The sequence below is a fragment of the Motacilla alba genome, chromosome 1 (assembly GCF_015832195.1).
Source record: "Motacilla alba alba isolate MOTALB_02 chromosome 1, Motacilla_alba_V1.0_pri, whole genome shotgun sequence".
In the NCBI taxonomy this organism is placed as follows: Eukaryota; Metazoa; Chordata; class Aves; order Passeriformes; family Motacillidae; genus Motacilla; species Motacilla alba.
In genome coordinates this window covers 58,005,464-58,077,552 of record NC_052016.1, presented here as the reverse complement: position 1 = coordinate 58,077,552, position 72,089 = coordinate 58,005,464, and positions in this window count along the sequence as shown.

Below are 72,089 nucleotides of genomic sequence, written 5' to 3'. Positions count from 1 at the left end.
GGGAAAGGGAATTACACACAGAATGCATCAGCCAGAAAAAGAAATATATAAGTTTGTGTAAGTATCAGAAACATATAAACAGCAAATTATTTGTTAAATGAAACAAGATAGCAGCAAATTTTGTCTTCCATGTTTGTTGTACATCTCCAGAAAGCCCTAGCAAGACATTGTGAAAATCCATTCTTCATTGTTTGTTTGAAATTCTTCTTAATTTCATTTAAATATAGATTTTTGCATGGAACAATATGCTACTCTCAGGATATGAGAGCTCCAGATACAAGGATTGACCAGAAGGAAATATATAAGGAAACTTCTGGGAGTTACTGAAGCAAATATTGCTGATTCAGATGTCTTTTACACTTCCTCAGGGACCTGACCCTTTTATGAAAATTAAAAGGTTTTTGTCTGTGTGAAAAACATTGACATGCAGAAAGGCAGTGAATAGATGACTCAAAGCTGTAGCCACCATCCCTTCTAATTGTGTCTGTGTATCAAATGCAAGGAAAATGCACACAATCTGATCATGCTGTGGTCAGGGAAAAATCACTGCAAGCCAGCAGGCAAGAGTAACAACTGCCCCTTTCCTCCTTCCCAGGCTGTGCTTGCTTTCATCCTGTGGTGTCGCTTTCAGAAACTGCTGATTAAGAAAGCCCCCAAAATATCATGACCCGAGTGGAGAGGGGGAGGACAGGGAGGGAAAAGAACAGATGATATTTATGATTAAGAATCTCAATCACTCTAGCATAAACTATGAACTTAAGATCATTGGCAATAGAAATAGTTGACTTAACAGATGGTAGGCAGCTCCTATAAGAGGAAACCATTTTGAGCATGAGTTTAATTGAATGGTTCTGATCTGTATAAATTAGCATGTTTTGAATCCGTGCATATATTCAGCTTGACTTTCAGAATAATCTTTTAGAGGTTTTTAGATCCTCTAAATGAAAAAATTATTGTCAGAAATAAATTCCAAATTTTCAGATGCTTATAGGTAAGAAAAAATGCATGTCCTATTACTTATCTTCAAAAAGCAAATGTCTGGTAATGCAAGCTGTAACCTGCTCCTTGTGCTCATGATCTTAAGAGTGTTTCTTATGGAAATTCTCTTAAGTAATTCCTAGGGATAAACATCTGCTATTTTATGAGATAAATAATTTGAATTTACAGTAATTTCCGTGTTTGATGATCTTGCAGTAAAAAGTAATAATTAAAAAAAATTAGCAACAAAGCTTCTCCACAGTAATGCTTTTCTTTACATTTTCACAGTACCATGGGTTGCTGTGTGTATGAGAGGACATCAGCTCAATAAAAGAAATTGTTATGAACACCCAAATAATTCTTATCAACAGCATGTGTCTCAGTACAATTGCTCTTGGGAGCTGTAAACAAGTGCTGCACATCACGCTGACATTTGCAACAGAAGTGTGAGCAGTGAGTTTCCATATATTATGGGGCAAATGGTGGACTATTCCTGTGAGATAAAGGGCACTGAATTCAGTACAGGTAGAAGTGCAGGAATGAGATGTATTGCCTAGAAAAATCTAAATGAGAGAACAGTGCAAATCTACTTAATTCATCAAGTTTATAAGAAGTTTAGAGGGTAGGGTTGGTACAATGATGAGGGCTATTCTCCACTGCTTTACCCTGTGTACAAACAATCCCCAGGCTGAAAAATTCCATGAAAATAAATACACAGTGCACAAGCAGAGCGAAAATATCTGCCAAAATCTCTGTCAAAGAGCTGTGTCATTTCAGCACATCATACCCCCTGAACCAGGACACAGATCAAGTAAATTTGAAAAATACACATTTACTAAGTTTGTGCCCTGTCCTGGCCCTCTGCATATCTGTGAACCTTTTCATGGAGTACATTTCCAACTGCTCTGATGTCTATTTCTGCTGCTAAAACCTCACAAATACTCATTTTTTTCTATTATTTTTGCCAAGGTCAAAATGGTTTGGGCTAGTTATTACAGTGCAGGAAAAGTGGCATTCTGCCTGCCTGTATTTTAGCATCAAAGAACATTTTTGTTTAAGAAAATACTCTTATTTCAAGGTAACTCATATTAATTGCAGGTGATGGTCCACATTCCCTGCTGGCCTAAGGCATTCCAGTTCTATCAGCTTCAAGGCACTTGTGTGCCCATCAGTCATGCATTTCTATTGTGATTTAGTGACAGTATTGATCTACAGCAAATGCTTAACTCTGCAGTAGCTGCCTCTGTAGCTTGTTCAGCTCTGTAGCCACCTTATTTGAACAGCACTCTGGTTTCTTTGAAATGTAACTTTACATTTCTAAAATCAAATTGTAAGCAAATTTGTCAAACAAATTGCAAATTCATGTAAAGAATCCAGGCCTCTCACAAGGGACTAAATACTTATTTCATGTGGGTCTCCACTAAAATGGAATCAGTTACTGCACCCATTTGTAGGAGGGATCCACAGTGGCCAGTGTGAATAGCAAGAGAGCAAAGTAGGTTGTTGTGACCTGACCCTATATGAGGCAGGTATGAAATTATCTTTCTTTTTCTTTAGAGCATGAACAATGAAAGACATCTAAATACTACAATAGTTCAAAAGCCAAATTTATCAGAGTGAAAAAAAAAACCAAAACAAGGTAAGATAGATGTTGTTTCCTACCATGTCCTTCCAAGAGGCATCTTTTAACTTGTCTTTCTAGTCTAATGAATTTCAGCAACTTTCTGGGATACCATAAGTCCCCAGAGAAGGGCTACTGTAAGTCCCCAGGAAAGGCAGAGGCTTTGCTTTTGAGCTGTATTCTGCTCTACAAACCAGTCCTTTGTTCCTCTTGGGAGCCCATGTGTTGTGCCACTGCAGCCATCCCTTGCTGAGAGTACCTCTAGCTCCTCTGCTGCCCCATGCAGCACTCTGGGAGTTGCCCCTAGCCAAACCTGTCTATCTGCTCATGGCAAAGGCTCGACCAGTCTCCTCTTCCTTGGGGTCCCAGCTACTGAACCCTCTGTCCTGTGCTCAGGACGATATAAGGAGTTCTCCTACCTCCTCATTGCCTAGTTACACCTCCTAGCAAGACATAATAGATGGAATATTTACAGTAAACTGTGCCCAAAACAGTTCTGCCATCTGTCACAGTTATGAATAATGAGTTCTTCATACTTCCATGGAGTTATGCATTCAACAATCTCCCCATAATTGCAGAAAATAAATGTGGACACCTGCCATTTCACTGATGGCTGTATTAGTCCCAGTTAATAGATGTGTAAAACAGAATATGAAGCTATTAAAGGTAGATTTTTTACCTCACTTAACGACAGCTATCTAAATATAAGGCATCTTGTCTATTCTACTTAGATAGGTTCTGTCTCTATCCTATAGAAAGAGACAGGCACCTCCAGAGGGCCTTATTTATCACACATTTTCTGGACTCCAACCTTTGGAATTAACTGTCCTCTGGAAATTCCTGTCTGTATTCATTGACTGCACAAGGAGACTTGATAACCAGACCTGCAACAAAACAGCTCCCTTTTGGATGTCTAAAATTAGGTGAGATGATTTCATACAAGAGTTGCATTAGGGATTTAAGTAGTGAGCTGAATCTACTCCACAGTTCTGGCCTCAAAGGGCAAGCAGAATGGCCACCCCACCTTACTTGGAGGGAACTTGGGAAGAGGCAGATCCCAGCCTCAGGAATGGATTGACATGTATTGTGAGTAGCTCACACTTTTAGCATAGCTGCTGACAGCTGGTTACAAAATCTAGTCTTTGGAAATTGGCATCTTCGTGGTGGGGAGTGGGAATAAAACTTAAGGGAGCAAATTAAAGAAGCAAAGTTAACAGGTACTACAGAAGACTAATAGAAGCACAGCAAAGGTTTCTGACAACTCCAAACGATATTGAAAGTCACTGAAAGCTTTTTATCTTCATGTCAGATTGGTCTTGTAGATAGGACAGGTGGTTAGTAGAGCTGTTCAGGTTAGTCCTTACACCTGCCTGCTTGGAGAGAGGCATGATTCAGCTGAGCTAATGCCAGACTAAAACTTGGAAGATTTGGTTTCCAGCTCTGTCAGTGACCTGAAAAACAATTGCCACAGCCAGATCTTTTTCCCTTTTCATGCGTCACTTTCCTGATTTATTGAGTGAGGGTAGTTATTCTGTAAGATTTCTTTATAAAATATTTCTGGTTGACTAAATGGAAAATCTCACTTCCAGAGCTTAAGGTGCTTGATTACATGTCTAATGCCATCTTTTGAACTCACTTGACAAAAAAAAAAAATCCAATTTTGTATTGTTTAGAAAGGGTAGAAACCTATAAATATAGAGAAAATTAATTACTAAATGCATACATCTATGTAAATACAGAGAAGCATCATTACACACTAAAGCGAAGTTCAGGCTCTGTTCAGGTGAAACAAACAGCAAAGTGTCACCTATATATTTAGTGTTAGAATTGAGCCAACTGTGAGTTCTGTGGTTTGCTTTCAGGGGTGACAAATGCCAAGGAGAGCAGTAGTTTGCCTTTTGATTTTGGTGGAATTAGAGTAATTTGATGGATAGGTGGCAAGAAGTTTACTACATTTGGCCATGGCTTCTCCCAGGTTCTCCCTCCAGCAATCTGCAAATATCCCTTGGCTGCTCTGTGCACAGCTTTAGCAAGCTGAGATTGAATGACAGGAGCATACCACTGAGATGGTTATACTCATGTAGTGACTGTGCTGGTGTGTTTAGGCAGTTGCTATGGCTCCTAAGTTGTTCACCAAGTACATATTTTGCATCCTTCCAAGGAACTTGCTAACAACAGCTTCTCTCAGGCACTATTATGTCCAGGATCATGCAACTCCTTGGAGCAAAATCCCTTCCCCACTGAAATCAGTGGAAGATTTGCCATCAAGGGAAAAATTTTTAATCTTTGTCTTCAAGACTGATTTCTTCTAGTTGTATATTTGCTCATAGTGCTTTCAGACCCCTTTGCACACCTGAAACAAGGGAAACAGTTATTTTTGTGGAATTCTGTGATAAGGCTTGAAATTGCACTTGTGATATGATTCATGGCCTTTAAGCTGAAGGACAGCAAGTGTAGATGAGATATTAGGAAGAAGTCCTTTTCTCTGTGAGTGGCAAGGCACTGGAACAGGTTGCCAGGAGAAGCTGTGGATGCCTATTCCTGCAGGCGTTCAAGGCCAGTCTGGATGGGGCTCTGGGCATCCTGGTCCTGTGGTAGCTTCCTTGCCCATGGCAGCAGGATTGGAACTAGATGATTTTTGAAGACCCCTCCAACTCAAACCATTCCATGATTCTGATTCTGTCAGTTGCTATCAGGCAGAGCAAAATACATATGAGTGCCTGATGTGCATCACCCAATTTTCAGATTATTCTCTATTAAATTCTGTTGCTGGTTTTACCTCATCCATGCTGCCCCGGATTAACAATGAAATAAATAGGACATCTATATGGTCAGCTAGATACAAAGTTATAAACCCTATGGAAAGTATCAGAAAGTTAAAAGCGTATTTTCAAGTATAAGGGTTGCAAAAAATGGGAAGCCATGTGTTCCATGAAGAGTTTGTTCAGAAACAACCACACCTTTCTTAATGAGGAATATCACTTATTTCTGCTTTAATCCATCATACTGGCAGTAGGTAAGGTACATGTAAGAGTCTGAAAAATTGTTATCAACATAGTTTATTGAAAATAAGCAGTAGAAATGTACAACTTGTTACACACCAAATGAAAAGTCAGCATCTCTTCTTAGGTCCTAGATGTGCACCCATGTCCATGTGTTTGTTTCCTATGAATACTACAGAGCTGTAGAATATGTAGGCACTAATAATGAGAAAACTCATCAGCTCATGGCAGACAGAACTTAAATTTTTTAGATACTAACATATAGCAATTTTCTTCATTCCATTTCTCTTGATGCTAATCATTGTGGTGATGATAATCTTCCAGATTAAATTAACATTTAAAAGGAATTGCTTGGATTCAGAGTCATTGAAAGTATTTGGTGGACCCAATCAAGATGTCTACCTTGTGGTGAAACCAATTGTTAACTAAGATGCACCAGGAGTTCAGACACACAGCTCATAGCTTTTGCAGTATGAAATAGCCTAGTGCACCCAAGATTCACACAGGGCTGGGGGCTATGGCAGAGAACTGTTCCCACTGGAACTGCAGATGGAGACCAGCTGTTGCATCTGAGAGCACCCCAAAGAGCCACAGGACTCTGCTAAAGGTCATTGAACCAGACTCTTAGTTCAAGAGTATGAAGTTAAATCCTATCCTTAGTGGGTGGCAATTTTACAAGACAATATCACGTAATCACAACTTGACCTCCTTGTGTCTCCTCAGAGTGTCAAGAAGATTGCCACATTTTCTTTATAAATGAATCAAAAGTGCAAATTGCACAGAAAACCACTGGAGTTTTAAAAAGTTCTGAAAATCTTTCAAGAACTCACCAGGAGATGGAGAAAGTTGGATGAAATTTCTGTTAGAAATATACTTTTATCTAACTTAATCAAAAAATGATAAAATTGCCCTCATGCTTCAAAAGCTGTTTAAGCAAAGTTTTTTTATGGCAATGTATATTGTTTTTATCTATTGTTTAGATGGAGTAGGTAGTTGTCTTGTTAGCTTGAGTGAAGCATTTATGGTACTAAGCCTTATTAAAATTCTTTTTAATAAGAAATTTTTGCAGTTTTTTAACTTTAGGCAAACAAGAGTATCACTATAGAGTATAAGATTAAGTTTCAATCACCGTTAATATATTTGGATTCTTTAAAATACATGGTGAAATTGCCTCTGAAGCCACGAAATTCAGAATCTTGAGAGCCTGGTATCTTCTGAAGTATTAAATGAAAACTAAAATTTGGTCTGAAATAGAATTCATTTGGTCAGAGTTGCTATCAGGACAATTACTATCCATTGACTCCCATGCAGAAGTCTCAGAAAAACATGGTGGGATCCACTCCAGTGCTAACCTCTCTTAATACCTCTGCACCTGGCAAAGAGTGCTCTAGATATGATGGGGAAACAAATGTAAAGAAAAAAATTGTGCAAGTTGGTTGACTCTGAATGGGATTTTTAGAGATATATAAAAATTGATGGTTTAGCCACCTACCTCTGCTTTCCAAAGGGTGAGCCACACAACCTACTTTAGGTGTCTAGATTGTAGAGAGATTTGAGGTTTGTAGAGAGATACTGTCCCTGAAAACTGTCTGTGGATACCTCATAGGGTTAGTCAAAAACCCCTGGAGAGATCAGGAAGAAGCCTTCTCACCATCTCTGTAACTTTGGTTTCTGTTCCAGGCTAAAAATATTTTGCCTTTCCACATAGCTTCTCAAGTGGGCTGTACTCCTGTCTTTTTAAGGCTGCCTGATAACTGTGCTGATGACATTTTTTTGATAGACCAATGACATTAAAGCAATGCTCCAGGAAGGGGCAACCTGGGTTTCCAATCTCCTTCAGGAGATGAGGGCTCAGACCCATATTTCCAGAGGTTGCCCCATAGAGCACATTACAGACCCTTCCTGTGGGGTGCAGTGGGAGGGAAAGAAGAGTATTTTCCTGGTAGGCCTCCACTTGACATGCAAGATACACATGTTTGAAAGAAAAACAGTGAAGGAAGAGCATAACTGCAAGATTTCTGTTCAAATAACAGACCCCGTGTTTCTGCTCCCTCACCCCTGGATGATTGCTCCAGCTGAAAGCCTGTTGTGCATAACTTGTGCAGTGACAGTATCTTCTCTGAGCTTCCAAGTTAGCATGGACAGAGCGTAACTCCAGTGCCTGGGAAGCTTTCAGGTTAGCTGCAAGGTGCTTATTGATTTTGAGCTGACAGGCATTACACGGTGCTGCACTGCTGTCAAGGCAGAGGTGCGTAAAGTGCATTTAAATGCCGTGGTAGCCGGGGCTGTAAAGATGTGCACCTAATTCTTTGTCATCAGAACTTGGGGTCTTAGAAATCTTTTAATGCCAGCATTTAATTTAATAGAAAAAAAAAGTAATTATAAAAGAGATCTTTCTAAATCTAGTGCAGGTAAACCAGCAGAAACAAAGACAGTCATGCAGTTTACTGCCTGGCAGGAAGAAAGCACACTGCAAACACTGTTAGCAAATATGGAACAAAATGAAGTATGAAGGAGCATATCAATGAAGTCAAAGCAGCATCACTGAATACTGTATTAATTAATCACTCATGATACTAATGACTCTTATTGAAAAAAAAGTCAAATTTTTAGAGTTCTCCAAGGAAACAAAATCACGGTAAGCATCACAGAGCCACAGAGGTACTATATACACTAGATAAGATGATGCAGATATTATCAGTCTCACACAGGTACCACAGTCATGCTGATACACTGATCACAGTATGAGGAAAAGCTGACTAGGTGGGATCCAAGTTCAGAGAGTATCTTTCACTCAAACCAGTTATCATAATGCAAATCTGCCACGAAGTCTACTTAAAATACATGGTAACAATGTTATCAATTTGTTAGAAACTTGGCAATAGGAGGCTAGTTTTTCAGCAAAACATCAGCAAATGGCACAATGTACAGAAAGTATGTATTAAATCCTTTAGTACAAAAAATGCTGTTCCACAGTGCATAGAAACTGCCTTTGTTCAATGTGGGGAAGTGTTACTACATTCATCATTGGCTCCATTTCTTTCCCAGTTGTCAGCAGCAACTACATCTGTCTTAGCAACTCTGGATATTATTAGGTAAACTATTAACATCCTCAGAGGTTGTAGGCTATCGGGGCATCAATATATCTGTCACTTTTCAAAATCATCAATTACATGTAGAGAACTGACTCTTCTCAGTGTCACAGCGGGGAACTTGACAGCAGCTGCTCAGTGCTGGCAGCACAGTTCCCATTGCACAAATCACTCCAGGTCACCTTACCAACTCAGTGGGGCAACTCACCTTTCCCAGCCACCAGAGCTGCTGCTGCAAAAGCTCTCCCTAACTCTGCCTCCATGTAACCCCAGTGAAGCAGTGATGTTGCCCAGGGTCTCATCTTTGCTGCAAGGGGTAAAATATAATGGAGCAACTGGTGCCAAACAGGTGAAGGGAGGCAGGACTGCGGGCCCACCACAGCTCAGATGCAGCCAATGGGGCACAGTGCAAAGCTCCTTACCACTCACTCACGAGCACCACACTCACAACAACAGCCCCATACCTCAGACATGTTAGAAATGCCTAAGGACATTTTTCTTAGCACCTTCAGTGCTAAAGAAACTAAAGGGATAATTTGCAGTCCATCCTTGGGAACCTGCTGAGGGCACTGCGCTGCCCACAGCAAGGGTCATCCTCATCTTGCCTGGTCTTTCTGTTTTGGCTGCTATGGGCTACCTACAGCTCCCTGCAGCTTTGCAGTCCACACAGCACCATAGCCAGGTCTCTGGGAAAGGAGCTGGGGCTTGACTATGGAGGCCATCATGCAGGTGACTGTGCTGAGCAAATCACTGCTACAGTCGGACTGCAGGGTGTAGATGTTATGGAGAGAGAGCTCCCTTTCTTTGGAGAGTCTGCCATTGCAGAAAATATTTTGTGACAAGCACCTTGTCTGCAAGGGCTGGCTGATCTGCTTGCTTTCAGAGGCTGTTGGGGTGTCCCTGGAGGCGTGTGCACAATGATAGTGGCAAACAGCGCACATATTGCCCCTTCAGGCAGTTTTCTTGCCAGGGAAGATCATTACAGACAGCATTTACTGCTCTTAGTAAGCCCAACAAATGACATCTATTAAAAGTTTAGATTTTCAAAGGAGTACTGGGGTCCTAAATGGTTTCTGTAAACATACATCATGCAGCTGGTAAAGGAAAGGAGACTGCAATATTTTCCAAACCTAGAAAATGCTCCAAGTACTAATATACTTGATAAGAAAATCTTCACTTTCTTTTCAGTCAGGCTGACTCCATAATGCTTATTGGATACTACCATGGGGATATTACAGGAGAGTAAGAAGCAACTTCAATGACTTGATTGGTTTTTGTATAAACACATTTTTTCAAAACCTAATCTGGCTTCTCACACTTGACTAGTAGAGACAGTGTTCCCAAAGATGTTCTGACCTTTATTGCTAAACCTAATAATATTAAATAAGCAATAAGAATAAAATGTATATATAGGTAGGAAAATTGAGACCTGGTATTATCCTACTGAATTTTTGTATTCATAGGAATATATGAATTTGCACTCATTGCAAACACCAGCAATGAGGTGAAAGTTTCAATGGTTCTCTGTTGTGCAGTAAAGAGGCTGTCATGGACAAGATGAGATTCTCTAAATTACTGGACTGTCGATGATGACTGCAGAACTGAAATTTAGCTTCCTATTTTTTTTCTTTTGTCACTGGACCTAATTCTATTCTCAGCCATGATGGTGTAAAACAGTATTTTTTGGAGCCATATTGGAGCATATAGCATATATACTATCCTGTACCTTTTCCATAGCAAGACATTTATATTGTTGAAATAGACACAGCAGGCATGCATTAATTAGTCTGTTGATTGTTATTAATACTGATAGACTGGTTGCTGAGCTAGATTAGAACACCTTCTTATCAGCAGGAACTGCTCTAAAAAAATCACAAAGTAGGAACTGTAAACTATCATCTGATTTAATCTTCAATGGGGTGCTTAAAATTAGAGACATCCCAGAAACCTCTGTAGATCAGGGTCAACCTAGTGCAACATCCTTCCGATTCTTTCCTTGTGCTATCTATAGTTCTGAAATCAATCCACATGAATTCCAGTAAAACGCTGTGGGTTTAATAATTAATTTTTTACATTTAATTATGGTCAATTTTTAAATGAGAACTTAGAGAATTTAACTTTCTTGGATTCAAGGAAGTGCACATTTTCAAAGTCGCCTCATATCCCTTACATTTTAAGGCATGTTCTTCCCTAGTCCTTTCCCACAAATCAGTTCAAAGTCTTTTCAGAATCCTCTTCTAACAGCTGCATTAGTACTGGCCAAGTAAAAGTTTGGTTATATCAGCATTGTCATGAAATCGCCATCTGTCAGCAAAAGGCTCTCTCTGAGTAGGCACATGCTCAGATTGTCTTAACCACTTTCCCTCATGAAATTGTGGGGTTTATAGTTTCTTTTGCATAGTAAAAAGATGATTTGGATATTAATAAGAGATCTCACAGGAATAATAGCATGCTTGGCTTCCAGAAGCAGAGGAACACAATATGCTGAGGGTGAGAAACTAGACTTCAGTGATTTCATATCGGCATTTTCTCAAATTCAGAAGCTGATGAAAACTGACTGGTCAAAATCTCCCCAGATCTGGTCTTTTAGATTTCTATTGTCAAGTATACCCCAGAGTGAAATGTTCTGTAATTGAACATACTGCAGATTGCATCCACCAAAAAAATAAATCTAAGTTACATGGCCCTGAAATTATCTGATGTGGATAGATCCATGTTCATAACTTTTAGAGGCCAACATTTTTATAAAATCTACCAAGTGAATAGCGATATGTAAACACAACCTTTCTCAACCTCTTGAACTAAAGCAAACTTTAAATATTGTGATGTCTTTAGAAAAAGGAGCGTTACAACCACATTCAAATTCTTTCTTTGAGATTATACACCACCAGGGAATATGTTATCATTCAAAACCTCCCCATTTTCAATGACTGCTTGCAAACACACTGAAGGAGTGCTGGTATAATCATGCATTCAGAAGGGTGTACAACTGCAATACATAGAGATAAAAAGTCTTCCTTGTCTCAGCACATATTACAAGTGTCCAAAGATGTTACTGTATTTAATTGTTTTATGTTTGACAATAGGATCGGTTTTCCTAGTCAATTTGGTCAATTTGCTTAAAGATGATTTGGAATATTCTCTGTCCTGCTGCAAAGCATCATAGAGTACATTACCCTTTTGCACCTATTTTAATGACTTCCTTGCTGGCCTCAGCTTTTCCTTAGCTGCTACCTAGACTTATTTCTAGTGTCCATAGCTAAATAAAAGAGGAATGTAAACTTATAGGGCTCTCAGTGTAATAATGTGGGACTGTCTTGCATCACTAGTGCTCTGTCTAAGATTCCCCTACAGTCAAAAGGTCTCAGACAGAGAGTAGATGTGAGCAAAAACTGAGCTGGGAAGAGAGGCAATAAACTGAGTTGTCAGGGCAGCCCTCCCTCATTTGTCAATCTAAAGTCACAAATCAATGATATTTACAGTCCTGCATACGGTATTGTGCTATTTTTGTATTGATATACTATAATGTGCAACCTACCTGAAAAGCTTATTATGGTGTCTAACCAGTGAGCTAAACATGTGTTAACTTCCAGGATCTCTTGTGCTGGGGATGGGTGCATTTTAAAGTGACTCATACAGACATGCCAAAACATGTCAGGTCTGTATCAAAACAGAGGCAGACACTCTTACAGAGAATGAGGGAGACATCTGTATTGGTTTTACCTGTCTGTATTTATGTGCTTGATTTTTTTTTTTGTTTTGGTTTGGTTTGGTTTTTTGGGGTTTTTTTGGTTTTGTTTTGTTTTGTTTTGTTTGTTTGAGTGCATGAATTTCAATCTGGAGCATCTTTTAGGAGGAGCATTTCCTTTGCTCAAACAGAAGTTATTGAACTCACTACAAGGATAAATGGGTGAAATTAAAGGGCCTCTGATAGATATAAGATGAGAATAGTGCTTCTAATGGTCCCTTCTGGGCTTAAACTTTATGAATCTATGTTTCATTTCCTGCTTGCTCAGTGATAGAGATAAGATATCTCCAGGGCAAATACCAAGAGTCCTTCAGAGAACAGTGGGTAGGCTATTAATCTCAAAGTGCCTACCTGCCTGGTTCAGGCTTAGGTTAACAAGCTTATTGTCCCACTTCTATGCCTTGAGATCAGAGGACACTTATCTGTTTTAAAACCTTTCTAGAGAGAAGTGGAGAGCAAAGAGACCTGGGGGAAAGCAATGCAGGGAGACAAAGAAACCAGAGGAAGGCAACATGGGGTGCCTGTGAGACAGCAACTGTAAGAGATCGTTCAAAATATCATCAAAAGGCTAACCAAACATAATGTAACAAAGCCTAAAAAATAAACTTGGGTGTGGGTAATTCTCAGTGCAAGTTTAATTATGTTTCCCACTTAGTTCAAGTAGCGGAAAAAGAATACTCAGCTGTGCTCTAGAAAGTTGTTTGGGATCACTGTTGGCAGCTGCTGTGGTCAGTTTTGAAAGGATAATTGCCTCCTGAAACCAAGCCCACTCAGATCAGTCAGAAACCAGCGCCAGCAAAAGAGACTTTGGAACAGTCAGTACAGGAGTGACTGAACTGCAGAGTTTTGGTGAGGACCCGCAGAGCCAGTGTGACCCAAGTCAATCTGCACTTGAGACAATCAAAGGCTGTGAAGAACATACAGTCACATGTTCTAGCCACGCCTTCCCAACTCACAGTGAATGGCTGACCAACCTGTTCAGAGCCTTCCTAACCTGTTCCCTGTCAATATAACTCACAATGCTTTGCAACCCACTTGGTCTTTCTGCTTAGCAGCACGCCTTCTCCTATGTCCAGATGTTGTGTCCATTTGAAATTATTAAGATATTGGCTACCACAGCTAAGGGATAAACATGGCAATCAGGAGAGGAGGTTCAGTCTGCATCTTTGCCAGAAGAGTGTCCGTGATGTGGTGTGATATATGCTACCAGGACCATGGCTCCTCATAAATAGAAACATACTTGTAATACTCAAGTTAAATATTAAAGATCTATAGGATGTCCAAGGTGTGTAGACTAGCTAGCATACATACTGAGCATACTTCATTGATGTAACATGGCATCCAGCAGAAATTACAAATCCTGCCCTAGACTCTGCCTTGTTGTAGTTGCTGATCAAATCCACTGGTCTCAGGACACATTAATTTTTCTATCTCATGTATGCCCAGTTAAGCTACCATCAGCTTTTCCTCACAGCAACAACATATTTTAACAGAAACCATCCCTTACCCCACCTTTGATTTCACATGCAGCTCTCACAGTCCCCTGGGTGATCTTTCCAGGCAATATCCTGTCTTCCTGGTTTGTTTTTGTTTCTTATGAGTTTGTGTCTCTTCCAATGAGGAATTGCACACATCCTACGTTACCTTAACATCATCAGCGACCAGTGCTATTAGTTTGGTGTCTCTACATTATTCTAACCATTTATTTTGCCCAGAGTCATTCCACATCCCCACTCCTTCTCTTGTTCCTTAGGATATAGCAAGGAGATGTAGCATCAAAATACAATCTCAACAGCTTTCACATGCTCATGGCAGTTTCTTTCCTCATGGTGTTCAGGAGCCCTGATCCCTTAAAAGGGTGTAAGGTAGGGAATAGCTGCATTTTTTCAGCAATAAAACTTTTAATAGTATTTGCAGGCATGCCTGCCAAGCTGGGTTATACTGATATGTCAGAAGCTCTGTTATGATAGCAGGCTGTGGATATTTCAGTTCAAAGGTTGCAATATCCTGCCAAAATAAAGAGAGATAAACTTACATTATATATGGAGTGTATTAGAACAATCTATCTGTAAAAGAGAATGGAGGCAGAGAGGGCATTATATAAGTTCTGTCTATATGAACTTTGATTTAACCCTTGGCAGCACTGTGCAAGAGCCAGGGACTGCCTGGAGGAGGCAATGAGGCCAGCTGGGGCAGCTGCTTGGCTCCTTGCTTCTGTTCAGCTTTGTGTCATTCTTTCCACAGTCCCATCCTTTGGGTTCCAGTTATGTCCCTACAAAAGGCTGATGCTAATAATCTGCTTAAATGGCAACTCTAAAAAAAGCATAGTAGATGCCTATCCTGTGTTACACACTAGATTAAGGGCTCCCTTGCTGTTGCCTGGGACATACTGATGGTCTCAAGAGCGGCAAGTTTAGAAATGCCATTGTGGGGGCCAGTATCAGATCTGTCAAACCTTCTGGACCCAAAGAAGAAGTATCAAGTTTTGATGTTTTTTTGTCAGCGCACCAAGCATTTCCACAGATGATTCATTTGTATGAGTAGTGTGAGCCAAAATTAAGTTCAAACTCTGCACTTATACCAATAAAGAGTGTAGGAGGTTGTGGATTTTTTAGGAACCTGACTAAGTGATATCTTATGTAGCTTGAAGATGATGCATTTATACGTGCTTAAAGTAGCTCTTATTTCTTTTAGCTACAACCTATCCCTAAATCACCACTCTCCCCTGAGGTGTTAAGCCCTGCACCAGCTTCTTCCAGTGCAAATTTCAACTGTTACCCTCAGTGAGTGAGGGAAATGAGACAGAACCCTGTTACTTATATAATCAGTTGTCGCTTCTAGATATTGAATATTGTATTTTACACCTCTCGATATATCCATAATCCTACACATGCATACAATGAAAAAATGTGAATCATTTGGAATAATTGCAGTATGGACGGAAATTTTCATGAGTCTGCAAATAAATAATTAGGAAAAGGTTGATTTAAGGCATTAAAACATTCGCTTTCATTGTCAAATCAGTTCTAAATGTATCTTCCAAGCCGCCAAATGACTAAGAAAACAGTGCTGTTGGTGCAGGATTAGTCACTGTGTTGGGATGTGTTTCTGCACATGCCTTATGGATAGATTTCTGTGGGTTGAGATAAACTGCTCTTCAGCATAAAAGTGTGGACGTGAGTGAATGTATTTGGGTCTTCTTGTGTCTTTACCCAAAGGGCTTGGGACTAATCTCTGAAGCTGTTTTTGTCATGGTATAACGACATTATCTACATTGCTATGGCTTAATGAGTGAACTTTAATTCACTTATGCCTGTTTTGGCCCATAGCCAATGACTTTCAGAGAACAGGACACCTAACAGTGGAAGGCTGTCTGTGAAGTTCACAATCTCAGCCATATTTTTGCCTTTACCTCAGAACCTTTACCCAATGACTCCAAAGCATTAATGCAAGAGTTATCTTTCTGTATGAAAGGAAGCATGGCACAAAATTGGCCAGGCCATCGTTTATCACAGTAAAATCTGTCATGGTTATTTTGTCAGCTTTTCTGTGATGCATTCCTTCAGGGCAAAGTAGGTCTCTATTTAAAATGGAGAAGAGGGTCCATCATGCTTCCAAGGTGTCCAGCAAGAGCTGCTCTCCTGGACCCATGTGCCGGAATTTTGCAGTGTGCCTGTCTTCCAGACAAAATACTTTCACTGCCAAATCTTCTGCACTCTGCTCTCAAACACAGACGTGTTCCTCCACTGCGGCTTTTTTCCAATGCTCAGTATGTCTTCCCAACAGGAGCTAGAGCTCAGCAACTTTAACACACCAACAGAGGCAACTGTGAGTGTTTGCTGCACCTTGCTTATGTGGACATCAAAGCATTTAATAGACTCTACACAGCTCAGCTCACTCACACTTGCTCTGGCTTACTCTGAACTCTAACCACATAAGAGTAGTTCCATATTTTCTCAATGATTATCAACACAAATATGACAGATGAGAGTATCAGCTTTGTTTTCCCAAATTCCACCCTTGCAAATTCAGTCTGGAGTTCCACAATGAACGTTACTTTTTTCATTTCATGCAGCAGAAGGAGTAGCACAAATACGTTAGGATACTACTAGGATCTGAGTTATCTGGCCAGATTTAGTGTCTTCACCTAGAGGGTCAAGGACTCTTTTGTTTTTGCAGCACTGATGGGTCCCTAGGAATGCAGTGTGTGACTTGCACTGGCACTTCTTAAGCAAGAATATACTCCAGCTTACATTCAATTAAACCGTGTTTCCTCAGACAGGTTAATGCCACAAAGGTGCTTTCCTCTCCAACGTAAGCAGGTGTAATCAGGAACACGTCTAAAAAAGCTGATGTGCTAAGTAAGACTGGGCTGGTATTATTTCTCATGTTAGAGTAATTCACTAAATTATTTACTCAAAGTTACATGTAACCTCTGAAAGAGAATTTCCATTTTCTAGGCTCTCAGTATGGTATTTTTATCACATGATACCTCCACTAGGTTACAAAGAGATTGTGCCTTCTCATGTTACTGTTCTTGGTTTTCAAGTAAAATGTCTTGACAGCTCAGTTGCATTTTTCAATGCCAGAATAATACTGAAATGAAAAAACCTAGTTTGATTAGATTAATGTGGGGCAGAAGCACCCTTCTTGAGCACTTGAGCACTGAGTTTGATGTGATCAGCCGATTAATTTAAAAAAAGAATCATAACTCAAAAAAATTCTACTTAAGTATCATGTTCTGTAATTTTGTACCCACAAATCAAAATAATTGCTTTTTTCCTTCTGAAAAAAATGAAGGTACGCTTTTTTCTTACAACTTACCCTTCTTCAGTGCCTTAAGCATAGAAATATTTTAATAATTCTAATAGTTAACATTTACTGATTAAATGGATTTAACATCAAAGCACTGACACATGTGCCTTCCAAAATTATCTTGACGTGCAAGAGAGGGACACTGCTGCACCCATCACAAGACAGTTAAATATGGACTATGAATTGGAGTTATTGATCTCCCAGACTAAGCCACATAATTGAGCTGAAGAGATTTTTTGTTATTTGTGCTGTGGTTGATAATTTGGCCTAAAGTTCTGAGTGAAACTGATGATCTTTGCGCAGTCTTGTATGGCTTCAGCCTATCATTATTTTATTACAAAGTACCACATTCTGTCTCGGTGGAGTCCAAAATGCCTGTTCTACAGATAAGAGTTAGACCATGGTACATCAGAATACAATGCAATGTTGTCACAAGTGCTATTTCAAAGCCCTGAGGGTGTTGTAAGGCAGATTTCTTTTTCACTGGACATGTTCACACTTTTCAGGCATAAAATGTTCTTTCTGCACTCCTTTAGTTTGGACACCATCAGCCTACCTCCAAGGTATTGGCAGTGAACTTTAGCATTCCTGCTGGGAGGAATATTAGAGGCTAGTGATATCAAAGGCAGTTCACAGCACTGACTCAGGTCCTGAGTGTTTTATAACATAAGCTTGCAAATGGAAGTCTGGAGGTTTCAGCACAGAGAAGAATCTATGAAAGTTTTCTTATGTAACGTGCATACAAAATTTTGCTTCTAAAACCCCGTTTTTCTATTTTTCAGCTGTGCAAATTGTCTTTAGACCTTTATGCCACACACAGATTGCACAGAAACAGTCAAAATCATGTGCATGCTAGTTGTGTACTTTTGAGGCCGATAAATGCAAGCAAATATGGGGCTACTGCATTCAAAGTTAAAATATTTCACTTTATTTTTGCTATTGCTGTTGCAAATTAAGATCAAAGCGATACAGCTACCTCAAGGGCAACTAATGAGATAAAAGTTAGTTGTTTGTTAGTGTGCTCATTATTTGTCCTGTTCAATGTGCCTTGATCCAAGCACCATTCCTCCAGTCCTGCCCTGGGTGCTGTTCTCCAACACATTTCTGTTATTGTCAGATTATTTTGAATGTTCACTTGGTATGAAAAGCCATTCTTTCATGCATCCATCCTACCTTTTCAAGTAGATCACAATTGGCCAGAACACTGACAAAGTAAGCAGGCAAGAAGAGGCAGGCAGACTGAAAATGCTGAAGGGAAAGAGAAAGGTCCTGAGAGAATGTGTTTAAAACAGTCTGTTAACCCAGATATTGCTTCCCTCCGACTCTCTAGTGGCTGGCTCACATAGAAATTTCATGTTCTATTATAGAAGATCAACTAAAAAGAACTTCTTAATAAAAAATGAAAGTTTTATATCTGCAAGCTGCTGGAGAATTACACAATTAAAAATAACCTGATACAGGCTAGAGGAGAAAACACAAAAACATGCCACTGAATAGGTCAGAATTTTAATGAAAGAGAAAACATCGTCAGCCTCCAGAAAATGCTGCTGTCTCCTGTCCTAAATCCTTGAGTATTAGGTACATGTTTTTCTCTACCAGTCTTCCTGTCTTTCTCTAGTTTTTCTAACATATTTTCCTCCTTCCACATTGGTACATTATGTTCAAAACAACAATTTTTTCCATCCCCAAAACTAAAAGAGGAGTTCACTGAATGAGCCAGCTGTAATACAAGACAGATTAATTGTGAGTGCAGGGTTTAGAGGTGATATGGGCATATGATTCATGTCAGCAGTAAGGCAAATTTATAGCTCCAAACAAGAGTAAGAGCTGCTTGCTTTAGGCAAAGAGTTGCTCTGAACCTCCTGTATTAAATCTATAGCAATAGAAGAGGACATCAAAAGATGGCCCTGAGTCCCTGCTTGCAAATCCCAGAGGGGTCACATTCACCCCAGTGAATGGTTCATCACTCTATGGTCAAGTGGTGGAGTAGACAGGCCCTCTGCACCATTTCAGGCTTGCCTGACCTAGAACAGGTCACCCACATGGATGGTGCATGCCAGCAGAACCCCAGAGAAGAGTTATACCACAGTAATTGGAATGGAACTTTGTCATCAGAATCACAGAAACTGCTCTGGGGTCTGGGATGTAAGTATACCGCATGCATTTTTTTCTCAGCTCTAGGTTCAGAAATAATGTAAATGTCCTGTTGCAGCCCATCAAGAAGAACGTGAGGCTTTTGTTGCCTGCACTGAGATGGAAACGTGGGTGTTTGTGAGAAGGAAGATCCTTCTGGGATCCTTAGGACTGTGCAGAATGGAGTGAGTCAGATCTCATACAGGCTCATCAATACTGGCTTTTGGAATTGGCCCTTGCACTGAAGTATTTGCCTACCTTACCTGAGCACTGATTTCTAGAGACCGGCTTGGGGGGGTCCAAAAGAAAAACCAGATGCAAAAAAGCAATTTTCAGGTGTGAAGGATTTGCCTGGTCCCATCATTATTTATTAGAGTAGCTGTATCAGCATGACCCCTTTGTAGAACTTTACTACAGTGCCTCATTACATTGATTTACAGCCCCCAAAAAGCAAAATTGTGTAGCAAAACAGTGATAGGCAACAGGGTTTGTCCTATTCCCTTTCCAGTTTTGATGTAAAAATGTGAAACAATGAGCTTGTTTACAGCACTGGAACAGGTGGCATTTTTGTACAAAGTGGCTGCACCTCTAGAGGCAGTGCACACCTGTGCCATCTAAGGATGACATGGACACAGCGGAAGGCAGAAACATTCTAATAGGTTTATTGGGAAATCTTCTGCAGGACTTAGCATAAACAAAAAAAAAGCACAGTGTCTGTTTTTTCTTCCAAAAAGCTCTTGAATGGGGGCTAACTGATGAGATTGAAATACTCAAAAATGAATCTAAGACAGTTTTCAAAAGGTAGATGAGATAAACTGCCTGATGAAGATGAAGGATTGGGCAGCAACTGAGGAAGAAGAAGGAAAGATCAGGTTGACACAATGTTTTCAGCTAATTGCACAGATCATGGCTTGTTGTATTTATAAGGCAAGACTCTCAGGTCCAAGTTAGGATGAGAGGTATGACATGTAAAGCATTCACTGCAATCCACAGCTGTGCATATGTAACAACATCTTATTTCTACTGTGACAACCACTTTTTCTATCCGTTTAACAAAAACAAACAAAACAAACAAAAAAGTACAAAAAACGAGGCTCACACTTAAACCTTTTCTTATCTTCTATTGATTTTACCTTTTTTTCTGACAACAGAAAATTTAATGGTGAGGAAAACATCAACCTGTCTTGACCAAGCCTCTTAATTGTTCTAAGACAAAATCATTAAATTTGCTTATGTGGTCTCTGCTTGAAGGGTCTTGGAAATTAATTTCCCAATCTTTCACAAGAAAGAAAATGAACACTGGAAAACATAATTCTTATCTCTGTAGTAGGCGCCCAGAACTTTGTAATATGATTTTATTGATTAACACCCAGAAAGATTTTACCAAAGTCACACCATTCCTAAAGCAGCACTTCACAATGTCTCTTGGTATCTATGTGTAGTCACTAAGGACTTTAAGAGCAACTGCCACGATAAAACTTATTATTACACAGTTGCATTTTGACTGTGACTGTCAAAACTGTTGCCACTGGGAATTTGGCAAACACAGTAAAAATGTGTTTGAGAACTATGAGGATATGTCTAAATGAGTACATGCAGAGAGATTTGAGCTAACTCTGACTGCTCTCAGAGCTGGTCTTGGTGTGCTGTGCTGTGCCTGAGCTAACACACTCTGCTGAAAAGGCAAATTATGGCATTGTAGGCTGGACCTGGGACCGTGCAAATATGCTTTCTGAGCATTCAGGCCAGTATTATCCTGTACAAACTGTGCTAGGGCTGTGAGCTCCCCCATGCAGATGAGCCCATGGGTGCTGAATCTGCAATTCCAAATCACTGGCAAACTGAGGTAATGGCTTCTGTGTATGGGAAATCCAGCCCATGGATTCTTAGTGGATTTTTAGTATCACTCTATGGATTATCAGTATTTTGATACTTTCCCCTTATTTTCACCCTTTTTTAGTACATTTCTGCTATTTGTCTCCAAGACAACTTGAATTATTTTTAGCTTCATTACAGCAGGAGCTGTCCAGTCAATCATAATTATCTCTGCATACTTGGGTTGTAGGCACTTGTTACTGGCAATTATGTCCCTACTGGACAACAATATGCTAACATTTAGTTCTTTATGAAATATACTTAATATACTCATATACATTGTCATCAAAGGAAATAGAGTGCTTCATCCCATAACCTCTTATGAAGTCATCCAAGCTGTTTTCACTGTGCATTTATTTGAAACCTTGGACATCTGTCACACAAAGTAAATCACTTTTAAAAAGCCAACGAGATTTTTTTTCTGCTATGTGTTACGTTACAGGCTGTGCACATGAGTGCACACGGATGCAACTGGAATTGCTGGTAGTGAGCACCCAGTGGGGTTAGTGGTAATTATCCATGACCTCATACATCCTTTCACACTGCCAAAGAAGGGCACGAAGCAAAGCTATTCTTCACAGTGAGAGCCATCATTGCAGTGTGCTTGCAAGCAAATTGTTTGCATTATAGAATAGTCCCTCTGAATGTACATTGCTTTAAGAACGTTTTCAAAGCTACTTTTCTTGCCAGAGATGACTGTTGTTGTCATTCTTCCCTGTATTCTTCTGTCTGCTAAGTGATACTGCCAGCAAAAAAACTAGTCTTCAGGCCTTCACTATAATACATGGCAAAATAGATTTGACATTGTCATTGGCATTATCTCTTCTGACAACAGCCAAATTAGGCTAGTGAGTTTATGTCAATAGCTAGGAACCTTTGGTACCATCTCTTTCTATACATAGCTAGCTGACAGAGCAGCTCACCACCTGAGAAAAAGCTTTTTCATATGTGCCAACTAATTGTGCCATGTCATCAGCCCAAATGGCAGCAAACTACGCTTCTGGTTCTGCAGGGAGGGTTCCCTACTCCAGAGTAAACTGGGTTGGAAAGAAAAGCTGCTAACAGTGGCCTCAATGTACCTCTATAACATGTACTTTTAACATCCACTGAAAAAAAGAAAATAAAACTCTTCCATCATATCTTACTCCTCCCAATATAATGTCACATTTCTACTTCTGTTCCTCACTGTGACTTAGTCAACCTGTGGCAGAAAATTGAATTTGGCACTGGATTTCAGCAAGGATGGAAAACAAAGCTTTTTGAAGCCTTGAAATCTGGTTCCTTTTTGGGATGCTGAATGAAACTGAGCCAATAAAAGCCATAAACAAGTGCACAAAAAATAGGAAAAGTAAAAGACATTTTTTCAAGAGTAGCAAGTTTTTTGGAGTCACAGCATTCACCTGAGGTGGGAAGATCCCTTTCTACTGCATTCTCTTAGACTTCTACTGCAATCTCTAAAATTGCTATTTTAGAGCCTGTTGTTTAGAGCCTGGCTGTTTAGAGCCAGCCATTGAAATTGCTATTTTAATGCTGTTGATTAGGGGCTCTTGGCTGTGTTTGTTGCTTCTGAAGGCCCTGATGCATTTGTCTGCCCAAATCACTGTATAGTCCCTAAACAGGAAGTAAAAAGCATTTTATTGCCTTCATGCTCCATGTTCCTCTTTTTTTTTTAATTTAATCTTCGTTGCCTTCCAGTAGTAAATTGTTCTGCACTGGTAAAGTCTCTCTCAGTCATATGGGACACAAGATGGTTCCTCAGAGCCACCTCCTTTGGTGTAGGACAAAGGCTCTATTCCCTTCCTAATAGCCACTCCTTTTCCCATATCTGTGTTCTCCCTCTACGCTCTCCCTGCACACAAATGTTCAGTGCTTCAGTGTCACAGGCCATCAGCACCCCTGCCCTATGCCAAGCAGAGTATGATGCTGGTGGTGGGAGTAGGAGTTTCTTCTTGCTCACCCCATGGGGCTATTGCTATGTATCTTCTATCAAAATGTGCTACTTCTCTTTTTTCCCATTGGAAACCTGTGATTTCATATACATGAGATTTCATATATGCTGGATACTTCTTCCTTGTTTTCTTTGTTAACCCTTAAAACAGTTTACCCGGTCCTCAGGACTGCATTTCTCCAACTAACCGCTGATGATTTGTTTACAGCAGGTTACTTCCATGCCTATAATCCTTCACTCTCTGTCCCTCCAGCCAAAGGCTCCTGTTACTCTACCATTCCTTTATATCACATCATTTTTCTAGGGTCAAAAATATTTTGTTCTGCATAAAATAACAGCTTGCTAAATAGTATCCATGTAAAAATTATGGTTATACCAGATGATTCTATCAAGCTAAGCAAAAGTAAAACATATTAGACTGTAGCCACGTGTTCATTAGGAAGCTGCTGGTATAGCTGAAGCAAGTTAAAGCAAAGCTGCCAGGACAAAGCCAGCCAAACCCTGACAAGTCTGGGGGCCTTGTGGAGTTAAAATGTAGCTCCTGGTGTGTTGCTGGCAATGGCAATTTGCATCTGTTGAGTTAAAGAACTGTTCTTAGGACACTGCTCAGGACTCTGACTTTCGGTCGTCTTAAAGAGTGAAAACTCTTACAAATTTCACCAGAGTGCATAAAACTGATTTAAAACTTCCAGCAGTGTTTAAGATCAGAAGTGACTTATGACTTGCAACCTCGGCAGCTGCAGCATCATAGGTTCCCACCAGGCCTGCCCTGGAGCGAGGTGGGCACTGCCCCCACCTGCTGCAGCCAAGCTCCACTGCAGGGAAAGCCTGCTCTCTCCCTGCTGGGGCACAGTGATGAGCCAGACACCACGAGTTCCATGGGCTGCTCCCTTCACCTATGAGGGTCCTGCCTGACACCTAACTTAACTTTCTGACTCCTTCTCATTGGGAATTCCTCACTGCTGCTCAGCAGCACCATTGGAGCTGCCTTCTAACTTGGGTTATTGGTCTCTGCTTGATTAAAGTCAGCAGGTATCTGAGAATTTTATCCTAGAGAATTACTTGACAAATAATAGCTATGTCTTGATACTGCGGCAATTCCTCCAAAAGCCTACAGGATCTGGATGCAAATTTCTAAAATTTCTAATGAGGATGCTTTGTAGAACAGTCTCAGTGATGTTGTTCATTGTTAGCACCAATTTGTGTCTTATTTTTGCAGCAACTGTGGATGGAAGAGGGATTAAATAGATTTTACCTTCAAATGTAATTTGATTTGCTACTATACATGAAAACCATATTTCTTTTTCACTGTATGTGTACGCTTCTATTTTTTTTTTTTCAGGAATACCTGCAACTGGCATATGCTTTTTGCTATGGAAGTCAGATGGTTTTTATCTGTCTTATCTTTTTCAATGAGAAAATACAAAATCAAATTGAAACAGCAGGGGAAGTAGTATATATATGCACAAAGCAACATGCCTCCTCCAGGCTGGAGCTGTCGTCACTTACAATAAAGCCAACAGACTGCCTGTGCAAAATATGCCAATAACCCATCTTTCTCTTCAAGTCATACAGAGCTTTGAGTGAGGTGTGATCCAAGGGAAGTACTGGTTTTGGGAGAGAGCCAATATCTGAGAATATTTTACTCTCCATCTGATGTGAAAGTGCCTCAGTATGGTGCAGCAAACTCTCGTGGTTCTGGCTGACAGCTAGTCCAGATGTCTGAGGTCACACGTAGCACCACACCACCAACTGCATCTCAAAGAGACACAGGAAAGCCAGCACTTTACATACATCAGAAGTCTGTAAGGCTGAAAAAAACATTCTCTGTGGCACAAGGTGGTTTGGTGTCAAGCATTTTAAAAACCTTCCCAAACATATGTGTTTACTTTGCTCTGAGGCACCAAGTCCACTTTCTGTGGTGGTCCACTTTGACCACTACAGAAATCAGATCTAAGAGTTGAAAAACTTCTTTTTTTTCCTTCTGTCTTTGAAATGGCTAGTTTTAAAATCTGTCATCTTCAAATTTTTTTGCATCATGGAAGCTTGAGGGGCTGCTAACACTGACAGTGAAGCAGAGAAGTACTCTAGAGTGGCTGTGAGTAGTGGAGAAACTGGACCATGTCTGAGCTGCCGCTGCTGTGACCTTTTCTTCCCAAATTGTCCCACTTATGTACTGGTTGGTGACCTGTCATGCCCTTAAAGCTGTGGAAAAGCAAATTCTCAATCTAAAGCTTTTTTTTTTTTTGCAAAGAGAACATGTTTGTCATAATGCATTTTCAGCATTTATATGGAAAAAGAAGATAACATAGAAGCCATCATTCTTGAGTTATATCACCAGTTGCAGATAAGGTGAACGTCTGCTAGCATATTACTGTTTACCTAGGGAAAATTCTGTTGTTACTGATATCAAAGCAGACTTCTGTCTGTCAAAAGCATCACTTTTTGTAGTACCAGTTAGGCCTTTCAAGTGCTTGTGGAATTAAACACTTGTTGTCCTGCCTTGTTGTCCTGCCAGAGTGATTTGGGGAGCACAGGACCACAAGAAAATCCATCACATTTTTGGCAATTAGGATGAGGAGCAGCATGCTAATGTTGGGGCTTTTCTGCCCACTGCAGGTGAGAATTCATGAGCCTGGGCAGAAGAAGAAATGAAAAACTGGAGTAGTCCACAGGGCCATGTAGATCAGTGCAGCTCCTCAAACACATTTTCAGCACCAGGCTGAGCCTTCCTCTATACTCCATGACTGCCCTTCAGAAATATCACTCCTTTACGTCACCATGCACTGGGCGCCCACTCCCCCCCTGCCCTTACACCACTCCCATGCCTTGCCCTCTGTGGATCTCCCAGCATTGCTCAGCTCACATCAGGGCTTAGATCCAGCAGGGAACAGTGTCCTGCAGCTCCTGGATGAGAGTTCCAGGAGCAGCTTTGTATCTTTTGGTGGGCTTGGAGGTCCTTCTCTGGTTACCCTTTTGTTTCTGTAGAAAAGCTCAGTCATAGTTTAGATCTCTCACTGACTAAGCCTGCTCCTGGTCCCTCACCCACTCATTATACATTTGGCATCATTAGCTGCATTGGTGCTAACCACTCTGGGGCTCTGGAGGAGCTGGGCAGCTGTGGTCCCTTGCATAATGCATGACATGCCTCCAGCAGTGTTGTACTCCTTTGCCCTGTCACAACAATAGAAATGAGTTCTGGGTTTAATTTTTTCTCTCTTTTCCTCTCTTCACCTGGTCTTATTAGCCTCTCTGTGGGTCACCATTACTAGGCATGGCTCCCTCAAAGCACATACCCCCACACTCCTCACCCATTGCTGTTAGCTCTACTGCCAGTGCCTGGGGCTATCCTGAGGACTAGTTCTCTGACAGAGTGCCTAATGCAGTTCTTTGCATTTCCTACTCATTTCAAAAAATAAACCCTGCTGTCTGCTATCTTTGTCCAGGAGTACCACAACCGCTTTTTGCTATTTTCATGTTAAACTAACCCTTTTTAGAGACTGACTTTTAAGCAAGAACGTTGACAAAGGAGGTTTTAATTTATTTTTTTTAGCACCTTTGGTACTGCTGATGCCTGCGGCCACCTCTGGGGCTGCCCTCTCTCCAAGCCCAGGACCCGAGGCAGCTGGCTGCCATGGTCGGTGGGGCTATCTTTAGCTTTCAAAAAGACCACTGCTGCTGCTCTGGCACCACCAGGGACAGTTTTCTCTGGTGTTACAACTTTCAAAGGTTATTTTTAGGATGCTAACTTTTGAGATGAACCTTCACACTTAATCTCAGCAGGTACTTACATGACTGTTTGGAATAATCAGATCTATGTGATTATTAAAGTGAACCACATTGATCTCTCAGCTTCATTTCACAGCTACATCTCTCTTGCCTGTATACATATGTCTGTGCATACACATCCATTGATGGGAAGGTGTTGATGGGGCAAGATGTCCGTGAACATCTGAAAGTCAATGACTTTATTGTATCAAAGCCAACACAGTTGACTTAAGTCCTGTCAAGCCAATGAAAATTACTGAAGGTAAATTAATGAAATGAGGAAATGAAAGTTAAAATGGGTTGTGACAAAACTCAAGCTGGTCTCACAATGGAGTAGCTCTACTGGCTTCAGACACTCTCAAATTTATATTTCTATGAATTCAAAGCAGATGAAAAACAGAATTAAAATATTAATAAAAATTATTCTATCTTGTGCCGTTGGAAGAAAATGTTAAAATTCCTTTGTTGTTCACAGACAGAACCTCTGGTTCTCATCGGTACAGTGAAAGACTTTATTGTGCTATCTGACACTATATTTACATTTAAGGGTATATTATTCCAAACCTCACAATATGTTTTTCTGTACAAATGGCTCTCTGAATTCCATTTAAGGTTAGAATCACTCAGCAAATACTGTGCAAGCTCTGCAACAGTTTTGAGAGAACAACTCCAAATGTCAATAATAATTTATTTCTATAAACTGTATTCTTAATTCCATAAGTACATATTTCTTGTTGCAGCATTTCCATGTAAATTCCAGTGATACCCAGCACTAAGCATGCCTTTGACATTGTACCTTATCAGATCTGTACAATATGTTGATTGAGGATACAACAATGTCCATAGCATATTCTTTCTAAAACTCTATTTTTTTTTTAGAATTGTGTTCCCATCACAATCTTCTTTTTCATTTGTTCTTGTAGCCTGCAGTTGATGTCAAACTTCATCCCTATTGCCAGTAACTACTTTTGTTAGTCAATTCACATTTCTGCAGAGCATGTTTGTGTAACATAAACAGTAAAGACAATGTGAAAAATAAGAAGAATGGAGAAATAAATGAACACAAAGAAATAAAATGGCATTCATTCTGCTCTGCCATAGTGTTGTTAATTCACAAACACTTAGGCATTCCCCTTTTTATGGAAATGTTTATAAAATCTCAAAAGTTTAGAAATCTAATATAAAATGCTTTTGTCAATTTGTATATTTGTTATCTCCCTCTTTGTAAGTTTTCTTTGTTCAGTCTGTAAACAAAAAGAGTATTCGGTGAAAAAAAAGCAATCAAATCCAGCACAATGTTAAGAATACAAATGTGGAATATCTCTGTGTTGCTGCTGCATACAATTGTTGATGATAAATTAATTCTGAGATAAAGCGTAGTTTCACTGTTTGAGACCAATATAAGGATTCCACATTCCCAAATTCTCCCTTTTATTCCAAATCAGCAATCACAAAGCTGTTCAGTGCATGAGATCCAGTGGTACACCCATGACAAAGAGGGTCATATTTTGGAAGGCCTGGTTGTGAACACGATCAAGGAACTGAACAGAACTGACTGACTCATGTCTGCGTGGTGTGAGTTAGATATGATTAAGTATAGGGGTGATGGAAACCAGGGTCCTGTTTCAGTGGTAACATAAGCTTCATACTTTTGCATAAGCTACTTGTAAAACCTTGCCCTGAATAAAAAAATGTTAGGCCCATATTACAATCTCAGCAGTGCTCTGATTAACTTCTGAGCAACCATTTGGGCATCCAGTGAGGTCACAATATTGATTACACTCTTGTCCTTTTTCTTTTTTCAAGTCAAAAGTCTACCCACATCTATTCTAACTGAGTTTACTACTATGCCCATTACACAGAGTTTACCAGGCTGTATCATCCAGCTTTGCCCCTTTTCTTCTGTGACAGCAAAACTGCACATGAGCCTATTTGGTGTCACTGATTCTTTACAAATTCCCTTCATCCTTCCACTAAAACCTTTTGTCTCATTTAGATATTCCAGTTCAAGGATCATGCAGCTATTTTATCAAAATGCATCATTTGTTTAGTGTGATTTGTTGACAGTAAGTTTAGGCTTCACCATATCCTCTTACTCTTACTGAGATTTTGCTAGGCTCTGAAATTGTTATTCAGTGAAATGAAGTGGTAAATCTGTCCTCATCCATGGTATTCAGACCACTGACTGGAACATTTTTGACTGATATTATTTAAAAGAAATATAACCACAATCTCTTTTATTTTTAGTTTTCTGTGTCTTCAGTGATGTATGAAATTTCTTTTAGGTTATTACAAATCTTTATCAATTTTTTTTTCTTCACCTGTCATAGTAATGCAGACCTTGTACTCTGATTTTCACTAGTGAAAGAGCATGACTTGAAGTTCAAAGGGGCAGAAATCTTTGCCTAGAAAAACTACATATTATTTGCAGTGGGACTTTACCTTCTTTGTCACACTGAAATCAAAAGGGTAGGTTACAGTGGAAATTTGATTTTGAATTCTTCAAGATGACATGTCAGCTGTTGTACTCTGACTTTTGTGGAACTACGGTTACCTGAAGTTTTTCCATGTTTTTTTAAACACATGGTTCTTTATTCTTCTTTAAGAGGTTGCAGAAGCACATTAACCTTAGAAACTCCTAAACCAGCTGTTCTTAGCTGGCAAGAGGAATGACATCCTTACTCTAGCTAAGTCTTCTGAGAAATGGGAAAAATGGAATAGGCATTTGTAATGGCTTTTGGGAAAAGAAACAGAGGCTTGATATTGGCGATTTTTAGATGCAGGGCTTTAAGTACACATTCCTCTTTTTCCTTGTTACTCAGCCACTTCCAAGATCTGTGTGACTGATACTGGCCATGAAAAACAGCATTTCACCTGTGCTGGAACATAGCACAGGACATGGCATCTAACTAGTGGCCCAGAAGATTGCCAAATCTTGTGATTATGCTGGTGTAAAAGGCAAATGTCATTCATTGCATGAATGAATAGTGAGGATGCAGTCAAAGAGTTTATTATCTTCTCTCTATGAAGACAATGTAGGGATGAATATTATCATTAGTTGAACACTCTTTAGTGGAGTACTTAACTAGTCATTCTTCTTTCCCTTTTATTTACAGTAAATAAATGTACATTTAATTGTGTGCTGCTGAAGGTCCCTTTAAAATGTAACCAGGTTCTTTTCCTTCCCCATTCACTTCCTTATGGTATACCTGTTGGGATTTTTATGAACTGGAGACTTTTTTCCTAAGTACTACTCTCCATATTAACTTACATATTGAATGAAGAAAAAATATGCATGAGCAAGTTACCATTTTCAAACAGAACTTTGCACACTAGGTTCAGCAGACGCTATGAAAAATAAACCACAATACCTGTTGGGTAGGTCTGGAAAAGTTAACATGATGGGGATAAAAAGCATTATTCCTCCTCCATCCCAGGAGGAGCCATGAAAGTGAAAGCAGCTGAACTCTGAATTACACCAGAAACCCCAAAAAACCACCCAAGAAAACCCCAGCAGTATACAGTTCAGTAGACTCAAAGCACTCCAAAGAACCTTCTGGTCATTTTTAGGAAAGTATTTTTTAAATTCTGTATTATTTTACACTATTTTACACAGTCTATTTCATAAGGTCTTTTAGGTTCTAATTCAGAACAAGAAAAGATGTTAAGCTGCCAGTATTTCACAGGCACATATGTCTCAGCTGTCATTCAGTTTTGCCCTCCATAATTCAAGTCCTTTATTAATGGCCATAAGCAAGACAATTCTGCCATTTTAACCATGGATTATGGCACTAGTTCAACATACATATGACATAGATATTTGAGAGAGTGGGCACATTGTCACAGTCTTATTGGAGAAAGATATTTGATTCAGTTGATTACACTGAAGTATTTTAGATGCCCTAGGGTTTCTGGAAGACATCCACCACAACATAGGACCCAGGAGAGACTGATGATTGCCTGGAACAGTTGCTAGAGGCTGATGTGGATGCTTAGAGGCATCTCAACATGACATTGATGAGAGGTTACCTCTTGACAACAGAACTGGGTTCATGGGATTTGTAACACCTAGTTTTAGACTCCCAGCACAGATTCCTGTGGTAAGAGTACAGTCTCACTAGATGCCCTAAAGCACCATTAGAATACCTAAACATAAGTTTATAATAGCTTTTCAGATACCTTGTTGAAAATGAGACATCTTCCTGGGACTTTCAGGCTTGACAAAGGCTCTATTGGACATCCATGTTACTCCACTAAAAGTTATGCAGGTTGCTTTGGAGCAGAAAAAAGTTATGCAGGTTGCTTTGGAGCAGAAAAAATTATTAAAGCAGAGGCATTAGGCAGCTAAATTCCACCTCTTGTGCAGCAGAAGAGAAAAAGACTTCACGATAGGTTTATTTGTAGATTTGGAAGCTGAGAAACAATTTGAGATGTCTTCAGGGAACTCATCTGGCCTCTAGCTGCTTATTCCAAAGGCATATTTTTTCCTATAGTGAACATGTAGTTCACTAAATGACCAGCCAAGGCATTGGCCAAAGCATTTTTAATATAAAAGTACAACAAAGCTTGTCAACAAGGTTCATGCTACTACTTACTAGTTGCTTAAAGCACACACAGAAAAACTGGACTAAAATCTAAAATCAATCAAGCTAGAACTAAATTTAACCTAAAATTATCTCTGTGGAGGCTAGGGATGGAAAAAGGATAAGGATAGGACAGGTGAGGATAAAAAGTTCAGCATGAACCCTCCTGCCAAATTTAGCCACAGACTTTATCAAAGGTTTAGGCCTAAAAGTTTCAACCGCCTTTTAACTTAATAGCACTTAATTAAGAACCTGATTTTAAAAAAATAACAAAACAGTCTACAGAATTTACTATAAGCACAACAGTGCTTATACAAGCTCATTTATAGGCCCAACTTACTTAGGAATCTAATGCACTTGAGAATCTGAGAGCAAAATTCATAGTACATTTGCTGTAGCACATTCGCACACACACAGGGACCTTAAGGAATGTGTACAAGGTATAGATCTGTGAAAAATTCCCCTTGAATTCACTGAACCTGGATACCTTCACATCTTCTCAATAGGCAAAGAGCTGAGCCTCGAGGAGTGGGGGGTATCAGCCCAGGATCCTTCATTGACATTTGGCAATTCTTCGAGATATAGCAAACTTGAGAGTTCCCTGGCTCTGAGGCCCCAGTCAGAGTAGGATTCCTGGTCACAGCCTGTTGTGGTCAAGAAAAGCTCAAAGGGCCTCACTTAGGACCACTGTTTATAGGGCTGCAAGAGTGATGGCTTTAGTCATAGTAATTTTCCATCCTGACCATACCTCAGATCAGTAACTTCCTGTGAAAGTTCAAACCAATGTTGTTCTACTGAAGTTGTTGTTCAATCAAGAAACAAGTTTCCAAGGCTGCTTGTAAAAAAACCCCCAGTGCTCCTTAGACAGCTTAAGTTTCTTGGAGGAGACAGTGTTTCTAATTAATCTCAAGAGGAGCTTAACCCAGGCGCTTTTTGCCAAGGCCTAATGAGTATTTCTGAGATCACAGAACGTGGGGCTGGATGCACCACCATGTAAGCACACTGTCAGATCTACTTGTAATCTTTATATGTCCTGTCTGACTCTGGCATTTGAAACCACATCCATGTAAGGACAGCCATATCAAGCCCTGAGGCTCTGAGGATGGTTGGCAATTACCTTAATATAGGTGCTTTGAATCACATCAGGTTGACTGGATCCCACACTGAATAATTGTCTGGCTGAGCACACCTGCCTGTCTTGTGAGGTCATGTGGAAGCAAAAAGGAATGCAAACTTGGGGTAGAGGTAAATTAATTGAGTCTTCTTAAGACTTTTCTTTTTTCTTCTAACTTCTTTCCTCTTTTGATATGTAACAGAAAAGGAAAAATGTCTGTCTTATCCTTCAATTTGTGTTCAGGTTATGGGTCAGGCACTGAAGTAAAATGAAGATAACTAAATCAGGAAAAGTAACGAATAATAAGAAAAAGGAGCAAGGAAGTGGGGCATAATTAAGGTTTAAGCTCTGGTATTTACAGAACAAGTAATACAATAAAATTTAAGTCTTCTACATTTTGTGACTTTATTTCCTCCTTACCTGGATGTTTCTGACTGTCATTAGGGAAAAAAAAAAAAAAAAGCAGCAGATTAATTGTACACAAAATATCTTCAAGTGAAAATTCATAGTGTGCTTAGTCCTGATGATGAGTGCGATGCTCATTTCATACAGATTTAAATATGAATGCCGAATTTAAAGACTAGGAGTCCTGAAGGTTATTCTTCTCAAAACCCATGCCCAAAAAACTTCAATATGTGCCTTTGATGTTTGGAGAAGTGTGATTATGACAAGCACTCAATATGACATATCAGCCCATTCTGCCCACTGTCTAAATACTACCAAAGGCATAAAATAGTGTAAGATAAAGTGTTCAAGGTCCATAACCCTGGAGCAATCAAATTAACCTAGAGGCATTACAGAAAAATTTAAAACTACATGGAATCTCCTATTTCATTACCCTAACTACCAGCAGTATATCTTTAGACATTCTATCTCTTGGCTAATAAATGACCTCAGGAAATAATATTTATTTGCATTGTTTTGTAAAGAAAAACATTCTGAAAGTTAATGTGGGGTGATTCTGAATATGAAGAAATGCATGAATAAACTTCTAATAAGGGCATTGACGTTTTCCCCTTGGGGTGATAGAAATCTATCTACCAGTATTTCATACCTCATAATTGTGTCATTAAGATCCAATATATAATGGGAAAATGGATAATTAAATGGATGAGAAAACAAGTTAGAAACACTTTTTTCTTCTATTCTTTTCTGCTAGTGGTTAAATGCCCTAATTGCATTGTAGCATGGAGCTTTGGGGGAAAACAACAACAACAAAAACAACAATAATAACAACGAAAATAAAAGATAGGTGGAAAGGCAGACCCACTCCAGGAAATTCTACCTGTTACTGAAATATGAACACACAAGAGATCAGGATGATAAATTTCTATAAGCATATCTTGCCCTGAAAGTAAACAGTCTACAATATAAGTAACATGTAAAGCATAACAGACAATACAAGAATATCACAAGCAAAAAGTCTTTGGAGAATATCCTTAGGTAGCACATGAGAGTATAGCAAAAAAGTACTTGGTGACTATCTATGAGCATAGTCTATGAAGGTTTGAAAAACTTTGCTAAAAATGTCCCAGATTCTAAAATTTTCTTGTTTCTGATATGCTAGTACCCTGCAATAGGACAATGCATGTGGAATGATGCCTTAAGTTTTTATCTTTTGTATTTTTCAGATCTTGTACTGCATTAGTGTATAACTCTGAACTCCATATTAAGTGTTAATAAGCTTTCTTCATATTTTGGTCAGACAAAACAATCCTTCCAGGCCTGAGAATCAAGGTCACCATCATAGCCTTAGGCCTCAAAAAGTGTAAATAAAAGTCAGTTTGGGGGGAGCAAACTGTGGGAATGTGACTTCATTACCTGAAGCTGAATTGGACAATTAACCTTTGATATGCAAATAGACCAAACTCTGCAAGGCTTTTGCACTGCCCAAGGTGCAGTGAAAGGTCCTGTTGAAGGCCTTTAATAAATACCTACTTTATCCTTTTAACTCTGACTAGCCTTTGTTCTAGGTAGCCACTCCAGGCATCATTAGGAGACACATCCACAAAGTTTTTGCCAATGAGTATTTGAAAGTGATTGTGAATGGGCTAAATAAGTACAAAGCATAAAACAGTGGGTTTGACTAGTGCAACCCTCAATCTAAAGTAGGTTGCAGTGAAATAATTTCCATGTTAGAAACTACCTCTCCGCACCACCCACACTCAATATATTACAACGATCAGAAAAAATGCTGCCACATATTTTCTTGTTACTTTACATCTATTGATTTTTACATTAGGGGGAAGACTTTGGGGAATATTACTATAGTTCATGATTATGATGTGGGTAGTGAGTTTGTCACTTTTTCAATAACGTGCTGCTTTGTTCTCAGAATGTTCATGAGGCAAAAGACCAAGTTGTCTTCAGGAGTACAGTGCAAGCTTTAGAATATCTGCTCTTTCTTTTATCTTCCTGACTTCCTCAAAGTATAGAAGGGGATTTTAGATTAGATATTCAGAAGAAATTCTGTATGGTGGGGGTAATGAGGTACTGGAACAAGTTGCCTAGAGAAGTTGGGGATGCCCCATCCCTAGAAGTATTAAAGGCCAGGGTTTTTAGGGCTTTGAGCAACTTGATCAAGTAGCAAGTGTCCCTGCCCTTACCAGGGGTTTGAGACTATGTAATCTTTAAGTTCCCTTCCAACTTAACCCATTCTATGGCTCTGTGATTCTAGCAAAGGAGGCATTCTTCCATATTGCCTTTTTAAAAGTAGACCTGTAGCTATAATTCATTACTTTAATTTTATTTTCCTATTTGTTTTCAAGCCCATAAGTTTGAAGGCTCCCATCACGCTGTCCTTCATCCCCACAAAATGTTTCTGAAGAACTAAAAATTAGCATGAATATTCATGAGAATTCAATAGTTTATCACCCCTGCTTGAAGATATACTATGTATTGAATATTTTTCAAGTGGAAAGACAGAGTTAATTACTCTTCACTGCTTTCTCTGCCAGCCATTACCTCTGTTGCTGACAGTAGTTTCTTCTGGAGTGACTTATGACTTGGTCTCGCTGTGACTCCTTCAGGATAAAGACCTTTGGAGTCCTGACTATGTAGCATGTTTCACTGAAGTACCCTTTTTAAACAAATGCTTCATCTCTGACACTGAGCAGATTCAGGGTCTTTCTCCATTTTTGTGTTTCATTACCCTCCAATACTTCCTTAACTGGTTATGCACCACTTTGAGCATGCCTGTAGTTCCCAAACTCAAGGCAATGTTTGTACAAATAATTTCCTACCTTCATGAGCCAGTGAAGCCTCAAGAGTTACTCAGCGGCCCAAATGCAGGCTTCTAGTCAATAATGCCAAGACTATTGAATGTAGTGGCTAGATTTCCATTCACTCTAATGGGAGCTTAGATACATGGCTTACAAGTAGACACCTAAATTACATTGAATCTAGAACTAAACACCATTCTTTGTACATTGTTTCCCTAAATGCATAAGGATCTTGGATGTGCTTAGTCATGTTGCAAGGCAGCAGGTACATATCCATGGCAATTGTCCCTTTGAACATTCTACTAGTCTTATCTTTTCAAAGGTCCTGAGGAAGAGTGGCATTCACTTAACCTTGCTTCATTCTGGGGCTTGATTCACCTATAACAAAAAAAAGTTTAGGTGACCATTGTTGTAGTGAACCTGAGATATATTACTGACACTTGAAGATAAAATCTAACACCTGTATGCAGAGTTCCTTCTCTACAGCCTCTGGAAAGCAGGAGGGATTTTCTGACGTATCTCAAATACCCCTAAGCAGCTACGTCCGATCTTTCTCCTTAGCTGGCTACCAATGCTTCTATGAAGTAACATGGGAATAGCTGGGAGATTCAGAATCCCAGAACCATTGAACCACAGAATGGCTGAGTTTGAAAAGCAACTCTGGAGGTCATCTAGTCCAGAACCATTCAAGTCCTTTTTTGAAAAGCTGCTTTCCAGCCAGGTGACCCCCATACAGGCACTTGGGATTTTCTCTCCTCAGGTACAGAACTTTGCACTTCACCTTGTTGAACTTCATGTCATTTCTGTCCACCTATTTCTCCAGCCTGTTCAAGATCCCTCTGGATGTGAGTCTGACTATCTGGAGTAACAGCCACTCCTCCTGGTTTTGTGTCATCAGGCTGTCATCAATTTCTGAGGCTACACTCTGCCTCATCACCCAGGTCATTAATGAAGGTTTTAAGAAGAACTGGGCCCAGTATTGACCAGTGGGGTACATTGCTTGTTACTGGCCTCCAAACAGACCCTTTGTCACTGATCATAACACTTATACAATCATTCAAGGATAAGAGGAAATGTTCCCTGAGGTGGTCAGTCTCTGTGCTCAGATCATGGAAGGAAAATAGAGTGACAGAAAAACAAAAGAGAAAAATTAGTTTAAATAGCTACAACATGCCTTAGGACAGATAAGCAAATTCCATGTCTGTGTCCAAACATATGCTGCTATGTGAGTGTACATTTCTTCAAGACCATCAGTGACTGGTTTAGTACAATGGCAAACATTTTATTGGAGGTCAGATAATAAATCAATAAGTCATGCTTCCCCTGATCTTGCCACTATTATTTTTCTGTTTTCTCTCAGATTGAAGTCTCTGTCTCGGGTATTTTCTGTCATTTTTCTGGAGTGAATCCTATGTTACTTTATTGTGGTTTTGTTCTGAGCTCTGCAAGAAATGATTTTTCCATTCACACAAGTGTGCTGAAGTCCTTATAAAGTATCATCTGGTGGTTCCATTAGTCCTGTTTATTTTCTCTTCCAGCTCTTACCTCACTGTATAATTAGCCCACAAGATACTGTGCTACTTAATGCTCCTTTTTCAAGTAATATTTAGTTAGCTTTTTTCCTACATGATAGCACAATCACATAGATTGTGAGTCTTTAGAGTGTGAATACATTTTAAAGAATAAAGTTTAATGATATGCAGTAACAAGCGTGCATGACTCAAATCCACATAATCTACTGGCTTTCCCTACTTAGATTTTTCTGTTGGTTCAAAAAAAAAAAAAAAAAAAAAAAAAAAAAACAAAAACAAGCTTGCCTGGTAAATCTGCTTATAAACACTCCTGCACTGCACTGTAGCATGCTTTGATGGTCTCGTTCACCTCCATGTTAGAGCAGACTGAAGCAGCATAATGGGAAATCAGGCCTGCTACTTCTCATACAGTTGCTGTAATTTGTTAGTATTGTTTCTATTTCAAAATACGATTTTGGCATTTGGGAGAATGAGAATCTGGCACTCCAGTGCCAGGCAACAGTTCTGAAGAGATTGCAGGCAGCCTGCAATATCCTTGGCTGGTGTAAATTGATCTTGCCCCAAGAGAGGCTATGAAGGTGATTTGTTTCAGATGAAGCTTATGACATATGTTTCTGATCTGTCCACAGCAGCCAAGAGCACAAAATGTTAGGCCTCTTTCTCCTGTAGATGTATCAGGTACATAATAAGCAGTTTCTAAGAAAAACACATTACTTGCCATATGTAGATTTAGAGCCCTGAGAAATAGGATTAGTGTCATGAAGACAGCAAACTGGATTTTTTCCCTATGGATATCTGCTGCTAATTCTGTCTTGAACATCCTTAGCTACCTTTATGACTGCCAATTATAAACTGTGTTCATTTTTTTCTCTTCCTGATTTTCTGCATAGTTTGATTGTGAGATGTTAAACTCCATTTTATTCTTAATTCTATTCAACTTGCAAATTCTCCTGTGGGGGAAAAAAGTTAACAGATAGGAAGACTCAAGGGTGAGACAGCACTGGAAAAGATTGCTCAGAGGGTTTGTTGGAGTATCCTTCTCTGGAGATACTCAAAACCTGCCCAGATGCCATCCTGCATGGTGAACCTGATGTAGTAGAAAGTTCGATTAGATGATCTCCAGCGAACCATCCCAGCCCTAATTGGTCAATGACTCTGTAATATTTTGAAAATCGGAGTACTCCAGAGTATGCCATCACAAGGGGTGGCATAGGAATGGGGATGTCTCTTCAACATTTTCTTGAAAATACCTAAGTCTCAAGATAAAGCAAGATGATGAGTGGGGAGAGGGGTGTAGTACAATCCCAAACATTCATAGAGAGGCATTTTTTACTAAATTAGACACAATCACTGTAAATTCACAGCACTAAGCTTCCATCCTGCTGACTCGGGAAAAAATGCCGTCCATCAAACCCATGCAAATCAATATTCCTTGATACTTCTGGATATTACAAGTTCTGTCCTGGTAAAAGGAGGAGAATATATCATTGCCTAGGATTTCTTAGCAAGATCTGATGATGATCTCACACCACAACAGGGAAGAATTTTATTATGCATGGAACTGAGTAAATCGAATACAATGAAGACTGAGCTGGGCAAATCAAATCAAAAAATTGTTCTAGAAGTGTGCCTAGCATACAGACAATGCATTACCTTTTGGGAAAGGAAACAAAATCTCGTGATTACAATGGGGATTAATTTGGAAAGCTTTGGTCCATGTTACTGCACTTCATGGCATCCCATACCTTTTGATGGCTTTACTTTGGTGAAGATTCTTTTTTTTTCAGTATCCATGCCATGTCTTTCAGAACTTTCTCAAAGTTCTGTCTTCCTCCTTGATTTTTTTCTCCTGCTTTTGCACCATCTGTGAAGCATCTGTGAGGCTAGTTTTGGCATGTTTTGCTCCTTTGCCCTGCACCTCATATAATCCTAGTCCATCTTCTTGTAGTCACTAGATTTCCCAATTTTCTTTTTTTTCTTTCTTCCATTGCATTTCCTTTGATCGTATCTCCATTCCAGAGTGTTTGTAAGCCTTTCTTTTCTCTTTCACAAGATTTTGTTTCCTTTCCCAAACTAAAAGATAGACCAGATGATTGGCAAGCAGTGACTTCCAGCTCAACTTCCAGCTTTAGCAGGGCCTGGGGTGGCCTACTCTCACATGTTCCACACTACACAACTCTGAATCCCATCTTGTTCAAGTCTATGGTTTGTTTTGCTCTTCTGCCACAACAAAGTACAGTGGGCGGAAAAAAGCTGATGAGATGAAAGGCTTTACACTCCCCAAGGCCACCATCTCCGTTAAACTGGCTGGCCCCCCTCATTCCCTTTGCGCTGTGATTGTGGCCCCATTTTCTCTTTTGGTGGAATGTGTTCTCATGCAGCACAACATGCTTTGAAGTGCAGCTCTATTCTGAAGAGTAACTATCCAAAAATGTCACCTACTAACTCATCAGATTTGTCACTTTAATGTGTTCAGAAGCAGATCTGTTCCCTTTAATGGCAAAAGTAAGCTTTTACTACATTTTGCTTGTGATAACTCTATGAAGCCAATACAGCTGAAGTATTGGAGTAGATTTAATTTCTTCACAGCTGTGCAAAAACAATTTATCAACATTCAGTCATGGACCCAATTGCCAATTCTAATTTTGAATTTCTAATTACAATCTCAGATCCACAGAGTCACCAAAGGAAATAGATGAATGAATTTCAGGGTAAGATTTATTTACAGACAATGATGTTCTCAATGAAGTCATAGTTTGAAAGATGTTAGTTATGATAAAGTAGTAAAATGGAGCCTAGCTTTCCAGAATTAAGCTGGATCTACAAGGCTGAAGTCTGTCATAATTTTTTATCAGTAGAACATGGGGAAGACACTAAGGTATAGGATGGAACCATATCATAGCACTTCACACTTCTCTTGATTTTCTTTTCCAGAAAGTTGAAACAGCGTTGTACAGTGCCAGAGTGTTGAGAAACTTCAGTCCTTTTTATAAATATAAAAAAGAAAAACCTCTTCGGGAAGGCCAGAGTTTGTGAGTAGCAAACACATGGTCTAATTGACAGCTCTTGGTCCACTAATGCTCTCCTAGTGCTGGCAAGGTTGTATTTTGCTGTAAAAGAGAAGTTTGGGTAAAACTGTATCTGTGCTGGGGAGCAATCCTTCTTCTTGCATGCACTATGGCTTTCCTTACTCCATTCAAAATTTTTCCTGGTGCTAATCTGTGATTTTCCTTAGAATCATATCTGCAGATAAAGATATGAACATTGCAAAGTAACTTAACATCATAAAAAAAATCCTAGGTTCCAAAAGTCCCCTTTATTTTTATCTTATATTTTACTATAGAATAATATTTAAATGTCACTTTTATTAAAATGTCAACCAAGCAATACCGTAAACAAGTGATTTCCAAGTCCTTTTTATGCTGCTTTCTTTGTTTGTCATTTTTACAGTAAGAAAATTATTCTCTATAAGAAAGCTGCATATGGAAAATGGTCTTAATTTTGTAAATGGAGTTCTTTTCCCCTGCTTAGAAATGGGACTCTGCTCCAAGATTTTGGAGCTTAAGGAACAACAAAGGTTTATCCCCAATGTCACAAATAAAACAATCTTCTGAAGAGTGTAGAATATAGAAGTGAGTGATTCGTAATCCCTTTCACTTTGTCGAAAGCATTGGGAAGTGCTGTTCAGTGTGGATCAGAAATCAAGGAACTAAAGAAAGAGGCAGAGGATGTGAGAGACTGGTTAGGGTTGGGCATCTCCCAAGTCTTCCAGCAGGTTGAAGCAGAGCCCAGTAGACCATGGGTGTTTATCCATCTAAATGTGATGGTGATGGACCATATTCTTATCCAGCACAGGCTGTGATTTATTAGGAGTGACAGAATTTTTTCAACCTGACATTTGTATGTCCATTACTTGAACTAAATGAGTGAGTAAAATAATGCTCTCTGTTTATAGATATTACAAACTAAAAATGAGCAAACCTTGAAAAAAATATATCTCCCTCCTTGTCCACATAAACCAAGCTTCTTCTAGATTTCTAGACAGAGCTTTTGATGTATTATGGTTGACTGAGAAGACTTTCCAGAACACACAAATTAAACCCCTTATTGGTTTTTTGCTAATTATGTGACTTTGGTGTTTATGAATTCCCTGAGATAAAATGTAGCAATAAATTTTAAACCAATCTTGCAACTTGTGACTGAAAATGGCTCAGTCCTGCCAGTGAAATGGGCAGATGCCTCACTATATGCTGTCCTGAAAACTGTGGGTTTCTGTGGGGTTTTTTGTTGGTTTAACAATTCATGTGGGCTATGAGCTGTGTGAGCTGTCCTGAGTACTTTTCTAGAATTCTCCCAAGGCAATGACTTTGCAATACATAAGTTCAGAACAGTCAAAAGGGACAATAAGCAATATCAGCAAAAAAGAAATGTTCCAGCTTCCTCACTCTTTCCAAGCCCTGTCCCCTTGGCAGTATGATAATTTCATGCAGGATTGTTGACACTGGTATAAGGACTGTGATAGTGTTTACAGAGACACAAGGGAGCCAGTCTTCAAAACTACTCAACAAAAGTCCAATTAAATTTCTTGACAGCTGTTAACCCATCTCAAAACAATCTTGAACATACTTTTCATTCTTCTGGGAATAAACCAATATAACGATGGAGGAAATGTAGCAATGCATTTGTTTTCCAGGCCATGTTTTAAACTGCAAGTGACAAAACCAGGCAACAGTGTTCCATGAGTTGTTGAGAGTTAGGTGTTTATGGCAGATGACAAAGCAGAGAGACTACAAGCTTCATTTCCCACAGACTTGGCTGGTCCTGCAAGGCTAAATATCTTTTTTTTTTTTTCATTCATCAACACCCAGAAGTAGTCAGAAATTGAATCCCACAATAAATTTCCTTGGGGTCCAAAATTTTAGGCACCCTCAAGTGCAACACCAAGAAAGTAATCACAAGTAATTCTGCCAGAAATAAAAGGCTAAGGCAAGTAATTCCCTTACAACGGAGATGTTTATATTTACTGGCTTAATTGAATACACTCTTATCAGAGTAAATAATGCAAAATCATTGATTTCTATAAATTCTAATTGAACCTTTGCACATTCAAAATAATTACATCGTGTTCCATCTCTCTCTATCCCTCTTTATCAGCACCAGATCACATAAACAATTTTTCAGATCACAAGCAAAGGCTGTAGGGTGAGAGCTGGATGGTGTAGGTGAGTGCATCATTTTCACAGAGGTGAAAAGACCAAAGGAAATATTTCTGGTTTTAGCATGGATCATATTATGAAATGTTTGGCTGCATCTTTCATTCTCATGCCCCAACAGTGATTCTAGTTCTTTATTTAGAAGCAAAAGAAGGAATCTAGCCTTACAATTTTCTTTGCTGTAAGGTTTTCTTGTCCTGTTCATAAAGCCCCTCCTCCAGCTGCTCCAACTGAAGCAGATAGGGCAGCTGAGAATTTATCAGGGCTGTGAAAGGGTGTTTCCCCTTTCTATTGCTAATCCAGGAGGCAGGTATGTCCTTGCAGTTTCAGATACAGAAAGGCTACCAAAGCCTGAACTTAATCCAGTAACCAGACCCATACTCAATTACCTTCTTCTGAAACACCCCCGCCCCATGCAAAGCAGCAGCCAACTGATGGGGAAAGCTGTGAGTATTAAGGGCACTCTGGATCTGTTGTCTTCTGTGACTTCCAGGATATGAATTAAGGGTTGGAGATGCAGCTCTTCATTCTGCTTTTTTATTTGGAAAAGCTCTTGTGCAGGAAAATAGTTTGAGAATACATTAAATAAAGCAACCACTGTGATGAAGTAAACATAAAGAAGACAGCTTGATTGCGAGGAAAATTTTATGTGGTCTTTTTTCAGTGTGAATTTTTTTGAACAGTAACATTTAAAGCATAGTAAACTGTATTTTTCTTGGTTGTCTTTAAGTAAGTGTATGTGTGTATATATATATATATATATACACATAAAAATATGAGCCAGATCTTCCAGTATCTTCCAGTGATGCTTCCATCTTATTCTAGAACTCCATTACTCTATTTCTGTCCCTGAAAAAGCTGAAAGGAGTCATACCTATTTGAATATTGGCATACTGGCCTCTCTATGGTGATTCTCAATAAAGATACAAATCAGTGTCAATGGTGACGATGTTTTTTCATAGTATAGACATCTGCCCACTAGAAACTAGACTGAAGCCAGCAGATAGTACTCATGATATCCAACCACTCCAGTGCTGGGCAGTATTCAAGTCAGTGGCACAAAACAAAAAGCTTATCCACCCATTACAAATCACTCAAAACAAGCAATCTCCCTGAATATATATAATTCTTCAACATTGATTAAAATAGCTTCATTAAAAAATGTATTCAAGGGCCCTGGAATTTTAGCCTCCGATGCTTTTTATGTAGGCCAAAGAACACTTGTTCTACAGGATTGAAGGAGGATTAATCAGCAAATTGGCTGCAACTTCCTTCACAAATAGTATGTTGATTTTTAACTGCTGTATTTTAATAGTATTTCTGAGCCTGAAACTTGATTTTGTGGCATTCAGCATGTGACTCATGTTCTCTTATAACTTTGAATTATGCATTTGATCTTGTCTTCCAATTTTAGTTTTTACCCTCAAAGATCTCAGTCAGTCCTAAACAAAGCCAACCAGCATGCTTCTACGGTTTTTTTTGGTTGTTTTAATTTCTTATTATTCATGAGGACTCAGAGACCTGAGTCCAGCCCCAGGCTGAGTAGTTGTGCTTACCTGAGCACTTCTAATAGTCTCACCATTTGTCTAAACGTTTCTCTTTTTCTCTCCAGATTTGCTTCCCTTTTAAGACTTCAGGACTTTGCTCACTGAGTGGAATGGATGTCTTTTTTGAATGCTTATCCACCAGGAAATTTATCTGCTACTCTATCTGGAAATCTATCTGCTACTACACTGCCTCTTTGTGTGGCCACAGCAGTGCATAAACAGCACTTATGACCTGGGTTGGGAAAGACCTTTCTGAATGTGACTCTCTGGCAGATAAATTGCTCCAGTATTTTTATTTCCCTGATTTACTCCCCCTTCGTGCTATTTGTAGGACTACAGGACAGCTCAGTTTGCAAGGGATTTCTTATTTCTAATGCAACCAACTGCCCCATGCAGGGTTAGCTTTCTTTTCAGCAGGGTCTGAAGTGTCTGTCTCCATCCTCACTGTAGGTGCCCAGGGACTGCTGTTGGGTGCCCCCAAAGCTGTGTCCTCACCAGGCTGAGCAAGTCCAGCTCCCTCCTCAGCTTCTCCTCACAGCATAACTTCTCTTACTCTTCCCACTCTAGTGGCCTCAATTGAACTCCCTCCAGTTTATCAATGTTTGTCTTGAACTGGGGAGACAAAAATGGATCCAGTAGCCTAAATGTAGTGTAACAAATGCTGAGCCAAGGGAGTAATCACTTCCTTTGCTCTGCCGGCTATTTCTATTCATAAAGTCTAGGATACTGCTGCTGCCAGATCTACTGCTGGCTTATACCCAGCTCACCATCTACCGAACCTACAGCAGAGCTGCCCCACAGCAGAGCCAATCCATCCCCATAGTTCTCCCTGCCTAGGGGCAGAACTTAGTTTTCTTTATCAAATTTCAAGAGGTTGTTGTTGGCAATTCCTCTGGGCTGCCCAGGTCCCTCTGAATGCAGCCCTGCCCTCAAGCATGTTGACTGCACCCACACTTGTAGGTATCAGCTGCAAAACTTCCACAGTTTCTTTAGGCAGTCTCTTGTCTCTTCTCATGACCTCCTTCTTTCTAGATCATATTTTTTTTAATCTTATCTGCTTACTAAAAAGAAGGTAAATTGCAGCCTCCTCTGCACTTTGAGCTGGCAAGCAGAAGTCTGCCCGCTTTAATCCAGATCACACTCCTTAAACAACTGTTTCTCATTCATAATATCCAACCACATGGACTTGAAGAATGTAAATTTCCTCACTGCTGCAACAAGGCATTTTTCTAACAGCAGCGTAAAACCTTAATCAAAGCCCACAGTGTACTTTTGCAATGCATCAGTAAGACCAAATGCCAGCTCCTTCCGTGCTAGCTGATTAGGCTAATCTCAGTAAAACCAGCTAGTGAGTTAGGCTAGAAGAGCATTTCCAAACTGGATTCCATTCTCTGATATGCAAATAGTTCTTAAAAACTTTCAAAATGTTACTTTCATTTTAATGACCAGATTTTTTTCTCTTGTCATATGCAGGCTTTTGTTCTCTTCATAAACATACATTTTAAACATTGGTATTTCTCATATCACAGAGGGTTCACAGATTCTGAAAATTTTAAAGGAAGTGTTGGTCATCCTATATTTGTTTTATTTTTCTGGTTTATCATGCTAATTAAAGGATAATTAATTTCAAACACATTAATATATGCAAAGTTCCCTGCAAATACAAAACTGAAAGCTCAGTTACTGTTGCACATTTTGCTGTTCCCCTGCATAAAAATTAGGGTAGGGGTCACTTTGTTCTAAAAATACACAGAGAGCGTATTCTACAGCTCAAATATATGTCAGCAAGTATTTATGGATCAAAATAGGGTAACACCAAATAGATGATACTAAAAATGTCAGCAAAAACATTAGAATGGAAATACACCACCTATTTGTTTGTCAGCCAAGTAACAAACCTGGACTAATGCTTTTCCTTTGCCAACCTTTTCTGGGTTTTTTTTCAAGCCTGTGTAGCATTAAAGAGGAAATCGTGCATTCTGTGTGCCTATAAATATTCACATACCCCATTTCCCTCGGCTGCTCTTTTGTCCCCTGACTGAGATATATGGATGTTCACCTGAAAAGCAAATGCCTGGCTGTCATTATTCATGTCTGAATGCCAGCTCCGGAGCAAGGAGAAGCCAAGGCTCTTGAAATAAGCAGCCGCCAGGGGAAGCTTCAAATAGCATCCAGGAACTCTACTTCTGACAGTGGCCTCTTGATGACAAGGCTGCTCCCCTCCAGAAGGCCTCAGCTGAAGAGGTAGATCAGTGCAAGGCTCAGGATTTGTATTTGTCCTTTCTCCAGGCATCACTTGTTCGTTTCATTGGTATTATCCAAACCAAAACTACAAAGATAATAATATCAACCAAAGGATACTAATGACAACAGTGAAAGCATTATCTAGAAACACAAATCCTATTTATTTGTCAGTCCCACCCAGAATGAGGTCTGCTGCCTTCTTAATGACTTGACATTATACATGCTTTGAGATCCCTGGGACAATCAAATTATCGGATGCCATCTCCCAGTGTTCCCCAGAGAATAAGGAACTGCAGGCTGATTCTTTTAGATGAGTGCATCTCACTAGAGTATATTTACCTTCTCAAGCCTTCATTTGCTTCCTCAGATTGGAACAAGTTAACATTATTTGCCCTAAGTGTCTATAGGGCTCCCAGACAAATACACCAGCTAGAGACAGGCTGGGAAATGAATTGTTAGTGCCCATCATCTTTCTGAACTTTGCCTTGCCATAGTTATGCAGTGCTGCATGTTGGCTGTGCCACTTGCCTAGCATGTGTTTGATGACAATAATCCTCTGTGCCTTACTTTTTTTCAGAACACTGAAATCCATCAAACAGCTTTATTTCACTATGCAAGGGTTTGTTTCATTTGTGCATTGCTAAAGCACATATCTAGAGTGGTAAACACACAGTTTGCACCAAAAGTGAACACACCTAAAGTAAGGTGAAGGTCCTCAGATGCTGTCCTGATTGCTATTACAACAGTATGCATACAAATTAATAGTTTTAATATTTGAATTAGCTTTTGTATAGAAACAGGAAAGAAGGAAGGGATCTCAAGCTCCTAGCAGCTCAGAACAGAGACATTTCATATGTCCACTGGATTTTTTTGCTGTGAGTAGTTGCTCTAGTTTTGCTATAGAGCAAAAAGTGTGATTGGCATGAGAAAACTTATTTTGAATGGCAAAAGAAACACCCAAAAGATCTGAGACAGTCCCATCAAGTGCAGATATAAAGCACCCAAGAATCCTGTTTTTCAGCTTGCTGTGTTTTTCAAATAAAAAATGCACCACATTTATCAGATTCCTTTCCATTTGCAGGCATGAATTTTTGCTCTCAGTTTAGTCTGTAGGTCTTCAATTTTTCTAAAGCAATTCACTGCAAATTCTTTTTCTGCAAGAGAAAGAGAAGATGGAAAGAAAAGGACACGCTGAGGATGCCACACTGCTCTTTGCTCTGACAAATTCTCTCACCACGCTGCTTGCAACAAGCAATATAACCAGTAATGGTTTCAGTAATCACAATGCCCCATGTTACATTGTAGCCTGGCCTCTCTCTAACAAAGCCATTTAATGCCCTGGAAAATCAGGCCAAAGATAAAGATTTTTCAGTACCTCACAGAAAAACTATTAGGTGTAATTTCTGTCACTCTCTTAAAGACATTTGCAGGAACATGCTTGAGAAATTATTGTCACTGAATGATTAGAATCATGTTTTCAGCACAAGGTCATATGAGATGTGAAAACTACCTACTTTCTATTTTGTAATTCATAACGGCAATTTTTTAGGATCTTCCAGTATCTTCTGTCTCCAATACTGAGGAGCTTGATCACAAAAAATATTGAAGTTAACTGAAAAATGGTCCTGGGAGATAAAGTGTTTTGTTCCAGTTTTATAAATGTGAGTTTGTCTTGCAGACAAACAGATGTAATTCTTACTGTCACACACTGAGGAGAAGAGGGCAGAAGAGAGAACAGAAGAGGGTGGAAGTCACCTCAGCACTTCAAATACTAAATATCCAGCTTATAAAATAAGCTCTGAGAGAGCAAGAGAAAGGTTTCCTAAGCAGAGTACATCAAGCCTTAAGATAGATGGCTGGGGCGTGCTGCCCGCCAAAGACATCTCTCCCCACTGGTACTGTCAGGAGCTGAGCCAGCCTGAACAAACAGCATTTTGACAGCTGAAGCCTGAAGTCTTCCCTTTAGTACTCTTTTCCAAGGTGACCATGAGAGTACCTACCCATTGGGCTGTCTCCTTGTGCAACCTAGGTCAGCTCCAGGCAGTTTATTTCCTAAAAATGAAGCAGTAACAGTGTCACAACTGACCATTGTGTTCCATCCTTAAATCAAAACTACTTTGCTAATCAAGATACTTACAATTTCACAGAAGAAACTAATGTTCTTGAACATAACCAACATAACTATATCTATTATCTAGCCTTTTAGACCAATTTGCTCTGCAGTCTCCTCTGGGCAAACCTGCAATCTGCATTTATTTTTAGGGCATAGACTGTACTAGCCAGAAGAGAAGACCAGTACTGAAACTGCAAACATAAGTTGCAGATCTCTGTTCCCACACAAAAAAAGGTTTCTTCAGCAGAGTCAAAATACTGTTGTTTTATTTGCAATAGCTTTTCTCTATCTCACACCATGAATCCCAAAGGAAGACAAGGAGTCATGCTGCTCTGCTTACTCATGCAGAGGAAACTAAAATCTCTTTTGAAATTATAAATGCTCTATGAAAGACCTATTGCCAGTCTAATCATTCCACAAATCTTGATCTTAAGTAGTAAAAATGCCTGTGCTGCTCAGTGACAAAATCCAATACTGAAGCCACGTGCGGATGAGGAATAGAGATGCTTTAATATATCTTGTTTTCCCTTCTGTTCCAAAGTCATGGTTGCAGAGCTTGGTTTCTGCATTAGTAAAAAATGATGTGTAATAGCAGTGAATCCATGGAGTGGGACAGACAGTGTTAAGGGTCTGCAGGACACATTGTCCCTGTTTCAGGGAGCAGTACCTCAGGTAGGTCTAGTTGTGTCCCATGGACTGCATAGGACAACTGGCTAGAACACACTAAAGGCTCTCCTGAACCACATAATTTTGTTTACGTCAAACAAGAGCAGTCCACCTGTTTCAGAGACTGCTCCATGACCCAGAGCAAGGTAACAGGGACAATTGTTCTGCACTAAAACACTGATCTAGATTCACCAGGCATTGTTTTCACAAACTTGCTGGCAAACAAAAACTGCATGACTGAAGAACTGACTGTCTGTAGCTTAGTCTATACTACTGAGATTAGATTGTGAAAGCTACCTAACAAATAGGTAACTCATTGAAAGGAAAAAAGGAACTATTTCTTAGGCAGCACTACACTATATTTCTAAACATGGCCCTCTTTATTGCCATCTTTTACCAGGATAAACTACATCCAAGTTTGCATTTATTCACTCTGAGCTAGTACAGCTTCTTTAGCCAGAACTTTACATTTTGATATTTCGTAAACTCTGTTAAGTCCATACCATTCTGAACCAAGAAAAAAATCCAGGAAGGAATCAAGGTACCTAAACCTTTCCCTGTTGAACCAGAACCTTGTTCATAAGCACATTTCATTCCAGCAAATCATAACTGACCTCACACACTGAATGCCTTCTCCTTGCCAGTCTTATCTTCACTAATTGGATATTTGTGTGAGCTAGAATCTGCTTCGTGTAATATTTAAATAATCATGAAAGGAATGTGGCCCAACTGTGAGAAACCTTTAATCCTCTCTTCCCCTTCCCAAAATTCAGGTGCCCATAACAACATGGTGCAAAACTTTCAACATCTCTTTCCTTTGACCTCTTGTGCCCTTTAGCTCCTGTTGGTACATAACCAACTCCCTCTGTCACAATATACATGAATTATCTCCATGCTCTTCATAGCGCTAGGTTATAAGAAGCAGACAACAAGCCTTTTAGATATCTGAGGTCTGGATCAAATAGAAGATATGTGTACTTGAAACTAACACTCTGCAAGGCTTCTGCCAGGACTTCCGGGTCTTGGGGTAGAACCCAGAGCTGAGATTTGGCCTCAAAAGGGCAATTATGGACAGACATGCTACCTTCAGTAGAAGTCATCCAAGACTTGTCCTTTGGAGACACTAAGCACAATGAAATGTCTCAAACCCAATCCCTCAACAGAGTTTAACTGAGGCAAGGCTGGAGGAAGACACACTTCCCTATTCACATCTATACATGCCTACACACACACACACGTACACATATATCCATGTATGCATACAGTCTGGATCCACAGCATGGTGTCCTGCTCACTAGAGAGAAGCCTACAGTCAGTTTTGCAAAGATATAGACAGTCCCTTCTTTGCAGAAGCAGGGTTGGAAGTGCTAACATGGTGATGAAGAAAGTAGGAAGCCAAGGCAACTTCCTTCTTCAGCTTGTGTGGTTTCAGAACAGCACCTTCTGGTACTTCTTCCATGTCTGTAAGAAAGAAAGGTAATCTGGATGTGGTCAGTTTCAGTGTCTTTCCTTTCCTATGTAGGAAAACTCTTTAAGACTCTGGGAAAAAATCAGAGAGCATGTGCACTTCAGAAAATGTAGTCAGGGCACTCACCTGCAAAACAGAAAACTCACGCTCTAATATTCATATTATGGATATTCATATCCAGAGTCCCTTCTGGGGTTTTATCCAGGTGAATAAACAGCTGGATAATTGGTAAAAAGTATGGCATGCCTTTCAGAAGGTACCAGCATTGTGGAGGAAGACTGATCCCTGTTCCCTGTCCTGGCTTATGAAGCTTGCATTTTTGCCTCTACAGGTAGGGCACAATGCCCTTGCCATGACTTACAGACCCACAAAGTGCTCTATTGGAGTTCAGGTAGAGGCAAACTTGCTGAGTGCAAGCACTGGTGGCCCAGGTCACCTCAGAGACTGTGTCAGCTGCCACAGCGCAGAGGAGGACCTCCTTCATCAGCTGTATGTTTGAAAGTAAACTCTTGAGGCTTCTGGGGAAAATAAACAGCTGGATGCTCAGTTCCAACTAAGTAGTAACATTTAGCCTTTCACTGGGATATAACTCCGGGCACATGAGAAAATTTTATCACTAACACTCAGGCCTTTAGGCTGCTTCAGCAATCTAGGCACCATAGGGAGGTAAAGGAGAAGAACTCTCTTGTACCAGATTATGTGCAACCTGCATTCAAAGTTCTTAAATACTCTTTTGTTCCCAAAGTCTTTGAAAATGAATCTGGGCAGGGAGTAAGCATCATGAGACTTTTACAAACACCAAGGAGGAACTCCTCAGCTGTGCCTTGATCTTATTTTTCACAATGATGCCCTATTCAAGACCAGCCTAAATTCTGATGAGCCAAATCCTCCGCAGGAAGACCAGAAAAAAATGATCCCAAGCTTTGATCGTCAGCCATGGTCTTCTGTAAAATACAGATGCAGCTCAAACAGGGTCCTGGTGTTTCCAATCTAGGGACACATAAGCACATCTGGATGTGGGGACAACAGCTGCTGCATGAAATCTGCCTGACTGTTTATTTGGACAGAATAAAAGTGTGATGTAGGCAATGCAATAAAATGCTCCAAATCTGAAGCTGAGTGTAGTGTTATACAGGTGATTCTTTGCTTTCTGCCCTACCTTAATTACACTTCTGTTTTCTCCAAATGGCTCTACTTTTGGCTCTGAGTCCAGTTCCTCTTCTGTCTGTCACTGACACAGTCAAACTACTCTCAGGAGGTCAGGCTAGACTGCCAGACTTTCTGGCAGTAATGCTCCTGGGAAAGCTTAATCTCACCCTTTCTCTGTTAGAGAGAATGGGATTCTCTTCAAAATGCTGCAGTACTGAATTTTCAGAGAGGGCAATCCCTGCAGGATTTATGAATAGTTACGCTTAATAACACACCACAGAGCAACCCAATGACAAGCTTAATAAATTGCTCAGGGGAAAGGAGTTCAGCAGCACCAAGCACATATAAAAGTATGTGTGAAATCTTGAATCTTTGTAAAATGCAGAAAGTGAAAACATGAACCATTACCCATATTTTTCACTCTATTGATCTCAGCGCTACACTTGAATCTGGCAGAGGTATCACCTGGAATGGCATCATTTAGGGTTTCTGTAATACACTGTTACTGGTTGACCAGCTTGGAAAATTTCATAACTGGAAGGGTCAAGGCCTGAACTGGTAGCACATATTTGACTTCAGCTCCAGGCACTGCTTGTAGCTAATCAAATTCCAAACTGGTTTATGAGAAAAAATACATCTTGCATTTTGCTCCAGTGTTTTTAAAAGGGGAGAGTGAAAAAGAGGGTTCTTCAGACCATGGCATTATCCTTTCTCTTCCCTTAAAACCACAAGCAGGTTGAAGCATGTTGGAAATTACCACACATTCTGCAGGAGCATAAACCTAATTTCAGGGCCATTACTGATAACTGGGCAGCAGAGGCCACTTACACATGGTGATTTCCATCGCCCTCCACAAGTAAGGAACAAGACTATTACAGCAGTTTTCTGCAAAAAAGACAAGTCATAAAAAATTGTAAAAAACTGCAGAAAAGAGACAAATATGTCCACACTGCAGATGTCCACAGCTATTCACTGATGTCCACAGTAGGAAAGTTGAGGCATGAATCCCTGGGGAAAGCTGAAAAAATAAATAAATTACTCTTTACATTCATATGAGCCTAGAAATGGATAAACAACAGACTTGCAAGGCCTCTCCTTCTGCTATACCCAGCTTTGTACTTCCAGGCCTGTACCTTGCGACATTAGCACAGGTGGCTGACTCTCATACTTTTGTGTAATCCACTGATTTCAAAGATAAATGTGCATATGTACAGTTTTTACTGAGATTAGGGCCTACCTTGAAATTATTTCAATACTTCCATGACAGTTTAATTACAGAAAATGACCACTGAATCTGCAGTTTCTTTAGAAAGGCTAAAAGGGTTGGGTAAGAAGATACATTTTACATACTCTAAAGAGCTTTTCTGTAGTCTCTATCTTTTCCAATGTAATTTCTCTCATCTTTCTCAGTAAAGCTAATCTAAATAACCATAAAACCAGATTAAACCTTTTTATATGGACACTCTTATTCAGAAAGAAACAAGGCTAAATTCAATTTAATTTAAATCCCTTCTAAAGTCCAAAGGAAAGCAAATTATAGTGACTGAAACTAAGTTTCATTTTGCATAATAGTTTCCACTGGTTTGGGAGATTAATGTAACTTCAATAATCAATTTCAAAATCACTATTTTTAATTTGGATCGTTTTCCCTCAGCATCAAAATGTAAGGAGGCTTTAAATGGCAGCTATTTGTTAAAGTTCATAAGCCCTTTAGAAACGATTAGGAATATTCTTAAAGAAATAGAAAAGGGCCAACTTCAGTCACCAGAGAACCACAAGATGAAGTCTAGCAGTTCTCCATCAGCCATTAATGATGTCATCAGGCACCCTGAGCTTTACCAGCAACCTGCTGACACCATGCACTGTCAAGTGATAACAGAGTGCTGGAAAACATCATTTTTAAAGCAGCATGATCACAGTGAATCGGATGACCCGATTCTGTAGGGCTTGAAAAGGCCAGTTTTCTAAGCTCCACTCCAAACACCTCCTGTCTCGCAGGTCACAGGTTGGACTTCAATAAAAGCTTGGGTTTTAGAACAGCTTTCGTGTTTCAAAAATGTTGTCACAGACACGGGATTGAATTGTTAATTTGGCAGGATATCGTTCCTTTCACTAGCACTGTGACATATGGGGGTGGAGGAGGAGAAGAGATGGGAGTGAAAGGTGGTTGTTTTGCATCCCAACTCAGCTTGCTTTCTCTTTTTTAACATAGTCATCCATTGCAAACCCTGACTGAATAAGCTTGGCAAGCTCAGGGGCCAGATGTCAAAGCCCAGCTTTGACTGTAACTCTCCTACACTGGCATTTGGCTGTGCCATTGCCTTATGCATGGGCAGTCCATTACTTATTTTTAAAAGAGTAAAGCTATTGAGTTTGCCTCATTAGGTCTCTGCATTCAATTCAATTATTTACAAAATAGCCATTTTTAGCCACAGAAAATTCCAAGCCGCCAAGTAACTCCATTCCTCTTTTTAATACTAGGAGACAGATCAAGCATTATCAAGGTAATTGGCTTCTTCCTTAGTAATCTAAAATCACTAATCTCGTTATTGAATCCAAATACCTCAATCTGTGAGGAATTTGGAGAGCTCATCCTGGGCTCCTTTTGTGCTTGTACTGTGGATGCCTGTAAACAGTAACGAGATGTCACAGTAACTTGTGCATGAATAAGGTCAGGCTCAGCGATGGCTCTATATCAAAGCTAATTAGAAAACAAAATCCTGGAGGATGTGAAAGCATTTCTCTGAAGTGTTGCTCTATTTGACAGTTGCAGAAGTCTACCAGCTATTGCTACCTCCTGTGGGGAGTCTCAGTTTTCTCATACAAACTCTTCAGCATGAAGAGGGGCAGATGAGCTGGGTCCATAATAAAGAGGTTTGAAGTTGGATTATTTTTGTGGAAAGAGCTAACAAGAAATTTGAGATGTATCTATGGAGCTATATATTGCTGCCCAGTGATGGGGGAGGTATGTGTAAGATGAGTCATCATTTCAGTTCTTATAAGGGAAAAATGAGAGGTATTACTTGGAGAAATCAATGCCATTATTGTCAAGAAGAATGAATATTGCAAGGGAAAAAATGCAACTGAAAGAAAATGTTATAGTATTGTTTTTAAATATTCATTTCTATGAACTAAAACTACTGTTCCTTTTTATTGACTAAGGGGCTTCACATTAATATTGGAAACCTCTATGTGGAATTTACTACATTTTAATTATTTCTTGCCCTGCCTGGGATATTAATTTTGGGATTACTTTTGAAAGAGTATTACTGTTGGTGATATATGCAAAGTTCAGCAAGTTCTTTGACTCTACCCATTTGAATTAAAACAAGCAATGGAGGAAGTATGCTGACAACTCTAGATCATGACAGCTCAGTATCATGGCAGCTCTTGATAACTTCTTTTACTAGTTGATGTGATCGGTGTACTTGAAACTTGGCCCATGGTCAGTGTCCTGGAACTCCTCCTTTCCTTCAGCAGCAAATCACTAAGGGAGGAAAAGCTGGGAGACTTGGCTCCATGGACTTAGATTTAGGATTTTATTATTATCATTGAGTAGTGTGTTGCACCTGTTTAGATTTTGTGTTCAGGCCTGTGCTTTTATTGTTTAAATGTTACTGGTTGAACTGAGCAGAAAGTGTTGTTAATAGATAAAATTTTCTGATTGTGTTAAGCTGGATATGATTCTTCTCCCAGCATTTTGTCCCACTGGATTTAATTGTAAAGTATTTGTACCCACTGAAACTGCATTGTATTGGGCTTGTGTGGCAAGGTTTTGCTACGGGGGCAGTTTCTGTGGGAAGATGCCAGAAGTTTCCCCATGTCCTACAAAGGCAGTGCCAGCTGGCTCCAAGACAGACCCATTGCTGCTCAAGTCCAAGCCTTACTGCCCTGGCAGTAGTGTCTCTGGGGTAACAGATTTTACAACGGAGGAAAAAAAAAAAAAAAAAAACCACCTGCAAAACACCAGTTGCAGCCAGTTGCAGTTGAAGGAGCAGGGGAAAGAAGTGCTCCAGGCATAGGAGGTGAGATTCCCCTGCAGCACCTGGAGACCTACAGGGGAGCTGAGATCCACCCACAGACTTTGGAGGAGCCCACCCAGAAGCAGGTGGTTGCCTGAATGAGGCTGTGACCCCACGAGAAGTCTACACTAGAGGAGGCTCCTGGCAGGACCCATTGCTCTGGGGTGAGAGGAGTCCAGGTTGGAGTAGGTTTACTGGCAGAACCTGGTTAATTTTGAATTAACCAACTTGGATTTGATTGGAAAGAAGTGATTTCCCCAAGTCATTCCTGTTTTGCTCTGTGACAGTGATTGCTGAGTAACCTCCTCCTGCCCTTGTCTTGACCCACAAGCCTTTTGTTTTATGTTCTCTCCCCTGCGCAGCTGGGAAGGGAGTGACAGAGTGTTTTTGGTGGGCACCTGATATCCAGTCAGGGTCAACCCACCACACAGAGTTACTGCAGTTGTTCAACAGACTCGTTTATCTCAATGATTTAAGATATTTGGAGGTCAGAGGATCTCACAGTGAATCCCAAGGATCTTGTTTCTGTAATAACTAATCTGGCTATGGTTCTTTCTAAGTTGGCAGCACTTTCCTAAACCTGTTCCAAAGCCTATCAGAGCTTTCTTTCCTGGTCAACAATAGGCCATTCTGCTTTCCAAGACAAGAAGAGGCAAAACCATGATGCCTGATCATACTGGCAGCTTTGCTTTAGTCTATACAAAATATCAACTACTTCACTGTATTAAGCTGGAATCACTGACTGGTTTTTCTGATCTAACTTGTCAAGGAGCCTATGGCTGCCCCACAATGTTTCCCATTTGATGCCCAGAACTGGAATATTTTTGTGAGAGAAGCAGAGGCTGTGGAGGTAGCAACTGGAGGGAGAAAAAACAAAACCAAAACCAAAAACCAAAAAAAAAAAAACCAAAAACCCCACAAAAAACCAAAACCAAAACAAAACAAAAAATACAAAAGAAGGAAAAAAGAAAGCTTTCTCATGGCAGACAGCTGACAGCATTAAGCAGATGTTTTTCATATGTAAAAAAACCATCCATTTCTCTCTTCTCTTTCTTGCTGTGGTCACTCCCAATGGAAACCACTTGAAAGTTATAGAATAAAGACAACATCAGAGCAGTGATACCAAGGGAGATAGTGAGGAATTTTGTTCTGTTTTTTTCTTGCTGTCCCAGTGTGAATAAATAAGAGACATACTGAAGTACCTTATGGCAAATCTCACTCTAGGTTTCCTCCATGGGAAATGTGCTAAGAAAAGGATAATGAGGTTACATTTTTTGTCAGTGATGACCTACCGCATGGGAAATGTGCCTTTTCTTCAGCCCTGTTTTTGCTCCACGCTATAGCTATTCAGGCACCCATGTGTGAAAATTCAGATCACAAATAAGAGTTAAAAATCCAGGTTCCTGTATGACATCTAGGAAAAAAAATCAGTTTAAAAAAGGAGTCACAGAAGTCAGCACATTGTATGAAGTACACCAAGTTCAACCAGAAAAAAAAATACAGAAACAAAGTTCCAGAAATCTTGTCCTTCTTTTGTCTTTGAGGTATGTACTTGCATTTTTAAGTTGCTCACTTAGTTGAGAATTGCTTTTACAGCCTAAAATCATTGTGAAAACTGTGCTTTCTTTTAAAATATGGTTGCAGAGTCATATGAGCTATAAGAGTGCCCTGGCATATAAGACAAGGCAGCATTGTTAGCTTCTTGTACAGAAGGAAATACAGACTCTGCTCACCAAGAGAGTGGCTTAAGTCCTCTGCATCCTAGGAATGTTCAAATTCACCATTCCAGGACAGAACCCAAACCCTGGAAGAGCACCACTTTCTACATTAACTTCTAAAACAAGGAAAATAACAATGGGGAACAAGACATTTGTTCATCTAGCCTTCTGCAGCTTTAGGCAGGGTGAAGACTCTCCACTGTGGGATAGGATGTAACAGAGTTCCTCAAGGCAGAGAATGACTGGGTCCGGGTCTCTGGCTCCAGGAGTGGCTATCAGCATCTAAAGTGGTGTATAAAAGGCATTGGGTTGTACATCTGTTATCCAGTTGATTGTGTTTTTGTTCTTCAGAAGAATACTTACAGTATCACACATTCAGGAATATGTTTTGCAGACAGAGAGAATAAAAGCACTCCCCTGCATCATTTGAGTCAATTTCTGGCATCTGGAGATGGACAAGTGTTTTGACATCACCCTTTTTAGTTTCTTCCAGGCTAGCTTCAGACACTGCCCTGCCCAGAGTGAGAGTTTGAGTGCCAGGCACCACTGGGGGTATGCATGGGGTGTATTACACAGGCCTTTCAACTTCCATTCTGGTACCAAGACATCCACTCTGCCTTTTCTCTCCTACACCTTTTATTTTCACTAGAAGTTGTCAAATGATTTCTTATATTACACATCATTTACAAAAGCACTTCTTCATTTTCTGTATTAACAGGCTAATTTGATGAGTTAACCTAGAAAAAACTACCCGAAGACATAGTACGAAAAGTATAGGACATGAGGAAAATATGTAGAGAGATTGTAGAAAGCTGCTGGTTCAACCACTATTGACATTATTCAATATGGTGTTGATGAAACACTGAAGAAGCCACCACAATTATATGGAGTAAAAATTAGAGCCCTTCCTGAAACCCTCCACCGTGTGCACACCAGGATCATATCTGCTGATGGCTACTGAAGAGAAAAAGTATCTCTCCTTGAAATCAGCTGGATATGCTTCATTCAAACACATGAAGTCATCTAGAACATTCCACTCCTCTGCTAGGCCATCATTACAAGGTTTTCTTGTACTGTTTCCTTGACAAAGCTGTAAGTTATCTTCCTCTGTGTACAGCACTCACTTTGGGCAGAAACCACAAGGAGCACCTTACCACCTTGTCATTAGGCAGATTATTGCTATCCAAATACCACTCATGGCACTGTGACCAAACCTAGGAAATGTGCTCCCACCACCTCGGAGTGTGTGGGTTGGCACTCTCTCCTTATCACTGGAAAGAAACACCAACTATTTTTTTTCCCGACAGCACTGTAGATGATAGAACCTACCTCCTGCTGGCTGAGGTCACACAATATTGGCCATAAAAGGATGACTAATGGCTCCAGCACCAAATTACTTAATGAAGGAACAAAAGTACTTGTGTCATCAATATAGGTACCCTCAGTGCTGGTACTGAGGGCATCCCAGGTGCTGTCAGAATAGCTGCACTATCCACAGCTTCTGGATACTGTTTTTGGCACAGCAAGGGAGGAAAGGCAAGAGGCCAGTCCTTGCATCCTTGCTTATGCCACTGGCTCTGCATTAGCCCCACACAGCTCACAGCTGGACTAGGGAGCTCTACCAACCTGGCCCAGCAGGGTGGCCATGCCAGGCTACTGCTGTGGGCCATAAGTACACTTGACCTGTTCTGGGCTCAATGAAAAAAAAGTTATAAGTGTGAGTAAGAGCAAGTACTGAAGATTAACAGCTGCCAGTTTGTTAGAATGCATTTCATTTGAACAAAGCTTTTTGTTTATAATGAAAAAGGCCTTAAAAAAAAGGCTGTAAGAACAAAAATGTGAAGTCTGAGGTTGCAGTCTAATTGCCTCCAAAACAGCTGCCTAGAGCCCCTACTAATTCCTCTCTTCCTACCTAGTCTTATGCTAGATCTGAACCAGTAGCTAAGAGTGGCTTCCTGGACCTAGGCCAGAAGTTGAGGTTAGGGCTGCTAAAGCCACCACGTACATCACATGCTCTCTGGAGCTCTCTGGACTTTCTCCTGGCCACTTAATTCTTTGGTCCAGAAACCAAGGAAAATCTACAGGTAGAGGCTGTTGACAGCTTTCCATCAGAAGCAGCTTCAACAGAGTGTACAGCTAAGGGCCCAATGTGCATGTGAAGGCAGGAGAGGATGAGGGTGTAAGGGCTGGAGAGATCACAAGGGTACCTTTGGACACCTCTGTGTGTGCAGGGAATACTGGGTTGGAACTATGCACACAGTTCATATCAGCTCATACTGATAAGCAGCATTTGTGTTCCAGATGACAACCTCCAAACATGCACATCTTGCAAGCAGATGAAGACTGGGTATGAAATCCAGCTGTGCTCCAATGGGACAATGTATGTACCTTCGAGATTTTTTACTTTAAATATGAAGCTTTAAAAATCAGAAAAAACTTTAAGTAGTTTCCTATTTAAAAGCCAGTAAGCAGCATTAAATATCCTGCCCAACAAAGAGTGGTGAGAAAAGTTTACTTGGGTCATATGAACTTATAAACTCATCAAAGAAGGTAAAATATGAGTGACTATTCATCAATATGCAAACTTGCAAAATTAAAAAAAATTAAAATATGAGTGACTATTCATCAATATGCAAAAAATATGCAAAATTACTGTTTAATTCAGCTGTCAAACTGAAATAAGTCTTTGAAGTCTAATCATGTATAAAGCATATTGTGCCTTTGTGTATGTATATATATAGCTGTACAAATAAAATATTTAGAAATTTTACATATGTTCATAGATATCATATGAATGAAGAATTTTTTATCCTCCTTATCAGTTTCCCATTATTATAAGTCCAAGGTTATCAGATTGTTGCTTAAAAACACATAAGACCACGTCTCAAAAATACAGAACACCACTTTTTTTTCCTGAATCTGAAGGAAGGGATTCAGGGTTTTTTTCCTGATCTGAATGAAGTGCCATTCAGAAACCCTAAATCAAATTTTAATTTAATTTACTTTCTTACTTGGAATAAAACATACTTCCAACATGCTTGCGTTACAAATATGTGGTGGGCAATCTGGTTCCTCTGCAATATGGACACTACAAACATTAACTGGGATATCAGTGAAAATACAGTAGTTCCTTTGGACATAGTGGAGGAAAATTCAGTTTCTTCCAACATGAGCTTCGAATAGGAATCCCAAGCAAAGGAAACTGAAATTGCATTTCAAACTACATTTTCTCTTTTAAACTTGTGTGGTGCAGAGAAGAGTATTGATCTTATTTTAAGGCTCTACTTTAGGCACTTTACAATAAACATCTTAAAACATTTTGCACTTTATCTTTTTCTTACAAAAAAAAAACCAAACAACCCAAAACAAAGGCCATTGATGGAAGGAGTAACAATGGGATTCATTAACATTCCTAAGATATTCTTGAAGATTCACAAGACATGCAATGCTTTCAATCTGAGTGCAGTACCTCTTTACAACATGGCTTACCACAATTATGTCAACATGTCAATGAGAAACACGAGGCTAGCGCACAAAGTGGGATTGAAGAACAATCCAAGAAGACAGGAATTATTCCAGGAGAAAAAAGGCCCCCTGCGGAGCTTGCTCAAACCCTGAATGAGCATGCTCTTCACTGAGCGTATGTTTTTCAAACACAATGAAGGAGGAAGTCTTTAGCCAAATGCAGTGAAGGAGGAATCAGCTTCATTATGAGACCCTGAGACTCGAGCAGTACCAGAGCCTCTTTTTTCAGCAGCACAGGCACAGCACCCATCCTTAAGGAATGCAGTGCATTTACACATTACTTCAGGATTACAGTCATACTAAAACTGCTGTCCTTTTGCCTAGGCCTATGAGTTTCATAGAAACATTTGTATTCCCAGTAGGCTTCTGAGGCAACAGGGCCTTCTTGTAGTACAACACTGCTTTAACAACTTCCCTTCAGTCAGATCTGATCTTAGTTCAGAACAATTTGGGAATCAGAAAGGGTCTTCACCCTAAAACGGTGTGTGTCCCAAGAGCTACCTATTATGAAAACATGCAAATATGAAATGATCAGCAAGGAAGCAGAATTATTATCACAATCCATAGCTATTTAAAAGTCAGAGCAAACAACACTGAGGCTGAAATATGCTAATTATGTTTATCTATGGACCTTGATGACTAAGAAGAAAATAGATTAAAATAAATGGAACTTCTCAGCTGACTCAGCAATGTCTTCTTTCTTGTTATTCTGAATCTCCTGCCGGTCTTTTCCCCAGTCAGAAATCCCTTTTCTGGAACAGTGTCCCTATTCACATCTCCCAGGGACCCTTCATATTTCAGAGAGTCTTAGCATTCCAGTCAATTTCCTGAGACAAATCTTTGCTGGCAGGTGCTTGCATAAGCAAGAAGTCAAAGAGAATATACTTTGATCCATCATTGATCAGACAATGCTTTCCAAGGGTCACAATCCTTGTTCAGCCACAATCTTCAAAACTAAGTGGTCTACTTGCCTGTCAGACTTCCTTGACCAGACCCCTTGAGAAGTACAGTAACATTCCACACTTACAATTGTCTAAAACTACAAAAAGTTTAGAAGTACATGCCTAGTTCTTCAGCTTCATGAGGGGAGTGACTGTTAACTATTCCTAATCACAGTTATTCCTCCCTCCTGCCCCCCTCCTTTACCCCACATTTTTGCTAACTCAATATTTTCTAGAAGACACACCTTCCATAGGTTCTATATTTAGCAATACTTCCTCCAGCAACCATCCCCATGCCACCCAAGCCAATTGGAAGCCTATATTCTTCTCAGATACACAAGTATTCAACACCATGGGGATAACCCCTAAAAGGCAAATCCACTCCATGATGGAACAAGCTGGATCTTGGAAAGATTCTAGTAATATCTTTCGAACACCTGAAATAAAAAATGCCCCAAGCCCTCTTGCCAGGGCACTTCATTTTTCAAAATTAGCTGTGCTTCAACGCCTTGAACCTACAACTCAAAGACCATTAACCTACTTCCTCTGCCTTTCTGCAGGAAATTAATAGAAAGGTGTCTTCCAGTATCTTACATATGTATGATTTTCCATTTGCTTAAAAAAGATTTACTCTACAACACCTACTAAAATAAGGTTTCACTCCTCAGTTGAGACTCTTCTTGCCAGATGATAGCTCAGATTGACATTTTTTAATGGCTCAATATGTAGGCATATCTGAAAACTATGGGTTTAGTGCCAACAATAGATTGACTTTTAATGAGAATAGCATTTACCAATGTCCCAGTAGTTCACTTATCACATACTGTCTTTAATGTACCAATAATTGTAAATTGCTTCTGCCTACAGAAACTCTGCTCACAAGGTCCTGTGAAGTCAGCATCTTAGCCTTTATGTACACTGTAACATCTTGCTTGGCTAGTGAATGTACTGTGTCATTTATTTTTACTGCCTCATTTGTACATGGTTCCCATTTCTTTCAGAAGCTATATTCTGCTTTCCATGACCAAGCTATCCATCTTTATAAAGGGATAAGAATCCTTTTAAAGGATGAGTGCCTAATTCTGCACTTTATTGAGGCTGAAACACAGGTTGCCACACTGTATTCTAAAAAGCAAACAGAAGAACAAATTGAAGAGCCAAAAGATTTCAGAAGAGCTGTTTGACAGATAAAACAACTCCCTGTATCAGAACCACTGGGATTATTAAAGGTGCACGTGGTTTCATTTCCCCATGAACAGTTAGAAACTCCTTTCCTGAACTGCACACAGAGTAGAACACTCAAGAGCTCCTCATCTCTTGGGGCGGCGCTCAGGTGTGACAACAATTAATCAAAAACAGAAAGAGGGAAAATTATCACTACACAGCTCATGAGAAACACTGTGCAAATATAATTTCACTGTTTAAATTATGTCAGGAAAGAGAAGAATGTAAAGCCTTCCAAAGAGCCACAGATAAACATGCTTGCCATGTATTTCATCAATCAGGAATGAAGCCAGAATTTTTCTAGAACTGAGGCTTAAAGACAAAGCCTTGGGAAGAGGAGGCAAGTATGTTATACTGCAGTTTTAACTGAACTTTCTATGCATGTTACCGATATTTTTTAGAGTTTCTTTACAAAATTAACTTTATGAACTAATTAGCAACCATAGTAATGCAGAGATGACTAATCACAAGATAAAAATTCTGTACATATGCAAGTGATAGTTGCATAAAGCTCTCAGCAAACAACCAAGTACCTCTATGCTTTTTCATCAAAGAGGAATAATACAAAATTTAAATAATCAGAGTGTATTTTCCATATCATATTTTCTCATAGAAGTGTTGCATCCATAGCCTGGAAGCAAGAAGTAGGTAGAGTTAAATTACCATTTATTTTAGATGGCCTTGCTTGGCCTCAATCTAGGTTTGTAGGGAAAAACTAGAGGGGAAAATATAACCATTACAGAGGAATTATAGTAATTTGCAAATGGAAAAGTGGGTCAAATCAGCTGCATAAATTATTCATAATGAATTGTTCATTCAGATTTGTATTGGATAGATTTGATAACACTGAAATTGAGATCAGAATTCCTGTAAAGTTGAAATTACTTCAACATGTTACTGAGAATAGCTGTAGTATTTTACTTTGTGAAATATCGAGTTGACATTTATTTATTCATTAGGGTTACCTGCATTATGGAACAATCCATCCATCGAGAAATCTCTAAGGACAAAATGACACAAACAGGATGTGCATTGCATTAATGGCTAGCATTTAAGAGAGGGTATCGGAGAGAACCTGACTAAAAATATCCACTAGTACTAGAAAATCACACTCCAGGCTTGAGCTTCCCCAGTAATAGGTTGCAGGGCAGTTTGGCAGGCACAGAAGCAGAATTCAAGATGCATCTCTCTTTAGGACTGACTCATCCTTTCTGCTGGCACAATCTGTTTTCCCCAGCATGCAAACATTTAATCCAGCCCCCCGGGGATGTTTATGCTGATAAATAAACAGGCTCTGTTTCGACCTCACTAACAAGCTGTCTCTCTTTCACATCCACTCTAAGTAGCATGGTTAGCAGAAACCTGTATGGTCTATCAGCCCTGATGTGTGCTCCCACTTTACTTAGAAGTACAGCTGGGGAAGAGACAAGGAGGTCTCCACCAGCTTCCCCTCTGCACCCTCCTGTGCCCACCCCATGATGGAGATGTGTCAGGGAGGAGACCCAGGCCAAGCCTTCTGGGTGTCTGCTCAGAGCAGTCCCTGTAGCACAACCATTTGGGCAAGGACTGGGCACAAGAGCCTTGCAGTAGAACCCTGCCACAGGAACTCATCCTCCAACAGCATTTTTCTGGATCTTTTCAGGGAAGCACAAACTTGGACGTGTTTTTTATTGGAAATCTGTCTTATTTTTCCTAATTTATTTTTGGCACCTGACTTGGTTTAACAGGCATGTAAGGGGAAATTTTCCTCCTCTCAAGACAAATTTGTCCTTGACAGAACTGCACCGACTGGAACAGTTACATGAGCGACGTATCTGGACAATCATCTTTTCTATTTGGAAAAACATGACTTAGCTGCTTTAGCATCATTTGCTCAGATAATCAATAGACACAGCAGACATGTAGAAGTTAAGGCACACCCATTGTATAGCTCCACTGGACACAGCTGAGGATATATGCTATGATGTGGGCAAGACTACACAAGTCCCACAACTTGAAAATGCATAGTGTGTCTCTCTCAGCAAAGGACTGTTCCTGGCTTTGATCACATATATGCCAAACAGAACCCTTTTTAAATGCTCATGACTCCCACTCTTGTTTCTTCCAGTACTATTGGTTCAAAAGAGAAATACCTTTGGTACTTAATAGTGTATAGGATTACACAGCATTAGAAAGATGACCTTTTTATTCTTCTCCACAAGTTACATGAAGTGCTTGTAAAACATGCTGAGCATTGCTCTCTGGGCTGCTGAGTGGCAGGGAAATTATAGCAGCTGAAAGGAAAAGGTGCAGGTTAGGTAACTATTTTAAGAGACTTTTTTTCAGTCTTTTCTAGTGGCTGCTGACATTTTATTTATTGTACATTTGGAAAAAGTGGTCCGTCAAAAATTCTTCACTTCATGCATCAATTGAGGGGAGAGATTCTGCTGGAGAAATATGCTAAATTTTGTAAAGACCCTTGCATAATATTTTTGCATAGCCTCACTTAGTACTACACCTACCATCCACACTGAACTCTGCTTTAGAAATGCCACCTGATCTTGTATCCCCTGGGCACATGAGGCTTGGATCACAGTGATCGGCCCACCTGGGTTTGGGTGATGTCTGGGTATCTCCAAAAGAATAGCACCTCTCCAAAAGGATGACCCTCCTGGCTACCCTGGGATCAGTGCTGAATACCTTTCTCTCTCCTTTGCTTCAGCAACCACCGTCAACTTGTTTTTTTCAAAAAATCCCAACTCTGTTTTTTTAAAAAAAGCCCACTCTGACACCTGCAGAAATACATGAGGCTAAGAGCAAACCATCCACTGATGTGTCAACAAGGTTCAAACCCATCTAAACCATGGCTAGATTGCAAGAGATAGACAAACCTGTGGCTAAAAGAACTGAAATCAGTACAGAGAACTCCTGCTTATCTTGCCCCTTCACATCTTCCAGAACTTCCCAGGACATACTATTTCTCAAGACCTCCATCTGGACATGAGTGGCATTTTTATTTCTCTCCTACCTTATTAATATAGAGTTCAACCCATAGCAAAGCAGTTTCTTGGCTGATATGGTGACTTAATTTCCCAAGTTATCAAGAAGAACAAGTTACTGGCTGCTAACAGCTATTCTTTGCCAAGATTTGAAGTTTTATTCCAGAATGGAGGTTAAAAAAAGTAATCAGAGAAGTGATGGGGCAGACTTACAAACAACTAAATGGTCTTTAACTCATGGGAACAGTTGGGGAATAGTAGTTTGATGTGGATGCAGGCAGACGTGCACTGAATAGTCACAGCTAGATTACCCTCTCAGCAGAAAGAAAACAGCACTATCAGCATCTTACCTTCCTCAGGTCCTCACTCTGCAAGACACTCCTGGTTTATCAATTCTGCCTGCTAAAACTGCTCTGCCCATTTGAGCCTCCCAGCCATTTTAATTGAATTCCAACATTATGTTACCAAAGAGGATGTAAGGGTTGCATTGAACCTTGGGCTCCTCTCACCTCACAGACTGTTCTCATCCTTGTGGATAAGAAATAGGGAAGAGGGAAGGTAACAATACTCCCTCCTGGGAATTTTTCTTCCTCATCATCTTCTTTCTAGCTTAAAATCTCATGTAAGTTGTCACAAGATAACTGCACTTCTCAACTAATATATGCCTTGAAAAAAATTCCTAACAATTACTCCTGTTAGAGTCATCCTGGACTGAAATAATGAGACACCTTCTTGTCGGAAAATGAAGAACCCCACACTCTGTCCTTGTAGCAACCTCCAAGTATTCACTCTTCTCCCTGACTTCTCAATGTCTTTTCACTATTTGTTCTCTTTTATGAATAGAGAGCTGCTGCTCCAGGCACCAGAGAAGATACTATAGTAACAATTTTGACAGAAAAGGTGAAAGGGAAGGAGGGTCAGTGGCAGGGCTTTGTGAAGATGCAGGGCTGACAGAACACCATAGCAAGGTGGTCAATGCTATAATCTGAGTTCTGTGTCAGCTTGTGGAGCACATCCTACAGACACACATAAGTGGGGCAGTAGGTCACGGGACCGGCGATGGATAAAACTTTCCACAATTCCTCCTGCTCCTGGACTAGCACTATAATCACACAGGATAAGTTCCTACAAACTATGTCTCATTCTCTTATTTACATTTAGAAAGTTTGTTCCTATTTTCAGCACTCTCATGACTGACCCAGCGTCCCAATTAGCACGGCTTTCAAAGTGTGCACTTTTTGTGCACAAAGCTCTCAGGCTAGCTCACGGTTCACAGCCCCCTGTGTTACCACAAGAAAATTTTAGAAACCACAAATGGACATACACTCTTTGTTCAGCTGCTGCAGGTTCCCTGCAGTATGTTTGCATCAGAACAGAACTGAAATAGCAGCCAAAAAAGCAGACCAGGAGATTACTGTCTGCACCAGCCCTATCCAGTCCAGGACCTTGTGAGGGAATGTATGTTTATTCCATTACTAAATAGGATGAGTAAAATTGGGGGAAAAAAATCCCCATTGACCTTTCAGAGGCATCAGAAAATTGACTAAGGATGCTATTTTATTCTGGTCAAATGTAGTTGGCACCATAATTTTATTTGCATTTGATTCACAGGCCCAATAAAGTGGAAGATATAACACTAGGCAGAAGCAAGTGTTATGTGACAGGAGTATTAATCTCACGAAACTATCACCTGCTTCAAGTGACTGGGGCAAGAAATAAGTCTCAGTAGCACTTTGGTGTCACACACTTATTACAAACTACATCACATAATTCCATAAAGAGTTGTTCAAATACTTGTTTGAACAATAAAATTATGTAATATTTTCAAGATAAATACATTCTAAGTTGATGCCAAAGTTTATTTCCTAATATTTCTCTTTCTGTATTGGATCCAGTATTCCTAACCTAACAAATCTCTCTCAGTCAGATATAATATTTCATGTGTCAGTAAATTTAATTATTTCCAATGAATGGTCATTAATTATCTGTGAGCTGTATTTGAAACTTAGATGTTGTTCTAATTCAAATTGCAATCTGTTGGTCACACAAATGTGTGCAAATGCAGTCTGATTTGATTTGCTAACTAAGGAAGAATCCACAATTTCATTAAGATACAGCTGAGGAAGGGAAGCTTTCTTCATTAATAAAAACAATTAGTGAGTTGCCCAGCTGTGTTACAAAGCAGCCAGCGACTTTTAGGCTGGCACCCTGGCAGACTAATAATCCAGTACTAATTGGGACACACTAGGCACATTGCTCAGCTTCTGGTTCTTATTTATACTGATCTCCATTCAAAAGGAAATTATTTCAAACATATTCTTTAAAATAAAATAAAAGCTTTATTTACTCTGAAACATCAACTGGTGAAACCCTTGATATAGGAATATTTGAGAGGACTCTGAGTAAGGTTTGCAAAGGAAGAATGCAGCCTTTTGCTGCCAGTGGGGCTGTCACAAAAACAGGGGAAGGAGACTGTAATTCCTTCTTCACCATCCTGACTCTCAAAACAAACTAGTTGAGAAATTACAGGCATTTCTCAGCGAAAGGAACAGAAAGTCAGACTCAGGAGTCTGACCCTGCAGTAGCTGGGGATCTTCAGGGAAGCATTATGGCTTGCTAAGGACCTCTGCCTCTTTTCTCCTGCCTTGAAGACAGTGTCTACAAAAAAAAAAAAAATTGATGATGAATGCTCATCATCAATACACTAAAATTCCCCTCTCAGTAGCTGCTTTTTATATTCTCTGAGTTTCTCACTTTAGAAAAAGCAAACAGAAATGTAAGTAAAAACAACAACAAAACCCTCAAAAAGAAACAACCAAAACAAACAAAAAAACCAAGAGTAAATTAAGAGAAAAACAGAAACCAAGAAGTGAACCACAGAAAACCACACAAATTTCCAAGTCCCAGGTTATACACTTAGTCCTACCTATTAAAAAATACCATGGTTCCCCCAGCAATGTGTGTAGCCCAGTTGCTTTTTCATCCCCAGAAGACGCCTCCATGCAGATCATTTGGACTGGAGTCAGCTGTTAGTGAGAGGCAATCAGATTCCCTGGTGACCTATCTGCAAACTCAGTGCCCAGATTGGTTTGGTACCCTCTGCCTAACCTCAGCTATTAGCTCCAGTCTGCGCCCTCAGAGCACATCCAAAAGACACCAGCAAAAACAGGGCCATCCCAAAATTTCACTATCATAGAATGGTTTGGATTGGGGGAGATCTTAAAGATCAATTAGTTCCAACCCCCCGCCATGGGCAGGGATCTCTTTCACTAGAGCAGGTTTTTCAAAGTCACATCCAACCTGGTCTTAAACACTTCCAGGGATGGGGCATCCAGAAATTAAATTTTCTGGGCAACCTGTTCCACTGCTTCATGACACTCACAATAGAGATTTTTTCCTTATATCTAATCTAAACCAACCCTTCCTCAGTTTAAAGCCACTACTTGACTTGAAACTATTGCATTACCTGACTTGCAGCCATCTGATTTATTTGCTTGACTTTGGATTTGCTTGAATCACCCCCTAGTTGAGTAATTACACCTTTCAGTAATCTTTGGGAAATTTAGGTATGAAGCTTTAGATTCCTAGAGGTTCTTAGGTGATGGATAGAGCAGACAATTTCCAAGGGGGTGCTCAGAAATACGTCCTTTCCTGACTTACCTCCTATCTATGGAGGCATCTGTATTCTCCTGTGCTGCTCCTTCCCAATGAACAAGATTACACAGCATGTCAGGAAAAGAGGTGCCTACAGGTCAGGGTGTTTCCTTGCAGCAGCACAGACACAGTACACCTTACACTAAGAAAATTAACTCAAACTGAGTAAAAAAAGAATAAAAAAGAAGTCATTATGTCAATTCTAGTATAGTTTTCTGCCTCTAACTGGTAAATTATTGGGCATGCTCAATGAGACAGCACCTGTCCTTTATTGTGAGGCATACTGTTGGCTGGCAAATGAACCAACCCGGGGCAAAGAAAATTACTCCTTGTTTAGTGAAATCACCTTTGCCAAGTCACACAACAAGGTAAACTACCTGAAGGAAAGCCATTTGTCATAGGCAAATGTATCAGAATGTAAATATTATATGAAGAATGTAAATATCCCTTGAAGGTGCCCCATAAATAGAATTATAGCAAAATTAGTTTATTTGCTCAGGTTCTACATGTATAATTTGGTAGTCATCAATCTGTACAGGCAAAATGCAAGCAAAAAGCAATGCAATCAATCAAATATGAAGCTTTCCTGCAAATGAAAGGAAAATTGCTTTTCAGATGATTTGCAGTAAAGCACAACTGCATGACCATTGACTTTTATTATTGGTGGATAAAGCCCACCAATCATGGAGAATTTCCCTGTTAGTAGTGGAATTTTTTAAAGATTTATTATTTTGCATATGACCATGTGTTTTAGCTCATGGTTTATTTTTGAGGTGTTTTTTTGGTTGTTTGTTTGTTTTTTGCTTAATGACTATATTTAAGCATGCAGATGTGAAAATAAACTCAATTGTGAATTCCTACCAAGGTCAGATTTCACTACTAAAATTATTTTATTAATTTTTTTTTTATTTTATAGAATAAAGTGTGTTATACCACAGCTGGTGAAATACATAGTTTGAAATGAAAACTCCAAAGGGCTATCTCTGACCTTCACAGATTTAGGTCAAATCCAGCTATGAAAGTTAGAAACTTGCGCATCTCAAATAAAAAATCAGATCAAAAATTAAACTAAAGGCTTCTATTTCACAACCCTCATATGGCAAATTGCATTACAGCTGTAGGAACACATCCTCAAAAGGCAAACATGGTAGGGAAAAACTGATGTGATTATATACAGTGAAGAAGCCTTTACAAGTTAACTCCATTGTAACAGTTTGCTCAACATAGTTACTCAGGCACATCCTGAAATCAGACACATAATGGAAGATGGTATTTTCCCTGTTTTTCCTTGTTATAAATGCCACAAACCATTCCTGATCCACCCAAACAGTCCTGTTGGGCACATGACCTATTGGTTTGTACTGGAAGACATGGTGAATTGCTTGTGAGGCTATAGCTAAGAAAGCCTAATTCCTTCTCCCACTCAAAGGACAGGTATGAAGGAGGCAAATGGGACAATGTCCTTCTCTGCTCTTTGAGCTGAGTTACCATGTCCAGGGACATGTCCATTGCTCCTCATAATTCCTGGCGTTGCCATTGCTCATTGCATGTGCATGTGCCAAATAAAACCATTTGATAGTCCATTTTGTCTTCACTGCAATGTGCCAGGACTACGGGCAATGCCTCTGGCTATGTTGGGCAAAGGCTTCTCAGAAGAGCTCTTCTGACCTGGGAATGTGAAACTGTCCTTGCTGCAGAATGGAGGAAGCTTTATCCCATTCTGACAGCAGCAATTGGTCTTACCCAGTGGCACTTGGTAAGATTGAGGCCATCTCCTGGTGTACAGGGCTGTGCTATATGACACCCAGTCTCATTTGGGGCTATTTTTTATCAAAACTGCAGACAAACCTTGAGTTGTCTATGAATCTCACATGCTTGAAATACAGCAGGTGAAGTAGTAGAGCTCAGGATGCAACCTCTGCCCTGTACCCCTTGTCCTTCTTCTCTGTGACAGCTCAGTGGGCTCAGCACAAGGAAGAGGGATGCAGTTACCTATGCTTTTACAGTGACAGGATGCTGGGAGCTGGGTGGTGGAGGAGCTGACCATCAGTCAGGAAGATGCCTGCCAGTGACTCCTCCCAGGGCTAGCTGATAGTGGAGGTTTGGCATGCCCCTGTAGTGCTGTCTTTTCTGCCCACTCAGCCCAACCATTAAATAAAAATTTTCTTCTGCACCACAGCTATACCTTTCCTAGATT